The following is a 72089-nucleotide window of genomic DNA, read 5'->3' as shown; positions in this document are numbered from 1 at the left end:
CAATACAACCCAATACCTTCATACATAACATAACATAACATAACATAACATAACATAATATAGCTTGTATATATACATATACATATCAACTAGAGAATCGCAGAAACGATCACCTTTCAATATTCCCGCGTGTCTGACTCACCCACCTCGTGCCCGCGCGTGTTCTCTACCTGCACTGCCAATATTATTCTCCGTCTTACTTAAATCCTTCACAATCCTTCATCTTCCTCAGAATCTCGAGCATTATATATAATATATACATTTACTTTGTTTTACATCCCATCACGCCACTATACAGCCATCTCATTCAATCTCTAATATTTAAAACCAACTAAACTCTATATAATATACCACTGTCTCATTTACTCTTTTGACTGTTTCTGCTGTCTCACCTACTAAGCTACCTTTTTCTCTTTTCATTTGTCATCATTTTATGGTTGTGTATTATATTCCTCTATGTAATTACTATACACTACTACCACCATATCACACAACTCTATATGTATGCATGTATATATATATATATATATATATATATATATATATATATTCTTTCTTTGTTGGTTCCCGCTTGCACGTGCAGAGTAAGTACACGTCCTTGTCTATCTCATCGGTATTCGAGTGGATCGCGCGAGGCTCGTGGGAAAATGAGGCAGGTGGTAGTTAGAGATCCCGGTATACTCGGGCGAGGCATCGAGAGTAGAGGCACGAACCGGCCGTGAGCCATTCACGTGTTCGTATCAAGAAGGATATAACATTGTACACACCTTCTATACCCGTTCGTATACAGATAAATACTATCTTTGTATTTATCCACATAAATTTTAACTACACACAAGTATGTATATATATACATCACACTTGTAGTTATATATTATTATTGTTATTTTTTTCTCACCGATGTGAGTAGCTGCTGCTGCTGTTACTTCTGATGCTGATGCTGATGTATGGGATACACATCATGCATAAGTCTTGGAACGTGAAACGATCAAACCAATTAACTGATACTCTTTAACGAGAGTTTCCGGTTCGATTAAAAGAGATAATCACAAGTATGGAATAATTGTCCATGTTTTTTGCCACTTTATTACACACTACTTCTGTATATATAAATTAAAAAAGAGAATGTTTCATGAAAATTGTCGCAATATGACTGAGTCACATGGCCAATGACAGGCGCCAGTATGAAACATCCACGTGGATTTCTGATCAATATGTTATATAATCTATACATATATAATTATGATTATTTGGATTAATAATATAATTTATAACGACCCCAACCGAAGATTGAAATATGTATACACAAAAAAAAATTCTCGGCTGAAGGTAAATGTTTTTGATTCAATAAATTTTTTTGAAAACTTAAATTTTCCGGGATAACGTAAGAAATACCATCTAATGACCAAGACATATTCTCGGCTCAAGAAAATATTGACTCAGTTCCAGAAAACGTTTGTCTTCTAAAATTATTTTCTTGACTCTAGGTAACTTTTTTTTCTGTGTAATACATGAATTAAAATCCTGGCTTCGTTCTAATGCCCCCTGCAATCTATTTTTTAATTAAAGGCCCCTGGATATATATATATATATATATATATATATATATATATATATATATATATATATATATATAAATTAAATTTTTTGATTCAGGTAGTAGTTGTCGTTACTGTTTCAGTATAAGAATACAGTATAATGATGTGAGTATTAAGAAGTAGGTATAATCAACGGTTGGACGATTGCCAATCAACGCAGCACTAGCCAAAATAGCCAATCTATGTCTAACTTTAAATTGGTCTCGCGTCATCATAATTATCATCATCAACCACGAGTTCACGAGATATATATTAATGTATATGTATGACACACACGAAACATCCGGGATTAATTATTCCCGATTACGCATCTTTCGTAGAAGGCATAATTTCTTTCCCAGCATATATACACATACCTATATATTTATTATACATGTACGTTTACAGCACTTCTCGTGCGTTCATTTAAGAAAATAATAATAATAATAATAATAAAGTAGAATAGAATACAAGGAAAAAAAGTAACATTTAAAATTTAGTTGGGACTCTACAACTCCGCCTTCTCTGGTCAACTCACCATGAGTAGACCCCTATATACTGCGAATTCCTCAATTTACGATCAGACCTATACTCACTTCGTGGTAGTAATCAAGTTTTTCGTATTACATAACCCAAGACAAATTTACTAAGGAAATTATAACCGAATAACCAACTGTGAATTTTTTTTTCGGACAAAATGATATGGTATGTAGTTGAGAACAGAGGATAAAACTTGAGTTATTAATATAGATGTGAAAAATAATTTTTGAAATAAAAAAATGATGTCATCATGTTTACTTGTCATTAAATACAAAAAGAGTCAAGGTCACATTCGAAGATAATGATGACTTGAATATATTTACCCTTGTCTGGCCTACAGTACTAAAATGTTGAGGATGAAAGAATAAAGCATACCTAATATATAATACCAGTATATATATGTATGTATTCTTGAGTCAAGTCTACACTTTTTTCTTCTTTTTAATATTTTTTCGTCTTGATTTAATATATTCTGCACAATTATTTTAACGGCACTACTTTGCCGTGTACGGTTTACAAACTCGTCCAAGCGAATCGAGTTTGCAGACTTTTAAATGCATTTGGCTGTACATAACAACAGGTAAAAATAATGTCGGTAGTACGCTGCTATCTGATGTCTTCTGACTGACTTTTCTATATCTCATTATTCTTTCGTCCTTGTATTTATTTTATATTGTCTCCCTTGATATCGTTGTCATACTTTTTAGTGATTGTGGTAAAACCTTCAATACACCATTATATTAATGGCCATCGGCTTACTGAATACAGCAAATGTTAAATGAAAAAAATCCAAAGAACAACAAAAAAGTAAAGAATATAAAAAGTAAAAAAAAGAAGGAATTAAAATTTTGTAGGCAGGAACACGAGACTTGGAACGTGATAAATATTTTGAGGATAAAAGATTATGGATGCAAGGTACGTAATAAAGGAGCTTAGGAGACGATGTATGCTATACTAAGAAGAGTCACACTATGACGAGTACGCTTTTAAGAAACTCTCTCTTTCATTTATAATTTCTTATTTTTTTAGTTTGATATTATGTTGTGAGTTGAGGGTACAAGGGTCCAGACTTTCGGAGAATCCGCGTGAGTCAGTGGCTGTGGAATTTAATCGCATGTATACCTGCCTTCTTCTTATTTTTATTCTTATTCTTCTTTTTCTCATGTGATGTGTGGCATATAGGTGGTCTTTCCCCCGCGATGAATAGTGTATGACTTATACATCACAGAATTCAATATAATATTATGTCCAAGAGTGTGCGTGATGCCGACAACGACGATGACTTCACCACTCGTAAACAAAATCAATGACTCCTTTATTTCAGTTTAAATATTAAACTTTACTCTAAAATACGTCATACTATGCTAATGCTGAAGAAAATCCTGACGGATGTAATGGTTTTTCAAAGATCGTTTTAAAAATTTACAAAATCTACACTATGAAAAATTTCCAACAAATTTTACTATGGGTGCATTGTAATACCGGAATATAAGAAAGCTGGTACAAAATTTACAAGTGTCCCATAGCAAAAAGTATGCGCAAAGGTTCCAATCGTGTAGTCTGCGCATACGTTTACTATGGGACACTTGTAAATTTTGTACTAGTTTTCTTATGGTCCAGTGTTACAATGCACCCATAGTAAAATTTAATGGGAATTTTTCACAGTGTATACTGTAAAAAATTTGTGGAGTAAACGCGGATTAAATTCAAAGTGAAATTTACTACGAAGGGGAGTTCATTTTAATTTAACACTCCGAATCGGATTTAAATCAAATCTAGACCACTCCGAAATCACTCCGTTAAAAAGACAAACTCTCTATTCACTTTGGATTCGGAGTGATTTTTTTTAAAAACTCTGAAACTCCGAGTGAGAAAGTGAATTCGGATTTAAATAAAATCTGAAATTCACTTCCAATTTTTTATGGTGTATTAAAATGAAGTTAATTAAAATTTCAAGCTGGCAAGACAAATTGATGATAATACTGTAAGCTAAATAAAGCCGATTGATTGTAGAATAATTTGTATACGAATGCGAGTAAAGATGTATCGGATATATATCGAGGGGGTCCAACAGCAGAACCAGCAAAAGAAGCAGTAGCAGTAGCATTTAACTACAGTTGTGTGCATTTTCGGGCCTTGTTTTATCTTTCAATTGAGAGAGGACCTCCCTGGGCATGGGTGAGCATCAGCATTTCGGCGCTCGTGCTCGACACAATGGGGCCCGTGGCATGGGCTTATTTCTTTACTTCATCCATCTACCTCTCTTTCTCTCCCTTAATCTCTTTTACTTCTTTTAATTTTTGCTCCCCTGGCGAAGTATACAATACACGTATACACACACTCACATATGCACACATAAAAAACCAAAAAGAAGTTCCAAGAGCTTTAAGACTGCCGGCTGCGGCCAACTCGTGGGAAAATCGAGCACGTGCGAAGCCCGGACGACCAGCAGCAGCAGTAGAAGCAGGGGCAGCCTGTTGTTAGCTGTCTCACCCTAAAATCCCCCTCAAGGGTTTCGGTTTTACTCGTCCGCCCACCAGTTCTTGGTCGTCGTCCAAAAGAAAAGAAATCTAAGACGCCATCAATTTTTTTTATTTTTTTTGTCATTCTCTTCTTCTCTTACTTTTTTATTTTCCATTTAAGTTATTCTTTTTGCGTCACTAAACATGTTATCTTACTCTTTTACAACACTAGACTGCCAATTTACGAGATCCAAGTTTATATGGAACCGGTCAATAATGATGCTACGCTAGTTGTTTTCGATGTGGGTCGGCGACAACGAGAACCGCGACCAATACCAAGAGCAAGACGATGAGCAGATACGGTTGACGTGATCAGCAACAAAAATGTGGAACGAGACTTAAGCTCAACTGATATGTGTGTTGGTGTATATATATATATATATATATATATATATATATATATATATATATATATATATATATATATATATATTTATCTTTATATGTATATATATGAATGTGTGTGTAAATGGATGAGGCCCCGATTAGGCGTCGAGACAGGGAACAGGGATAAAAAATAAAATATAATAAAAGATTGACGACGATAATGAGCCAATATAATGGGTTCTCGCGTGGGCAATTGCTTCCAGAGGTTTAACGAGTAAACGATCATCGTCTTCTGGGCATACGCATAACGTCATTTGCATTCGATCCTCTTTTACCCTATAGATACATATATAAATATATATACTTTGAAAGTAAATGGAGATTATATCCTCGGTAATGCTCTCGAAAGTATAGCAAACGTCTTATTGCGATAAAGTATAAGGGAGAATTATTAAGATCAATGTTTTATCGGATGTCATAAAATTGTTATTATTATTATAATTATTACTTTTTTTACAATTTATCTTTATGGATTGGCAATTACTTTGTTGTTAAGATAAAAATATTTACCCTACGGTTAATGGATTATTTTTATATATTTATAAAATTAATAACCATGCCAAGGAAAAAAAAGTCATCGAGACTTTTATTGATGGACGAATTTAATTTAATAAAATAAAAATATATCTGTCTTAATAAAAATCTAAAAATGATCTTGACAGTACACGTGTAAAGTTGCTCAGTACTTGAGCACGTGTCGAAAGAGCAATTAATTTAAATATGAAATCGGTTGTTGTCGCTGTTATACACAACTTCTGTTATATAAATATATATATATATAAGACTTTATCGAAACAAGTGTCACCACACGTGACTTATTGTATACGATAATATTAAAATGAGTGAGTGAGTAAGGGAAAAAATAACAATATTATAAATATATATATACAGAAATATACTAGACAAGTTTTTAAACTATACATATATATTATATACTTTAGCACATACTCTTAACTCAACTCGCGTACTGCTATATTTGTTATATACTAATTCTTTAGGCTCGACCATGTGTACTGTAATATGTAATATAGTCCCGAGTACGCGCACGTGCTAATCGAAGGCCAGCTTGTCGTTGCTATTTTTCTTATCCTCATGCCAATGGATTTCAACGTATTTCCAAGAGAAAAAAAAAAAAAGTAAATAAATAAATAAAAATTGTAATCGATAAAAAAGAACAGTCAGTTGGTTTACACCGCGTTCGTAGAATATCGTCTGTTGTACTTTAATACATATTTGAACACAATGAATTATTTAAAATGCTAACACTTGCGTGTTTTGTTATACTTATGGTATATAAATTGTTGCTTATTCAAACGATTTTGATAAATGTATCAAGTTTATAAAATAAAAAACTTTTTTGTTTTCCACAAAAGATTGATTAATTTATAAATTAAATAATTTATAAGTTGATACTGGAGGAATAAATATTATGCAGCAAAGTAAAGAGGAGAGTAAAAGTTAATTCATTACTCCACTGACTTTATCCATTGATCTATTGTTGAGAATTATTTGCGAGAGTCGTATAAATAGTATACATATGTGTGTATGTATATATCAATATATATGTTGAACCATACACACATCGAGTATGCATATAGAAGAATATAAGTCGATAGGATCGGTATATAAGCGCGTGCCGAGAACGAGGCGCCGTACGATTAAAAGCCGCATTCAATCTAAACAGCACATAAGTGAGAGTTTCTCTATATAATGATAATAATATCTAGATATACAAATATATATACCTAACAGTAACAACAATATATACTTGAGGGTTAATGGTAATTTTAGTCTAAGCTTTTTTTCTCAAACAAAAACTCTAAACGCAAAATTAAGACCGAGGTTCGATATATTAGTCTGCAATCTAGCAATCTACGTTATCATTTTTCAAAAATTTTCATTTATTTAAAAGGGGTTTGCACTTTTTTCTCTATCAGACTCGAGACGATGAACGGTTCTATATTTGTTGCACTTGCGCAGTAAATAGAAACTTTGGCCGAGTTTTTCTCTTAAACAAACGGATATTATTAAAAAATTAAATTGCACTTCGCTAAATTAGAGGAAAGTGCATCTATGTGCAGTCTGTAGTTTGTATTTAAAGATTTTGTTTTCGAAAATATCTGAAAATTTCTTATTAAGAGAAAAGTTTAGATTTACTGCGTAAGTGCAACAAAAATAGTATCGTTGACTTGAGTGTGATAGAGAAAAAATTTAAGACCCTTCTTAAATTATTTTCGAAAAATAAATACCAAGACAGCGGATTGCCAATAATATAAAACGAAATAATAAAGAGAGAATATGTATTCATATGTTAACAGTTGTCTCTCGTTTCTCAGCTCATTTTGCACTTACGTCAGATGAACTCGACTCCGTGAGAAAAACTCGACTTCTCTTACATTTTGTGTATACATACATATATACATATATCTTTTATACAGATAATTCTCAACATACATCTATATGTATATATGTATGTATATATGTATAGAAACTATTAACACAGCGAGTACATTGTGCCAGGTCATTTGAATCTCTGGCGTCTGTTACATTACATTAGCAAAAGAGTGATATCTATTACCCATACTTTACTCTTTTACTCTCTAGTCTCTATTTATACTCAATTGGTTAAAGTCACACGATATACTGAAGAATCGAGTAATCAGCATTTCATTCATTCACATCACGCTGCAGAAGTTACTATAATGTTATATATTATAACACTATCGTAAATATAATTTGCATTCATTTGTAACACGTTTTAAATATTTAAGCTATTTATTATATACATATATTATTTATGATAAAAAATTATCAATAAATACATCACTGATTCAAACATCAGTTAAATGTAATAAATAAAGTTTAAATAAAAAATAAATACGTAAATCATATGACCCTTGTCCTTTAGTAAATGTCGCCAGGCAACTTGAATTGCATATTAGACACACACATATATATATACATAAATATATAAAACAACAGCTGAGAGTTCATTGTACATTGTATTGTTCAAAAGAAAACGCTTAAATTTATTTAATAGCTGTATCACCACTATTTTTATTCGTGAATTATATATATATATATATATATATATATATATATATATATATATATATATATATAAAGAAGAACCGATAATAATAATTAATAATATATAATATAAGACGATGAAGAATATAATTATATACGAGGGCGGAACAACAGTATATATAACCTGGATATCCGGTACTTTTCAATCAGTTCTCATGGGAAGTAAAACACGTGGTCCTGTTTCACTTGCAATCAACTATAATTCCATTTGTAAATGTCATTTGTCTTTTTAGGGTTTGTGGATTAAACCCACGGTGTTTTCCCCTCAACACCCGGTCTATATAGCGTGTCAACTATATAGTATTGTCTGTTATACAGCTAGTCTAGTCTACTCGAGCCCCGCATTATTATTTCAGTATAAACTCTTGTGGATAAATTGACGCGTGCGAAGTAATATTACGAGTCAGGGGAGAAATACTAGCGGTTTATATATATTATATGATGATCAAAAAATAAATAATAAAAGGGGATGATACTTGTAGCGTCGTATTATTTCTCTAGTGAGTTGGATTTTCAGAGTAGAGGTTAAATTATACAACTATGACAGCACTGTTTATGTATCTATATATAAAATATACATACATACATACGAAACAAGTAAGTATGCATATGGATTGAAGGGGTAGGGAGAACGTAAGAAGATGCAGGGGGGCTCAAAACGATTTCGTGGCTCGTGCTACGGTGTGACATATGTTCTCGGGACAGCTGATGTACTAATAAGGCCCCTCAAGCATGCGCCCGGGTGTGCAATTGAGATCGGCACATGGGAAAGTATTTAATAGACAAAAAAAAAATAAGAAAAAAAAACATATATACGCACATACACTCGCAGAGGGGAATCAAGCGGAAAAGGTATGTGAGAAAATTTGCAGGAACGTCAGCGGGTCGACAACACGCTATACGGTAATTTACCAAATATTTTAGTCATTAAAATTGTATGTTTTTTTTTTTATACATCTCTCTGTAAATTTTTAAACGAATAATCAAGTATTGAAACTTTTGTGCATAATTATTGAGTAAATATTTTTTTTTTTACTTGGATAAAAAAATTCAGGACATTTAAATAATTAATTATAATAAAAACAGGTTAATGCAAATTAAACAAAAAAAAAAAGAAAAAAAAACATGACAAAATAATAAAACGTAATCTAACACGATATTAAAATTAGTGTAGACATGAAACGTAGTTTCTATTTTTTTAATCAAACTCTATTCATGAATAAAACATAACACGCTTGGGCAGTACAATATATACTACAAACTAAACTACACACTAGGTACATATATAACATGTACATGTACATGTAATATATAGATCTTTCTCTCTCATACCGAATGAGGCCAAGTTGAGCCAAGTGTTCCTACTGATAAGCAACACACACGGCTTGAGTTATTTCCTTCCGTCTGATTGTACCTCGATGTAATTCACGCCACGTGCTAAAACCCACGGCGCGTGCTGTCGCGTTTCGTTTTTCTGTCGACCAAGGGCTATATAACGAATACGTGATTTTTTCAGCTAGATATATATAGTCCTATATCATGAGCCCCTTATAAAAACTCATTGTACACGTGTTCTAACATTAACTGGCCCCACGAGAGCTTTTCATTTCTATTCGTTTTGCAAATTCGACTTGCATTATTCACTCTCTCTCTCTTTCTCTATTTCTCTAGTTAGATTTATTTTATTTTCTTTATCTAATTCTGTATCCTCCCGAGTGATTTCGAATAAAACTTACGCACGTGCTCGTAAATTGACGCGGAAATTTTTACAACACGTGCGCACATACGTATCTACTGGCATCGACTATTATTTAGACAATCGATGTATCATTTTAATGAACTGAAATTCTTCTTCATCAATACATCATCATCATTATTATTATTATTATTATTATTAATGTGTACGAAGCTACGAAGAGATAATCACCGATTATCTATGGTATATTATAAAGATTTAAGTTTACCATATCAAGCATAATAAATGCAAATTTTTTATTACGAATTTTTTTTCATCATTTAATCATCCATAAGTATCTTAAATGATGTTGGTAAAAAAATAGTCAATAATGAATTAAAAAAAGCGAATATAAAAAAAAAAAAATAATGTATTAAAATTGCGGTTTAATATCGTAAATTAAACGCCACAGGTAAGATAGTAGTAATATGCAGTAGCAATCAAGCTACTAGACGATCCAGATAAGCGAACGCGAGAGATGCGAGTAGAGTGGAAGTACCAGTAGTGTTTCGCTATAATTATATATTTGCAAACGACTTTTAAATGCCGTGGTGTTGAGGAGAAATAAATGAGAATAGATAGACCAAGAAGTTGATGGCTAAAAAAAAACGTAAAAATAAAAAAAATCATAAAAGCGACGCGGCGAAAAGGAATAAATATTAGGGAGGAATTACAAAAAAAAAGAAAAAGGAAAGAAACATAAAAATTAAAAAGACATAAGAGGATGTGTAATTCTCCGGGAAGCTGGCAGTTTTAAAACGATTGCTGAGAGTAGTCTATAGTATGTATATATATGTGTATGTATATGTATATATAATATGCGTGTGTCTTTAAAGCTAAATACTGACAGAAAAGAAACATTTAAAAAACATCTGAAATGGTTGCCAGTCGTTTCTCAGGACATAAGATTACTTTATGCACGAAGTTGTAATTTTTTTTTTTTTTTTGTCATTTTTATACATTTTTCAAGTCTCACGATGTTTATACATCTGTGTATGTCTTTTAATTAAAATTAAATGCGAGTATGTATATTTTAAAAGCCAAAAATACTCGTAAAAAATAATTACACAAAAATCTTTGAAATTTTTTTCAGTTATTAATATTCATTTAACAAAATTATATGTAGATAAATATAAATATATATGCATATATTATTTTTACTACATTTAAATTATATAAAATCACGGTATATAATTAAGTTAAACGAGAAATAGCTACATATACATACATTATAAATTTAAAAAATTTATCGGATAAAATTAAGTTTTAAAAAAAGAATGAATTGATTTTTTTATGTTCGATGTAATCGTTGTTTTATGACCCAAATAATATCTGTTGTAGGTAAATAAAATGTATTGTTATAAAATTAATAAAATAATTGAAATAATTGGCAATAAGGTGTAATTGGATTTCCAAGGATAATCCACGCGTGACTGACTTACAATTGATATCACGCGCAAGCGGATAAAACCTACATCTATATACATGAAAAAAAAAAAAACATATATATACTTATATATATATATACCCACGAATCGTGCTTCGTGCGGTTTCTTCTTATATTACCACCACTAATATAAGAGGCCACTATAAACTACATATATGACTCTTTCACCTCTGGTGTAGTCATTAAGCGACGCTCGTCTTGAGATGATTAATCGTACAACGAGCGAATTGCATGGTCACTTATCCCTACGTAACGTACGTTCAAATGAATTTAAAAGTGCAACTGAGAGAGAGAACGAACGAAGGAACGAACAAGTGACTGAACAATCAAGAAGGGAACGCCCGTGCAATTCAACATTGCGCACTTAATATAACCAGAGTCCGAGCCAAAGGGGAACCGTAATCACGAAAGCTCAATAAGTAAAGTTAAATAACAAACTTGATATCCAACGGCTAACACAGTACTTGTACATATATCCATAGTATATATTATACCTCTAACTCATTACAGAATAAAAAATATATATAGAAATAAAAATCAATCAGATGCTTAAGAAATAGATTACCCTCACGATCAATTCAAATCACAAGTCGGCAGTAAAAAAGTTTATAGAAAAGTACTGAACGATATGCGATAAGTAGACATCACGAATCAAAAGTTATAAAATGGAGTGAAATGCTCGGGTTTACATAAAAAAAGGTAATATATGTAATAATAAAAAAGTACCAAGTGCAGAAGTACAGTGGTTTGAAAATGACTCAAAAGTGTATGAGAAAAAGTATAAAAAAAGTAAAATGATTACTAGAGAAAACCCGTTGAGAGGCCGTGCCGGTAAAGGCTTAAGTTGAATCGAGGAGAAGAGTAGCAACTTTGAGATATGGGTTTATATCACGTAGTTGTGAATAAGCGAATAGACTGGGACGGATGTATCCATGACATCACTCAAGTTGAAGAAAGACAAAAAGTTATTCCAAGTATATATATATGTATGTATATGTATAGATGAGTGTATTGTAGTTATCGTAGTGCATTGCGCGTTTAACCAACAGTTAGTATGTATAGAGAGTAAAGAACAAGGATACTTAAGTATCAGTAATGTTTAAGAAAAAGACAGTAAAACGGTGACGATGGCTTGGTGTGGGCGCGTGTCTGGCAGCTGCCGCTTACAGGTGGTGTGCTTGCTTGGGAACCAAGCTCCACGGCGCGTTCCCACGGAAGGCTCGTCCCCCATCACCAAACCCCGATATCTTTCCCCTCTATTCCATCCCTACCATCGTTCACTCATGCTCTCGTATATAAGGATGCCTGCAACATCGTCAACTCCACATTTCTACTTTGACTCTTGTACGGTGCGCTTCAAAAGCAATCTTTAAACCACCGCACGCGGTTATATATTTTTATACAAAATATATACATACATACATATTAAACTATTTGATAATATTATCAATCACACGTTATAAAAGTGTTAACGCGTAATTGCTGTTAGTTCACTTTGATACACACCAATAAGTGAATTGATTTTTTAAAAATATTGTCTGGACACTTGTGTTATTAATTGTTGTCGCGATCACCTGTGACGTGTTCAACATTAAGTGACTTATTGAAAGGATTAATTTTTTATCGATAATTATTATCAACAATAACAAGATGCAGATGCACGAGCAAATGATGATTGTCGATGGACAGGAACAGCCGATCTCCAGAACTTATCAGTACAGAAAGGTAAAGATCAATTCATTAAATTAAAAAAAAAAATTTTTTTAATTTTTTCAAAAATCAATTTGCTTTGAAAAATTAAAAATCTATAATTATTATCAATAAAATCAGTGACTAATGGTGATTATTATTTTTTTTTACGTAGGTCATGAAACCAATGCTTGAACGAAAACGACGAGCTCGTATCAATCGGTGTCTAGATGAGCTGAAGGACCTGATGGTCACTGCACTTGCTGGTGACGGAGAGAACGTTGCTAAACTCGAGAAAGCAGATATTCTTGAACTAACAGTACGTCATCTTCACAAACTACAACGTCAACAACGTCTGTCAGCAAATCCCGTACTCGACTCAGATCGTTTCCGTGCCGGTTACACTCACTGTGCCAACGAAGTCAGCCGCTGTCTTGCTGAAACACCCGGAGTAGACGTGGCACTGGGTACCAAGCTGATGACACATCTCGGTCACAAGCTTATCTCAATGGACAAAACCGGACCACTTACTATTCACGTATCAGCACCACCACCACCACAGTCATCACCGTCAGTGTGCAGCGAGTCATCAAATTCATCGGAATACTCCATGCCATTGACACCAGCCTCCAGTCAACCATCACCAGTTGGAAGATCAGCAGAAGGTGAAACAAATATTTCAACACCAACTCATCAGGGATTACTAAAAGTTGTTAAACCCAATGAAGCTGTCTGGCGACCATGGTAATGAAAATTATCAAAGTCATCAATTTAATTAAGATTAATGACCTCACACGGCATACCACTGTTGTTATATAAATAAGTAAATATACATATATATATATATTGACTGTGAAAATTGGCCGAATTACTCAGGGCAGGCAGCCAACTGTGCAGTCGAATTAAATTCTACTGTTAACAAAAAATAATTAAGAAGAAGAAGAAGAAGAAGACGACAAAGAAAATATAATAATTATTTAAAGACTTCTGCTGAGCTAAAATGTCTATACAATTGTTAATAAAATTGGTGATGATATAGACGACTAAACTGTGATTCAACGGAGGTCCTAATAATTACACGATGGTCTGGGATCAAGCAAGAAAATCAAGACTAACAAAAAAGAAATACTTGTTTATTCTTCAATCAACGATACTGAATGATTATTTAAATTTATTAAAGTATAGTAGATTTAATTAAATAAATTAAGACACCTCGAATTGCTCAAATCGATCTATTGGTATCAATATATTAGAAGAAGAAAAAAAAAGAAAGATAAATACCAAGGAAACGATTCTTAAAATAGCAAATCATTTCAATAGAATTAGTTTTAGGAGAGATTAAGACACTCTGATCTCGTTAATTGTCAAGGGCACTTTTAATGTGTGTGGTTATATTTTAAATGAATATGCCAAGTGGTTAAGCTTTAATTTACTCTTATTGGTAAAGAGTTTAAATATTTTTTTTGCTCTTACATTTTATTGTACTGTTTAATTTCATACTTTTATTAATCAAGTAATTTTTTTTTAAACTGTTTCGGCGCAAGTAGATTCTTATATTTATCATTGATTAATTATTGATTATTAGTTATGATTATTACTATTATTATTTTTTTATTATTAAATTTTAAATATGTAATTGAGCGAGTGCAATGTTGTTAATTATTAATTTAAGCGCCGAAATTTATGCGCCTCGCCTCGGTCTGTTGTAAAAAAAATATTTTTTTTCACAAAATATCGATCATTGGATCCTTGAAAATTTAAACCGTCATTTTTTGGGTAAATAAAATTAATAAAAAAAAATGACCGAGTAGAGGGTCTTGTGATAGAGAAACGAGTACCTGTGATATTTAAATGTAAAGAGAGTTCCAGTTGGTAGAAGATGATATTAGATTTTTTAAAATAATATAAATAAAGAATTTGATTAATTTCAACATAAATTACCTTGAATTTCATTTATTTTAGTAATTATACAACCCTGACCTAGCCTATCCTTACTATTCATTATAAATCTATAAATATTTTTTTTATTTTGACATCGTTTCAAGTTCGATGAATCATTTTATCATAATTGATGCTGTTTTTAAATCTTTGTAACATTGACTAAAATTTTATGAGTCACTATTAGAAAAAATTTTTTTTTTTAATTTCTTACAAATTTTTTTTTTAAATAAACAAAAAAAAAATTAATATATTTTTACTATTCAAAATGCATAAGAATTTTTAATGAGTATGAATGTAGCAAACATCGAACAAATTTGAAATTATTAATAAATAGAGTAAATAATTAATAAAATAAAATTTTTAAAAATGCGCATTTAAAAAATTTAAAAATTAATAAATGTATTTTTTTAAAATCATTTACTCTACTTATAATTTTAAATTCGTTTGATGTCTGCTACATTCACACTTGTGAATTTTCAAATGTTTTTTTTATTGTGCAATTTTTTATTAAAAATAAAAATTCGAATTTTTAATTTTACTCTTAACTGATAATGGACACTGATTTAAATTAATGATAGATTTTTATAAATATAGAATCACAAAAAAAATGTGTGATAAAAAAATTTTCATAAATAATAAGTAATAAAATTACGTCATGTCATAAAAAATTTATAAATTTAAATAATAAAAGAAAAAAAATACTCGTGTGAAGGATAATTATTATAGATAATAATAATAATGTATCGATAAAACTCACGTGATAAAATATATTCAGGTAAAACAAGTTGTTATGATCATAATAAAAAAAATGCCGGATATTATTTTCAAATGGCGCGAAAAAAAATAATAAAACTAAGTAAACAGGATAACTTATAATAATTTTAATTACGAGTAGATTAATCATCGACAAACTTAGAAAGGCCACTGAAATGAGTTACGTTAAGGTTTGATCGATTTAACGCGAACTGACATTGAACTAAAAATTGTCGAAGCAACAGTGTGTCGTGTGTCATACACGTGCAGTAACGCTAAAAAATTAGCAAATATGGTTATGACGACGTTTGTCCTCATATTTTTCACTGTACGACTCTTTTCATTATTTGTCTTATATATACCCAAAGCTCAAGTACTGGAGAATATGTGTAATAGATAATATAATAGTAAAAAATAAAAATTACTCACTTTTTTTGGCAGTTTATTAGGAGGACAGCTGTACACGTGCTGGAACTCGGGAGCACTACAACGCTATGCGGCCATTTTGTGAATTTTTAAGCACGAGAGTCTACAGTTCGCGCGCTTTTCGATCGATATTTGTCACAACTTTGTTGCCAACCTTCGGTAACTAAACTTCACTTGATATTTATCATATTTTGGTATTTTAAAACTGGACAATGGCGGGAGTTAGTGATTTTATTTTTTTAAAATTATGAGTATGAATGTAACTCACAAGTAGCAATTTTTTAAATTTTTGAATAAATAAATTAAATGTCTGTAGAGTGAAAATTAAAAAATGCGTATTTAGATTAATGAAAAATGAGTTCGTGCATTTTTTTAAATTTCGTTATTTTAATTTATTTACTTAAAATTTGTAAAATGTCTCATGTCTGGTATATTTACTCTCATAAAATTATGTTTAAAAAATTTTTAAGATTTATTTTTTTATTTAAAAATTATTTTTGAGGATTTTTTGTTTTATCACGGGTTAATTTTATGATTCAAAAAATTTTAAGAGACCAATTAATTTGAAAATTATTTTAAAATAACTGTTAAAAAAAACCAGAATTATAATTCTGAAGTCGGCCGACGTTTCATAATTTTTGAATTTTTTTTTTTTTTCAAGAAATCAATTACAAAAAAAAAAAAATTTTAAACTGCTTTTATAATTTTTTTTTTCATTTTCTGTATATGCATTTTTTTTTTTTTATAATTCATTTGTTAAAAAAATTCCAAAAACTGTTAATTGTCTACTAATTTACGAACTATCCCGAATTAATTATAAAGAAATAAATTTTTTTATGAAAAATATTATTGAAATATTAACACGACAACGACACTCAATAACGATTGCTGAACATTACACGACTGACGACACTTTTAACTAAACAAACACTCGTACTTATTAACACTCGAAACTGTAAATAACTTATTTGTAACATTATCACTTGAATTTATCACTTATAATTTTAATCACAAACGCACAACAAGTTTAAAGTTTAATTATCATTATTTATATCAAACACAAACACTTTGGACACTGTACCTAACTTTACTGTATTATAATTAAACTTTCAATTGTCACTCGTTAATTTATACAAATCATTACTTTAAAAGCTACGAAGAAATTATTTAAATACTTTTTATACTGAAACAATGAATAGTAATTAGTAAAAAAAACAAATGATTCACACCGATCATCGCGTCTTGTCTAACAAGCGTATTTCCGTTGAGAACTGAATAAAAAATGGCTGATCAGCGCAGCGTCGTGGGGATAAATGCGCAGCGTCTATTGGCTGGCATACTTGCGCGCGCATGGTTTATTCTACCGCGGAAATTTAAATTTCTGTTAAAATTTTGAGCAATAGCCATTTTATTATCATTGGTCGATAAAATAAATTCTCAACGTATAAATAAATATTATTCTTATTATTCATTTATTGATAAAAAACAATGGCAGCTTCAAAAAATTTAAAAATATAAAAATTTTATGAGTATGAATGTAGCAGATGTGAGATAAATTTTAAATTACAAATAAACGAATGAAACAATTAAAAATATAACGATAAAAAAAATGCACATTCTGATTTCAAAATTCTATAAATGCGCATTTTTTAAAAATTTTATCGAATTCAAGTTCAAATCACTTATTCAAAAAATTGACAACTGTCAGCTACGTTCAGATTCATAAAATTTTTAATTAATTTCAAATAGACAATTATTATTATTATTATTATTATTATAATAAACATGACCTAGTGCAATATAAATTCTAACGTTGTCATCCCTGATAATTTCAACAGCAGCAGTTCCTTGTACTTAAATATTTCAATAGACGGCGCTGCTAAAAGAAAGAAGACTTACTCACACATGCAGACATTGAAACTCATCTATATTCTATATTTACATGTTCATATAATAGACGAGCACACAAACACGAAAACGAGTATTTGTAGGTTGTGTATTGTATGTGTAGGAATCCATCGTGGTCGTGGGACTCCATAACGCCATATTGCCTGGTAAGCGAGTCAACGAAAAAACATTTGTGCTCACGTGAAATTTTTAAAATTAACATTATAAATAAATATAAACAATAATTAAGTGGACTGTGTCATACAGATAATTGATATTCGGATACAATCATCAACAATATTATCCTAAGTATCATAATAATTGGTAAGTCATTATATATAAAAAAATATATTATACCGGCGTCTATATATTATCGCCGCCCTCGTGTGCATATACGACTGCCGCACGGCTTTTTTTCATTTTATTTTTTTTATTTATTATACAATACGTTTACAGTTTATTTATCTCGCCAAAATAACATTTAAATACTCAGGTCATTAAACTACAGTTCTTTTATTTACAAATATATCATATTCTTACTTTCTCACAATTTATTTTTATTTGTGATAACGTTTTATAAATATCTTCCGGCATTTGAGTCGCTCATGGTGAGGACAATATGGACGCAAATGAATTCCAAAACGCAACATTTATTTAATTCAACTTCATTTTTTTACTGTCTAATAAATCTATCATTTTTATTACTTACACTTCAACTATATTATTATTTATAAATATATCAAAATGCCATTAATTATTTATTTATTTATCTACAAATTAATTGTTTTTTTTTACAATTATTTATAATTTTATTATCTTATTAAATTATCTATACATCAATTACAGATAATTTATAATAAATTAATGTATGATTTAATGATATGTGTAAGTCACGCATAACATTCTTTGTACTTTTGCTGTGTAATGCATAATTGTTTGAAATTTTTTTTTTTTTTTTTTTTTTTTTTTTTTTTTTTTTTTTTTTTTTTTTTTTTTCAAATACTAGCTATTACTACTTCTTATGCAATTGCAATTACGAATACAATAATACTGTTTATTATTTTTCAGTACGAGTTTGTTTTGTTTAATTTATTTATTTATGTTGATAAGTAGTTTGGTTCGGATCAAATTACTCTAATACTTTTTTTTTAACACATGTTAATTTATTTTTTAATCATACTTATCAATATATTTATATACATTTTTTTTGACAATTACAAAAAAAAATGGTAGTTGATAGCGGATATTTTTATTTATTTTTATTAATTTTTATCAGTAGAAAATATTTATTTTTATTTCCGTTGTATGTAATTCAGAAATGATTAAATATCTAAGAGATTTACTAAATAAAATAATATTTAGTTTTATTAGTGTGAGATAATTAACGTTATTATTTAATTGTTGATCTAACTTGTTAACTAGGTCGTGAATTAGAAGTGGTGTCTGTCCTGTAATTATTTCTTTGGTATATAACAATATCTTAATTTATTTTAAGTCTTATATTTTTATTAATTATTGTGTGTACGGAAAGGAAATAATAATTCGGGCAGTTATTGACACAGATGATATTAAACACTGATAATATATTTTTATAAAATGTGTGCTCAATAATAATTGAGTTACTTAAGTGATTTCAATCATTTGTTGAAATTTTTTTTATTAAGCTTAAATTTTATTACAATGGTTCTTATTCATGATACTGAAGTTAGCCGATGTCTAATAATTTTTGGATTTTTTTCAGTGATAAATAATAAAAACAACATTTTTAAAAAATTGCACCTGTAGTTTATTAAATTTTGTACATGTGCATATTTTTATTATTTTTTGTAATTTATTTTTGAAAATTGTTAATCGTTTGTTAACTTCTGGAACATTTTTATTCAAGACAAAAATGTTTTTTGTTAGAGGAAACGCCACCCATTTTCTTTTTCACATTTAAAGAAATTTGTCGAGGGATTTTAAGTCTTTTGATTTAAGAAAATCTCAAAATTTCATGTACCTGAAGATAGGAACGTTTTTCGCGCAACGAAAAGGAAAAAAAATTCATGCAATTTGACTGCTTAAGGAATAGTTTCGGGTTTGGGGGCTAGTCCAATATTTTCCGTTGGCTTACCAGCATTTATATGCAAAACATTTCAGATATCTAGTCTTCCAGTAGATTTTGTACTTTTCAATTTTATTTTCGTTTTGATCTTCGGGAACATGAAAAAAATTTTTTTTTAATTTATAATTTTTATCAATAAATTAAATTGAATTAATTATAAATCTTTTGCAGTCAATTTTTAAATTGTAGTTAATGATTTTTGATAAAGAAAATTAATTTACAAAATTATGAAATGAATTTATTTATGAGAATAGAGATGTTTAATACTACGGAAATGGAGGGAGTAACATAAATTTGCTTATTACAAAAATAGCCTTGACAATAACATCAAGTTTTTATAATTTATAAGAGAAAGCTAAAAAAGTCATTTGTATTTTGAGTGACGATAATTTTTTTTTACTTCTACTTTATTATTACAAACACGTGTAGACATACAGTTTGTTTTGGGAACGTTAATTTTTTTTTTCTTCATTTATTTTATTTATAATTTCTTTATCTTTATACAACAACACGTTTTTGCTTAATAATATTATTTTTCATATTAATTATTATGAATAATTAATTTTATTAATTTTGAAAAAATTGAAAATAATTTTAATTATGATGTGAAATATGAACAGTAAAGTATTTTCAAAATCAATTGGCTTATAAAAGTTTTAAACAAAATTATAATTAATAATCAAGACAATTAAATTTGTTTTTATTTTATCAAATCGTTGATGTTAAAAAAAAAATATTTTAATCAAAATCAAATAATATTTATTGATACGTAATATTTTTTTTTAAACTAATAAATTATGAAAAAATATTTTGATCATTTATAAATTTCCGATCAATAATAACCGTCATAAAAATTTATTTTTAAAATTATTGATAAAAATCGAGCGTAAAATCAAACAATAAATATTTAAAAATTTTTAATTTTAATGAACAAACAGTTAAAACTATTTCAACCTCAATGAATCATTAAATTATTAAACTCATATAAACTTTGCTTTAAAGCAAATGATATTTATTAAATAATTATATATGTTCGAACGTACAAAAAATTATTTTAACTTCATTTAATCTGACAAGTTGATAAATAATAAATTCTTTTTTTTTAATAGTAGTACACAGAAAAAAAAGAATTGTTTGACGCAAAAAATGTTTTTCACTATGAAATAAAAATTTTCTTAGGGTAAAAAGAAATTTCTCGGCGCAAATAATTTTTTCTTGTATCAAAAAATTTTTTCCTGCTCCAAAAAATTTTTTTCACTACAAGAAAATTTTTAATTTTAATTTATAATGCAAAAAGTTTCTTAGGACAAATAAAAACTTTTTGCGCCAAGAATTTTTTTTTTTTTGTATAAATTTATAAATATTAGTAGGGATAAATTTGACTTGAATTTATTTATTTAAAAAATTTAATTTACAATCGGAAACGTTTATTAGTAGTTTTTTCAAATCCAATATATAAACAATATAATGATATAGACCGTAATTTAAATTGTTAACAAGCTTCATAAAGTAGTAATGAAAAAGTAGTTTAAAAATAATTTCTTAGTGTATCGCTTAACTATCGATTATCGTAAGCTCACTGATAATTTGACTGTTTTATAATAGCGTCTCACATTAAAGCCATTGCCTCATTCAAATAGTGAAAATTTTATCAGACAACTATAAAATAATTTTTCCACTTGAAAAATACTCAAATAAATGAATAACGTGCTAGTAAATTTAAAAACTTTCTTTATGATATATATTCTTAGTCCCACAGGGATGCATCTCTGATACCTGCTCCGAAAAGCTAGACATTCATCAATTTTAACTTTTTCTTCTTCAAAGGACCGTCGATGTTTTTTTTTTAATTCTCTCTCTTCTCTAATTCTCTGTCGAATGGTCAAAAATTTTTATTTTTTTTTTTTTATCTGTGTAAATTATCTAATACCCGTGAACTTTTCGGTTACTTCACTGATTAAAACCATATATACTAAAACTACTACTATTACTACTATATCCATATATAAAAATATATAACTAGTTAAAGTTGTTAGTTAACTTGACTGACATTCCAAGCTTACATTGAATTACCAATACCTTTATATGCTTTACGTCACGTTGTTATCATGCATTGGAATCTGTTGAGACAAGTGAACTAGGATTTTCTACATTCTATTCCTATACTATTACTTGTTATTATTCTTTCACTTTGATCAAGTGGTCAAATTATAATAACAATAAATAAAAAAAAATTATTGAATATAACGTGAAAATATTTCCTATATAATTTTTCTTTTTATTTTTCTAGACTATTTATCAATTACAATAAATTAGTTTCTTACACTGCGAAAAATCAGGAGTGAATGCAGATTTTATTTAAATTCGAATTCACTCAGAGTTTCGGAGTTTTAAAAAAAAAATTACCTCGTATACAGAGCAAATAGTATATAGTTTATCTTTTCAACGGAGTGGCCTGGATTTTATTTAAATCCACATTCACTTCGATTCGGAGTTTTAATATTAAAATAAACTTCTTTCGGAGTAAATTTCGCTCCAAGGGGATTAATCAACTAAACAGTCATCTGCTTCGCATTCACTCCCAAAACTTTTTAGTGTAATGCCTGCATTATAAAAAATTTACGGAGTAAATGTGGAGCGGATGACTGTGTATTTAATCCCCTTTGAGTGAAATTAACTCCGGAGAGTTTATTTTTGACTTTAGTATTAAAACACCAAATTGGAGTGAATACGGATTTAAATAAAATCCAGATCACTTCGAAATCACTTAGCTGAGAAAACAAACTCTCTATTTACTCCGTATGCAGAGTGATTGTTTTTACCTCTGGAATTTCGAGTGATGAATTTGAATTCAAATAAAATCTGTAGTCACACCGAATTCACTCTCAGTTTTTACAGTACATATATATTACTTGTCGTTTCTCAATTTATATAGTTCATTTTTTTCCATGTATGATAAATAAAACCACGTTTTATTGTTGTTTATTTTTTTTTTCTTATCTGCAATATTGTTCACAATGTTTATGTATAAATGTTAACAAACTCATAATTTTATTAATATTGAATAATAAATAACAACAAAAAATAATAGAGGGCAATTTCAAATGGGAAAATCGACGTAATAGTCTTAGTACCTGTGGTAGCTCTTATCTGGTTATTCTCGCCTGATTTTAAGTCGAACGGCACGACGACCGCTGCCTGCTACTCGAGTTGTGGATATTATTATTATATATTACATGTAGACACGTAGTATTCGATGGCTGTTTAGCGGCGCGGCGCGTCTGCGTTCCGCTGTGGGTAGACCAGTTTTCAGTCGCCTTTCTGCTGTAAGACCACGTGCAGGAAGTTTAAGTCGTTGCTCTGTCATAGACCGCAGTATCACGATCGCTACTCGCGGACACCTTATAATAATTATCACGCTCAACATTTTATTTTCTTATTTTAATTTCAAATTTATTTATTGCTCTTATTACTCACCATCGAGTTTACCGACGATTTCTAATTCAATTTATCAAGTTATTATATTTTGTTTATTTAAATTATAATCAATATGGCTTTTACTTCGGTAAGTTCACTACAATTTTATTTTTATTTTTTTCCCACAAAAAAATTAAAAAATTTCGGAGCTAAAATTTCATTAATTCCATATTGAATATAATCCGATAGAAAATAATTTATCGGTTTAAAATAAATTATTTTTATTACAAAAAAAGTTTTATATATAAATCTTCAAAATTATAATTAATTTATAATTTAAGCTGTAATTTAATTGAATTGATTTTAATATTATGTAAACCATATGTCCCAGTTGGTGTATTAATACATTAGTACATGAGTATCGATTGATTGATTTAAAGACCAAGTTGATAAAAATTAATTTACCGTGATTTATTGTATTCGTTATATTGTTAGACAGTTGATTATTAGTTTTTTATAATTTACTGTTTTTTTACGCTGTATTATCACTATCACTATTACTATTATTATTAGGAGTAAAGTTATTCGCAAAGTTTGTTAATATAGAGAATAGTTGTTATGTATACATGTACATATGTGTATGTATTGTGAAAAAGTTTAAATGATATTTAACGACAGCTTGTGTGCATGCGAATTGGCCATAGGAATAAAACCGGTCGCCCGCACTTGAGGCAACTTCTCTGAGAAAGTTCAACGAGATTTTTGCTCTCGTATGTTACATTCTCTTCGGCCTCTTAGAGTCTGCCAATTCAAGAACACACGTGGCAAAATTTCTTCACCGCTCAATTATTATCGATTGATCGATCTATCGTTTTTTTTCTTCTTATTATTCTAATTCAAATCAATGTAAATGCACTGATTTTTAAACTTATTTATGTTAATGCCACGTAGCTTTTTTAGAAAAATTTTATGATAAAAAATATATATCAGCGTAACTTCAATACAGGTTTAATGTGTATTGTCTTTATCGGCAGTTATCGATAAATTAGTCAGTAATTTTAATAGCCCCGGGTTATTACGTTTTTTTTTTATTGTTCAAGGTAACAAAGTATTTTTTTTTTCCTTATTATTCTCTTTGTTAGAATTTTAAAAAATAATTACAACTTTTAAAAGTTTGAACCATTAAAAAAATATCTAATTACAAATAATTAAACGGAAATTTTGATTTGCTTTAATTATAAGTTTATTTTTTATTATTTCGTTTATCAAAAATAAAAAGATTTTTACTTGTCATTAATTTTTTTGCAAACATTAATTTCATTAAATAACTTGGGTATCATTAGATTATTTTTTTTTTAGCTTTTAATATTTTTCCACAAAAACGGCTACCGTGGACACCAATCATGTCTGTCAAAAATTTACAATTAATGAAGTGGAGTTTTCCGGCACTTGCTTTTATTATTGGGTTTTTTTGGTACAAACGTCGAGGAGTAGATCGAGTTGACCCCGGTGGGATATCCAAGTCGGATAAAAAATCATCAACAGTAACAACAACAACATCAACAGCTAATGAGTCAAACGGTGAAATAAATATACCGAAAAATAATAATTTGAGTCTATACGACTCGGGAATTCACGTTGAAGATTCATTTGGCTCAATAAACACATTAAATCGAGTATCATTAAAAGAATCAGTTGTTACTTGTAGTCCGCGCAAAGTAAGTGAAAGCTTAGATATACCAATGAAGAAATCAGATTCAATGACAATGTCAATGTCAATGAGATCAAGAAAATCATCGGGTAATAGTTTACCTTGGTATGAAGACGTCGAGGATTTGCCTGAAATGAAGGAAATAGTATTGGGCAGTAATCCAAAATCATCAAATTTTGACTTGATGATTCGTAAAAAACCTCCAGTTATTCTTGAAAATATCGAGGACAATAATAATACAAGTTCTGACCCTGTCTCAGAGCAAGTTATTGTCAATAATGTTGAATCAGTTGATAAGCAGGAACAAGTTGAGAACAAAACCCAAGAGAAAGAGGATAAAATTGAAGTAGAAGGAGAAGATCAAGAAGAATTAGAACAAACAGTTGTTGCAACTCCTCAAATAAGATCACGTTCAATTAGCATTGAAACTTGTGATAAAACAAATGACACTGTTTCCACAACTGATGAGAGTAAAACAGGACAAGCTTTATCTGAAAGAGATTCTGCAAATCATAGTCCTGTTTCTGGTGTATTGGACGGCAGTGTAAATGATGATATCAGAAGTGAAGGCAGTACAGACAGTGGAAAAGGTAATTTCATTTATTTTAATATATTTTTATTTTTATTTGCAAAAATTATTACTAACTTATATTTATTTATGAATAAACAGGTGGAAGTATTAATGGAAAAGTATCAAAAACTAATGACAAAATATTTTATGAATTTATAATTCCTGAAAAATACGTTGGAAAACTTATCGGAAGACAGGGATATTCAATAAAAAGTCTCAATGACCAAGCAAATGTTAACATCACCATTGATTTTCATCCAACAGAAGAAAACTTAAGATTATGTATAATTGAAGGACTATCAGAAAATATTACGAGAGCATTAGACTTAATTAGACAAAAGTTTTCGAAAAGAAACTACTCAGACTTATCATTTGAACAAGTTAATATAACGACAACACCCAAAGAAATAATATGGGTGCCAGAATTAATGCAACTCCAATTAATTGACGGTCTCAATAATGATGTATTGGTGTGTCATATTTTACAACCAAATCGTTTATTCATACAATTACCCACACATCCTACGTATCCCACATTGAAGCTATTAGATTATAACATGACACAATTCTATAGCACTGTCGAATCACCTCATGTGCCAGACCAACTTAACCGTAAGTGTCGTCATTCATTTATTCATTCAACAATCTACCCCTTCAATATCTGTCTTGTATCTATACTATCTCTCTATACTATTATTTCTCTTCTCACTTTCACTCGCAAAATTATTCATTATTTAATTAACCATCATAATAATTATTATGTATTTTTTAATTATCTTTATTAATTTACAGGCGGTATGATTGTCGTTGCACCCTGGTACGATAAATGGGTTAGAGCTTTTGTTGAAGAACCAGATGCTGAAGGTTTACAACATTTAGTGCGTTTAGTTGATCATGGTGGTTTCTGGACATTTGGCAGTTCTGAAATGCGTCAAATAAGATCTGAATTTCTTACATTGCCTTTCCAAACTTTAGAAGTTAATTTAGCTAATGTAAAACCTATTGCCGGTAAGTCTTATTCATTTTTTTATCTGACAACTTTTGTAGAATAAATTTGAAAATTATCTATTGCAATATTTCTTTGTTTTATCACAACTTTGTTAGACTTTGGTATGCATAAACAATATTATTTTAATTATGATTATAAGTAGACAAAAACACTATCCAATATCATGTGACATTACTTGATATCGCATTTGTGTACAGCCTTCTTATCAATTTTATTTCATATGCATGATTAATGTTAATTAATTTTCGCAAATCAACATAAAGTAAAAACATCGAGCATTTAAATGTTGACAGTTATTATATTCTTCTATTGTCGGTAATTATAAATAATATTAGTCAAGGCTAACCGATATTTATAGGCTGTTTTTTTATTTTATTTCAATAAGTCATGATACGGCGTTTCGAATATAGTAAGCATGTGGCATCTTCTGGTATCTAATGAAAAGTCATATAATACATGAAAAATTTTTCTTTAACTACAACTATTGTTTTATAGAAATATATATAAATAGAACATTGTTTTACTTTTCATATGTAATTCAGAACCGTCGTATTAGTCAACTTAACAATAATTAATAGGCTAAAATATTTTATCAATTCAAATTTTATCTGATTTTACCAAATGCTTACTTTTGCAAAACTTGATAATGAAATTAATTTTTATTAGTCAGTATTAGATTAGAATGACTTGTAAATAAAATATAGGAGTGTGCGAATAGTATGAACTTACAAATTATTCGTATCGAGTCGAATAATTCGTATATTTTTAAATATTACGAAACTTTCCGAACTCATAAATTCTTGAATAATTCGAAAATTTACGAATAATTCAAAAATTTTCTTTTCAACGACTTAAAGTTGTAATATTTTTTTCAATAGTTTAAATTATCGTTAAAGGTAAATAGAGCTAAGGCACGAATCTACGAAAAAATCATTTTTGATTACTTTAAAAACTGAGCTTACCATAAAATAAAAAATTGAATATTTGAAAGTTGACCAGAATTTCTCGATTTTAATCGAGTAATTTGAAAAGCTACAAATAATTCAAAAACTTTCGGATAATTTTAAGATTGACGAATAATTTGAAGTTTCGAATTTCAAAACGATTCGATTTGAATCCGATTCGCACACCTTTAATAAAATAACTGTACAAAAATAAATTATACCGATAATTGAAGACTGTATTTATGTTAATTGATAATATTTACAATTTTTTTTTTTTTTTTTTATAGGCGAATGGTCGCAAGAAGCGTACGATGTAGTAGCTCAACTTTGTAGTAATTGTATTAGTCAAGCACAGATCGAAGGATATATTGATACAGAAGTTTTCATCAGTTTATATATCACATTACCTAAATATGGGGTAAGTTAATAAATTATTTACTATTATTATTATTATTGTTGTTTTTAATTAAAATAAAATTTATATAATAATAAAATTATTATTTTGTTTATTTTTCAGGTGATATCCCTTGCTGATGAATTAATAGCACGTGGTTACGCGGAGTCTGTAAGTTTTGAAGAATTATTAACAGAGCAATGTACGCCGTTGGTAGCATAATCTGTGTGATTTTTAAAATAGACTCCGTACCTGCGTAAGTCAGATAGATTTATTATTATTGATAATGATAAATAATTATAAATGTGTGATTAAAAGCGTAAATGTATGAATGATTTATATATTTAAATGGCAATAAGTTTATCGTTTCGTTTTAAAAACTTTTCATATTCATACTATTCACTATATTCAAATCAGTAACATTAAAATATTAAATACAAAGTTAAAACTTTGAAAATATCTCATTCAATTTACTACAATCATTCGTTTAAAATTGATATTTATTTTTTTCATGACATTTATAATTAATAATGCATGTTTATTTTTTTTCCACTATATTTTATCGGCGTACTTTGAAAGTCGATTATATATCAGATTTGAAATTAATGTTTCGACTTTATTAAGACAATGTTTTATTAAACTTCATCACTTGAAGTATTTAATTGCAGCGCGTCTTATAAATTAAAAATAATAATTAGTTTGAGTGTTTAGAAACAGTAATTGATAATCGATAATGATAAATGATAAATATAAAAAAAAACAACAATAATTTTTTCCGAATAGATTGAGTTGATTGTGGATGTTTTTTATGAGCCATAATTATTTCTTCTTGCATAATGACGATAGTTTTCTGCATTTATTATTCTTACTAAAGAATAAGAAAAAAAAATAATTAAACAGTGACATTTTTTTTGGATTGAATTCCCTTGAAAATATTAATTTAATTACAAGATAGAGTTGTGCTTTTTACGAGACTTTCAGGCTTAGTTTTGGTCGTCATACATCTTCCTGTAAATATTGTATCATTATATATCCGCTTATTAAATATTTATACTTTATTATATATACTGATTAAGCGTATTAATAAATGGAATAAAAAATATGAAAACAAAAAAAAAGTTGAGTATGATGGTAATAATGATGGTGAGGATAGTAATGAGTTTAGTCGTAGAAGTTGAGACTTGAGGGTATTCTCAGCCAGTGTCCCCCACTTTTTAAAAATATGAAATTTCTTTCAACTATCACCCTGAAGTTAGACGACATTTAATAATTCTTGAATGTTTTTTTTTTTACCAAATTAATTGCAGAAAAAAAAACTATAAATAATGCTCATGTAGAAAATTTTAAAAACTACAGGCGTAATTTTTGAAAATATTTGTTTTTTTTTAATTTATCATTTTTAAAGGAATTCAAAAATTATTAGACGTCGGCTAACTTCAGTGTCATTTTCAATAACCATAAGCGTATTAAAATTTTGTTAATTAATTAAAAAAAAGACAATTTCCCCGAGATATAGACTTTAAAAAAAATTATCGCTGATATCAATTAGTGAAATAAAATTTGTTGAATAAATTTCAGCTTAAGAAATTTGAAAATTCTAATTATGAAATTGACATGAAAACTTTACTGAAATTTATTTTCCAAATTTCGTTTAACTCCTAATTGATATCAATTGTAATTTTTTTTTAAATCTACATCTCAGCGAAATTGTAAGTTGTCCGTTTTTCAATTAAGGTTTTAATTATTTTTTAATTAATCGATAAAATTTTGATATGCTCACAATAATTGGAAGTCATTGAAAATTTTTAAAAAGTGAGAGGCACTGTAAGAATGCCCTTAAGTATTACGCGTTTTGTTTCTTATTATATTTGAATATCGCAAGTCATAGAAAAAAAATGATTTTTTTCTTTCTATATTTTTGTTGAAAGGAATAGAATCTGCGGCGATAAAATATAAAATATTTGTAATAACAATAATAATATTACATACTGAGCGTCAAAGACCCTCTACATATAATTAAAATATAACAATAATAAATCACGATAGCTGGGAGATGAAGTTTTCATGACGATAAATATAAAGATAATTAATAATAATAATAATAATAATAATAACAATAATATTTACAATTATAATGATAACAAAAGAAATGAGTATCATAGAATAGTAAAATTAATATTACAAAAAAAAAAAAAAAACATAAAAAATGAAAGAAAAATATTTTACAATGCCTCAAGTTATTAAAAAATGTTTATATAATTGTTATTCGATATTTTTTCATATAATTTTCATACGTAATTTTTGATATGTATGTATCTAATAATTATAATAGTAATAATTATTATTATCTCGTTAATATTCGAGATATAATTAAAATTTTTGATATAAAAAAATATAAATAGTGATAGAGGAGAGAAAAAAAAAAGAAAATTCATTGATTGAAACAACTTAAATACTTCTATAAATTTTCATACTAAATTTAATTGTATAAATATTAAAAGAAAAAATTAATAGTAGAATTTTTTTTTATTTTTATCTGCCAAGTTATTATGATATAAGTTTAGTTGTTTTACTTATTCGTTTATTAACTATAATTTATATTTTTATATTAATAATAATAATAATTACAGTCGTTAAGTCTCGTTGACGGTGCATTTTTAATTTTAAATTAAGAATTGTACATTATAAGAGACTGAATAAAATATGCATTAAATTTATTAAAAAAAAAAAAAAAAGTAAATAAATAAAAAATGAAAAAAAAAAAAAAAATAAAAATATTTGCGCAATTAATAATATTTGTGCTCAGCTTAACTTCCAATACTGTTTTTTATAACAAATGTTAAATGAGATACACAGAAACTGTTGATTTCAGAACTGAAAATTAAAAAAAATAAATATTTTTCTAGTTATATTATTATTATAATTAAGAAATGGCTCATGAGTGATTACGACATATTATATAACCAACACGTCATTATCAACGAGATAGTAATTTTTTTCTTTTATTATTTTATTTTATTGCTTTTTTTTTTTAATATTTAATCATACGAGCAAAAGATTTTTTTCTTTTAATCACATTGCATAAGATTAAGAAATACTTAAAGGTCTAAATTGATATTCGTTTGCTAACATCAGGAAAAAAGTTATAAAAATTTTTAGAAACTGTCTGTACATAAATATCAATTTTATGACCCAGCTATCAGTTAACTTATCATCACTATTTTACTTATTATCATTATTATTATTGTCGAGAAGTAAAGTGATTTGTACATATACTTCAGTGTAGTAATCTTTGGCGTTTTCATAAAAAAAAATTTTTTTTTTTCATTATTATTTTTATTTCATTATTGGTTTTATAATTTTAAATATTTTGTCATAATTAATAGCATTTGATTATTAAAATAAATAAATATAAAATAATATTTATTATTATTATTTTTATTGATAGCCGTAGAGAGTTTGTTCTGAAGGGTAGAATGATCTCATTGCTCGGCATCGTTCACCATCGATCCATAAACTTTTTCGTTTTACCATTATTTCGTGTTGAATTTTTTTATATGAGTTATTTAGTTCTTCGCTTTTATCTTTAGTTAGATTTATTTTACTTGATAGTGCACTTACACCATCGGAAACATCTTTAACTTGATCAATTAAACTATTCATTGAATAAAAATTGATTTTTTATTTATTATTATTTTCTTTTTTATTTAAAAATCTATTAAGGCCATTCTTAGACAGTCTCCCCACTTTTTAAAAATTTTTAATGACAACTGTCATAAGCGTATCAAAATTTTGTCAATTAATTCAAAAAAAATTAGAGCAACAATTGAAAAAAGGACAATTTTGCTGAGACAAATTTGAATAGTATCTTATGTGTCAAGGGATAAAACAAAAAGATTTCAGACCAGGGTGAAATTGGCTGAGTCATAGATGAGGGCTGATATTACCCGCAGTCTAAAATCGTGTTTCCTCCTGATTTACTCACTATTTTTCATGATTACCTGAATTTAAAATTGAAGTTTTAGGGTCAGCAGCCAGTCAGAAACAAGTTAATTTAATACCAATGGTGTAATCAACTATTAGCATAAGCGTAAATTATCATTTGTAATTTACAATTAAGCAGAAACAATAACTACTATTTATTAATGACACTAATTCTTATTAAATTTAATTACAGTCGGAACTGTTATTTACGTAAATGAAATTAATGGTCTGAAATTACTATTAAATAAATGACAAGTATCAGAGTTTGAATTGTAGAAGCCTTCAGTCAGCGGGCAGAAAAATTATTTTTTTTTTCCCAAGGGACGAAACACAAATTTTTCTGTCCGCTGATTGAACGCATCCACAATTTACGCGTTTTCTAATATTAATTCGTGGCATTAAACTGAAATTAACGTCTTTCAACTGGCTGTTGATACTGAAAATTCAAATTTCGATACTGGTATCATGAAAAAAAATTACGGTTGAGATCAATTGGGAGTTTACTCCTAATTAATAACAACTGAAAGTATTTTTTTTTAAATCTATCTTGGCGAATTTATCACTAGTTGTCTTTTTTTCAATTAATGCTTCAACTATTTTTTACTTAATTAATAAAATTTTAATACTAAGGTCATTGAATAATTTCAAAAAGTGGGGACACTGTCTGATAATTTCTTTACAATTAACAAAACAATAGATACCTAAATTGTGTAAAATCTCGACACTGCTCAATATCTTGACGTCTCAAACGCATATTCAAACGAGTCTGAGCGCATTTAATTGGCGCGTCTAATTTTCTTATTGCCTTAGACGTATCTACAATAACTTTTTCAGAATCAGCTAAGGATTTTAGACACTAAAAAAATAAAAAAATAATAAATGTTTTATATGAAATAAAATAACACATTTTAAATAATAATAAAAAGCAATCTAAAGTACTGTCATTACATATTATTAAATATATAAAAAAACAACTTTCATAATAACTATATTAAACAGTGAAAGGAAGAAATTAATATTCATTTTAGGAAAGCCAATTTTTTATTTTTTAAACACTCAATTTTATAATGATGATGATGATACATAATAATTAGTGTATTGAGAGAAAATAAAAATGATGAATAATCAATAAATTACCTCAAGTAAAGCACGTTCAAGTCTTCTGCAAGCTTGATCAGTTTCGTTGAATTTATTAGCTAAAGCAACGTCTACTTGACAAGCTTGGAGTAGTAAACATTTAACAAATCTATCAATATGATCTTTAATATTTAATTTAAGTACTCTAGATCTATTGATTGATATTTGAGTGTACGCTATTGATTCTTTGGTTAATTGTTCATGTCCTACTGGTGTACATTGTCTATTGATAATTTTAATAATTAATGGATTAAATAAAATAAAATAAATTTAAAGCTGAAAAGAATTATTAGTTTTTATTTATCCAAAAATACCCAGCTGGCAATTGAGCACATCCTGGTTTCCATTGGATTGTTTTAGAGTTATTGTTTAAACCGATGCAAACTGTATCAATATCATAAGCGTCTTTTTTATTTGACCAATCATATTCCAGTCGTTGTTTTGCATCCTTCAGTTCATTTATTTTATTCCTTACATCCTCGATAAAGTTTTTTATTAATTTTATTATTTCTGTACAAAGTGCTTCTTCCTAAATTTTATTTTATTTTTAAAATCATCCATTGTTTTTTTATCAATAATAAACTCAAAAAAATATACATATTTTCATTTAATTATCATCAGTGTATAATTAAATAAAAAATTGCGTTTGTAAAATATAGATTTGACTTTTTTATAAAAATGAAAATAAAAAAATACTTTAAGTATTTCTTCAGTAACTGAATCATGAACAAGATCTTCTTCTGATCTCGTATTTCTCACACGCTTTAAATCCTGGTCGATATTTATGATTGATTGTACTGCACGATTGCTCTTCATCAATTGTTGTATTAAATTTTTTGTACTCTCTAATTCATCCGTTACGTCTTTGTTAATGCGCTCCAATTCGCGCTTCGAATTAAATAAATTCCGCGCGTTAACTGTTAAGTAATATTTATTATCCAAATCATTTTCATCAACGCGATTGTAAATTTCGTTTTCTGTTTGTTGTGATGTAAAAGCTATATTTCTATACAAATATTTACAATAATTCATTAGTTTTTTAATTTTTGAATAATTACCCTGATAGCCAAATGGCGCGAAACTGGCGTCAAACTAACAGCCTTACTAGACACTAAGTTGGCCGCAAAAGTTGGTATTTCCAAAGTTAATAGACACTTTTTGAGATAGTTGGTGGCCAAAAGTGGTTGACAACTTGTTGTCAAGTTGGTCGTAAACTAATGAATACCAACTTTATGACGAGCAACTCGTGTTATCAGGGTAATGAATAAATTTTTTAATACTTGATATCATTAATCGATCCATCAGCGTCTCGCGATACAGCCTCATTGTGTAAATACCATTCGGCGGGACTAAATCGTGAAACGGTAAATTTATCTACTGATGGTCTAGTTCTCGTTTGCTGAGCAAGATTTGTCCATTTATCGAGTGGCAAACTTGATAAACAACCAACTGATGTTAAAATTGAATCTCTACACAATTCTTCTTCTTCATTTTCTTCTAATTCTTGCGGTTCTGGTAATCCCTTAGAAAATTTAACAGGCCTTTAAATTTCAATTAATTATTTATAAGCAGAACTTCACCTCTTTCGATCAATAAAACTTTTTTTTTTATACCCAGGAAACCAGAGTTTCAGCTCGGAAATTGTAATGAAACTTTTAATATCTCGATGATGTACAGTAGATATAAAATATTTCAGTTAAACTTTTTAGCTCTCTTACACGTAAAATAACATAAATTTGACGTAATATTAAAGCCGATATTTTTCATCAAGTTTGTATGTAATTTTACGTGTGAGAGAGACCAAAATTGAAATGAAATTTTTTGTACTTAGACGTCATCGAGATGTCAAATGTTTCATATTAATTTTTGAGTTAAAATGTTGATCATCTAGAGAAATCTTATGGAAGTTAATTTTTGATCTCACGTATACGTCAAATATCTGCTTCAATTTGACTATTGGTTGAGCTCAACTAGCTATTTGATATAATTAGTAATTAGAATAGTAATCAAGTACTTTGGAATTCATTTTTGTATTCCAAGGATAATATTACATCCTTTTTTAATTTTTTAATTAATTCTATCAACTAACATAAATTACTAAAAGCCAATCAAACTTCTAAATTCATTAGGAAAATTTTCAATAAAAAATAAACGCATCCGCACTTTCACAAATTTTCCAACAAACGATTATTTTGTACATAGAAAAATTACCTCTTCAGGATTTTTTGGAGGATAATACAAATTTTGTTCTCTTGTGCTTAATTTTATTTCATTATTCTCTGAAGATTCTTTGTCATCAAAATAAACTGAATTTCTATCAAGACAATCCTGTGCATAAAATTTTTTCGATGTTTCACATCTTGTTTTGCTACTAGACATTTTAAAAATAATTATTTATTTCTTGATAAAAAATATTCTCATAAATATTTAAATGTTAGCCTAACAATTTATTTGAACGTGACCGATAAAAATAAATGAATGTTTATACTATACAATGACTTTCAATTGTTATCAGTTTAAAATTTAATTAAATAATTTAAAAAAAATTATCTGAATACTGTCTGAGAATGACCCTAATTTAAAAAATTTGAATACGGTTGCGACAGCTAAAAGTCATTGAATATTTTTAAAAAGTAGAGAATATTATCTAAGCCAAGTAGCACAGTGACAACTTTAAGATGTCATAAAGATGTCTTTTAAAAGGACAAGACAATTTTATTTTTTTCTCAAAGCCAAGTTTTTTTAAATAAATAAGAGATACAGATGTCAGTTCTAAAGTCATAGAAAATTTGTGTTATTTTTCCCGCCTTAAAAAAGTAATTTCATTTAAAAAATCGTTAAGATGATAACTTATTTGACAATCATTTGTAAAATACTTTTTGTCATCACTTGTGTCAAATTTTTCAAGCAGGAATTTTTTCAATGACATAAATTTCTGATCGTTTCATCAAAATTTTGGTGCACTCAATAGGTCGAAAAGCAACCTCAAAACTGCTATCTTATAGATGTCAGAAAGTCAAGTCTACTACTTGGAAGAATACCCTTAATAATAAAAAAAAACTTAATTATAAAATAATTAAAATTTATAAAATTAATTGAAAAAAAAAGAAAAAAATTTATTATAAGATAATTGTAGGATGATAAAAAATGAAATAAGACAGATATAAAGTACAAGATAAAATGAACAATGTAAAAATGTAATTCTAAAAGGATTAAAAATTCATTGATATCAGTCGAGCCGTGATATGTAGCTTGGAAATGGGGACGGAGTAGGATTTTATACGTGGCCAGACAATGCTTCTGCTGAGGGGTAGAATGAACGTAACAATTGTCCACGATCTCTATCTATGTAAAGAGTTTTTCTCTTTACCATTATTTCACGTTCCAAGTCACCGCGGGATTTTACTAGACCCGCCTGTGTTTCCTCCGCTTGTCGCAATTGATCAGCCATTGACGTTAAATTTTCTCCGATAGTTTTCACTTCTTCAATCAATCTTTACAACAACCAAATAAATTAATTGATTAATTAATTAAATGACATAAATAATAAAATCAAAATTACCCATATTGTGGAATGTCACGACAATTTTCAACATTTCTACGCTCGAGCCGAATACTCAAACGTGTTTGTGCCACTTTCATAGCATCTTTCAAACCTCTATTTGCTCCTCGCAATTCTTCAATTAATTTTTCGGTATCTGATAATTGATTCAGACACTAAAAAAAAACATTAAAAAATCAATTAATTTTTCCTTCGTCGGGTAGAGTTTCTAGTTCTGGGCACTTCAAATTTGGATAAGCTGATTTATCTACGCGATTCTATCATATCCCAAAATATTCTCTACTTCTTGTAGTAACAATTTTTATTATATTCTTCATAGAAGAGAGCAACATGGGCCCTTTAAAATTTTTTTACAATTTTAAAAATTTGAATCAGTCCTACGCTGAGAAAAATAGAGACAAAAATGTATAAATATTTACCGTCCTGTCGGCCAAACTTGAAATAGGAAGTTGAGTCATTAAAAAATTATTATACTTCACTATAATTATTATCAGAGCCTCTAAAATTTTTTATTCTCCGCTATCAATAAGTTTTAAGTCCATAATATTTTTTGTAGTGTAACATAATAATTTTTTGGTGACTCAATTTAAGCCAGCATAATAAAAATTTGTACATTTTTTGAGTCCATTCGAATTTTTATTCCAATAGTTTAATTAAAATTTTTGCATTTCATAATTAAAAATAAAATATACACTATAAAAAATTGGGAGTGATTACGGATTTTAATTCAATCAAAATTCACTCCATGACTCGGAGTTTCGGAGTTTTAAAAAAAATCACTTCGCATACGGAGTAAATATGGAGTTTGTTTTCTCAGCTAAGTGATTTCGGAGTGATTTGAATTTCATTTAAATCCGCATTCACTCTGCGTTTATTTCGCTAATTTTTTACAGTGTAAACTTTGCGTGAATGTCTTAGTGTCAAAAACTAGCACTTTTACGTTATTTAATTACAATCATAGTAACAATAATGATTATTACATTAACTAATTCTTTTTCCAATGCCTGGCAAACTTGTTCAGTGACATTGACATTTTCCGTCAATGCCAAGTCAACTTGAGTCGCTTGTTGTCGCAAATCTCTGACAACTCGCAAATAAGTATCATTTAAAGTTGCTCTTAGAGATGTCGATTTTTGTCGAATATTTTCGCAAGTTATCAAATTTTCTTTTGTAAAATTATCATATCCTTCTGGCGATGATTGCCTTTAATGTAAATTCATAACAATATTCATAATAATAATAATTATTATTATACATAATTAAATACATCAGCAGAAAAACAAATAGATTGCGAATGAAAGCAAAGTTATTAAATAGTTAAACACATTTTTAACTGTTAAAGTTAATTATAATTTTAACTTACTCAGGTGGAACTCTCGTAGCTCCAGGCTTCATCATAATTAACGGAGAATCATTAGTAAATCCAACACACGTTGAATCATTAGCATAAGCATCAACTTTATCGGTTAAATCAAATTCAAGGCGTGTTTTAACAGCTTTTAATTCCGATAATTCATCTTCTATTGATTCACGGGTTTTATTAAGTACATCTCTTACAACAGCGCACAATGCTACCTCCTAAATAATTTTAATATTTGTTCTCTTCATCAATTATTCTCTTTATTTTTATTTTTTTAATGAGTACCTTTACAAGTTCATCTTCAACTTTATCACGTACAAGATCAGGTTCCATTCTTGTTGACCGTATTTGCAAAAATTCACCAGCAATTGACTCAGGAATAGTCAACACCGAGAGTGATTGCTTAACACGTCGATGCTCAGTTTCAAGTAATTCAATCTCGTCAGTGAGTTCAATAAGTGCACGCTCGAGCTCCGTTTTCCAGTGATGAATTTCTCCAGCTCGTCCACTCAATCTGTCTCTATTCTCCAGTTGATTTTTGTCTGTTTCTCTATAAATTATTTTGTTATGCTCTCGTACATTCTTCGCCAATGTCCTAGTAAATTTAAAAAAATTACTTATTGATTTATTTGTTAACATAAATTTTAAGTTAATACCTGGCGTTATTAATCATTCGACTTGATTGATCAAAAAAAGTTTGATTATGACTCCGCCACTGAGCGGGAGTGTACCGAGTCATAGAGTAACGATCAACAACCGGCCTCAAGCCAGTCATTCCAGACCTAGGAGAAAAAACAGGCCGACCAGTTGCCCAAGGACCCACTGGACCCATCGGTCCTTCATCGATTGCTGGAATATTGTCGTCGGGTTGAGGAAAATACGCTGGAGGTTTTCCATCGTCTGCTGTACGTTCTCTTAATGCATCAACCGTTGGACAATCTCCTGCTTCCTTTTCTTTTTATTAGACAAATTTCAAATAAATAAATAAATTTTATATAAATAAACAGCTTACCGGCTTGTAATTAAAGTTTTCAATGCCACAAGGTTCTATTTTCGGACTAGGGGTTAAATTTTCAGCCGTCGGACGTTCGTCAATACGAGATCGTTCATCACGGACCCTCCCTGGGTCATTTGAGCTGCATCTCAAGTCCAGATACTGACGGTTCAGCATCCTGACTGACAATATTTATAGGCTTAGTTTTCAAAAGATACAAAAGAAAAAAGTAATTAAAGGTGCGTGGCAGCTACAGATGATGATTTATCGTTAATAATCACGAGCTTACTTGATCGTCGGGATGCTGGTAGATTCTGTTAGTTGTTCCGGCGACTCAACCTGGATTTTTAGTGTACACGCAACACGAGCTCTGGGTTTATTACGGTCACGGTGTTGTGAGGGACGAAGGGCGAAGGGACACAGGGTTACCAAGGTGGCATTGCAACTGGGGAAGTTAAACAACTAAACGCTTCCTATTGATCGGACAATATAACTCCGAAGGCAGAAAGGTGAAAATAAAATTTATTTTTTTTTTTCATCCTGTATTTATTTTTTTATTGACAATTTATTACAGAGCATTCATTCTATTGTTTTTTTGTTGATTGCTTCATAAATTTATTTATCGACGGATTGTAACCAAACAAATTTTATTTACGACGTATTTATTGATTTATATATTTTTTGTTTTTTGCTGAAGGGCATTCTCAGTCCCCCCCCCCCACTTTTTCAAAATATTCAATGACTGAACTGTCTGTATTAAAATTTTGTTAATTAATTGTAGTAGTCCCGGCGAAAAATTCGTCCTTCCACTAGCATTAGTTAGCACGTATTTCCTAAACCCCCACTACCCATTTTAGGACGACTTTTTCGCCGAGACTACTATAAACAGGACAACGCAGTTACAATTTCACTGAGATATAGATTTAAAAAAAAAATATAGTTGTCATCAATTAGGAGTTGAACGAAATTTGGTAAATAACTCAAGTAGCACACTTGCCTTTGTGACATCTATATCAGTTTTTAAGCTACTTTTTGACATATCGATAAGGCATCAATATGTTGATAAAACGATCAGAAATTGTCACCGAAAAAACATCTACTTAAAAGACTTAACACAAGTGACGACAAAAAGCAAATTGCAAATAGTGGTAAAATAAGTCATCTAAATGACTTTTTAATTAATATAAGGCAGGAAAAACAAGACAAATATTCTCTGTCTCTGGAACCAACATTTGCATGCTGTATTTATACCAAAAAAGGTGACTTTGAGTAAAAAAAAAAATTTATCATCTTTTTAAAAGACATCTTGAAGTAGCCTCTGTGCACTTTGGAAAATTTCAGCCTAAAAATTTGACATTCCAAATTAAAATATTGACAAGAAAATTTTACTAAAATTAATTTTCCAAATTTCGTTCAACTCCTAATTGACATCAATTGCAAATAATTTTTTTTTTAAATCTGCCTCGGCAGAATCGTAACTGCTTCAACTTTTTTTTATTTAATTATTAAAATTTTAATGCGGTTATTACAATTGAAAGTCATTGAACATTTTAAAAAAGTGTGGGCACTGTCTGAGAATACCTTTAACAGTAAATAATATCTGATTTAAACAATTATCTATAAGAATAGATTTTTATATAAAAGATATATGTGATTTGAATTAATTGAATTGAATTAATGACTTTTTATAATAGAAAACTACAATATTTAAATAAGATAAAGATATATAAATTTGCAAGACATGTAAATAGCGAATAAATCAGACTGATGTAAAAGCACACAGACAAGACGATTGAAGTTGAAAATCTGTTTAACCGAGCGGTTGTCGGGCGTAAAACCCTCTGGAATCTAAATCCTCGAACGTTGGCCGCGGCGGTTGGCGCGAACCCGAGGCGTGCCTGACAGGGTGGTCAGAAGGCCTCGTACAGTTTATTCAAGCGAACGACGAGGCTCAACAGAGCACACATTGCTGTCCTACACGAGTTTGCGACACGACGAACAAGAGAATATGTATCTATATATCTACACAGATATTCTTCTCACACCCTCAATCCTTCACCCAAACTCTAATCCAAGTGGCCCGTTGTTCATCTCTGGTGCTTGAACGACACTTCCAATTCATCCGGCAGCTTATCTTGTTATTGTTCGTCACTATATAAATACTCGAAACTAATACATGTTAATAAACAATTAAAGTAGCTGCAGAAAGACAAAAAAAAATAAAATAAATTTGTCGAGTGGTGAAAAAAAGAAAAGACCAAATTTCGTTCGTGCCATTTTAAGGCTTTTCAACCCTTGATACTTTAAACTGCGAGCTTTTCTTCTCCCTTACCCAGCCAGCGATCCAGCCATCGAGCCATTCAGCCAGCCGGTCGGCATATATATAAGCTCCAAGGGTAGAGATACTCTCGGCAGTATTATTATCGCGTAGCAGTAGTGCGAATGAAAAGAGGATTCGTTGTTGGGACATTTCGCGGTATACCGAGCCATTAGATCGTGTAAACGCTATTTTATGATCCGTACAAAGCTTATAACCGTGTATATACATCCAACTTTAAGTAATATTTAAATAAGAACAATAAAAATAAAAATCAACGATCCATTTTATATTTTTACCAAAGTAAAAACTCTGCTGTAAATTCTTATTTAAATAAGACCACGTAATTTTTACATAAAACATAAAATTTATTCCACGGTTTACTCTTAATTGAATTTCAATAATAAAAAATAAAAAAATAGAGGACCGAACATCTTTTACTGCAATTCTTTTATTTACTTTTACAAAAAATAAACAGGAAACTTAAAAGTAAAAAAAGTATACATTTTTCAACCCGAATGACATTCATCAAGTTGGCATCTGACAAGCGCTATCAGTAGTGTCAGCCAGTAACAGCAATAGCAGCATCAGCATTAGCATCAGCATCAACATCAGCGTAAGCAAAAGCAGTAGCAGCTTTGTTGTGGTTTAAAAAGCCCGTCGATTACGGGAAATGAAAAGGCGATCTGGGCGTGTCCTTATCATCCCCTAAAAGGATTCCTGTGTGGTACGCCTACCACCCCCGCGTCAACGTACCGCGATCGTTATTATTGTGTTGGAGGGTGGAGCCAGCCAATGACATAGTGGTGGCACAGTCGAGTCAGCTGACAACGTGGCCTTGGAGCCGCCCCCGTGGCTAACTAGCATCAGCAACAGCAACCATTCCCCCGAGTCTGCTGGATACCTCGTGACGTGCGGACGAGCCACTCAGCCAGCAAGTCCCAAACCATCTCCAAGTCTTTCCAAAACATCTCTCTCACTCTCTGGTTCTCTTGTCCCCGCGGTAACTAAACTCCACATGGTTATATACCATCACCATCATCATCCTCACCTATACAACTTGCAGCAACACCACTATATACTACGTTTTTTTACTAACTTGTATACATACATATATATACCAGATATATATTGCAGTACAGTTGCGAAGGTGTTGAAGTAGTTTTGTGCAACTGCAATTCCATTGCCGGTGTGTTACTCCTGTATATTTATTTGTATATTTGTCTATGTGTGGAGTATACTTTGAAGCCCCGACCTGGTCTAATCGACAGTATACGTCATACTCAACGGGATTTATACTTTGTTGCGACTGACGAGACGCAGAAGAGGAAGAAGAGAAGCGGAGAGAAAACGAAAAAGACGAGCAGTCATTGCAGAGAAAACCTGACACGACGAACCATCAAAGTATTGCACTCACACCCTCACTAAAGTTTATCTGACGTTAGTTGACGAGCTCATTTGTGGACGAGCGACTCTCGACTCTTGTGAAGCATATCCCGAGTGAGGCCGCCGTTAACTTGAACTACCCTATGAGTACCCACACGCGTGCACACGGAGACTTTGGTGGACGGGTAGCCACGTCAAGTCTCGTAGCCACGGAGCCAGGGACAACTAACCGGGATTTTCAGACACTCTGCAACCCGGTATCAGTTATTCGTCTTGGCTAGATGGTTGGAGGATGCCCACAGGTTAGTTTTTTTTTTTACATTTTATTTAATTGTAAAATGAATTATTTTTCATTTATTAATTTTTGTGATTTTAGCCAGTGAAATTAAGTGATTTATTTATTTTTATAAAGTGAATTTATTTTTAATTGAATTTTTTTTTTTTTTTTTTTTTTTTTTTTTTAACAATAGTGAAAAAAAATAAAATATTTAAGTTTAAGTGGAGATAATGCATTAGTTTAAAAATATCTAAAACTGCTCTAATACTTGAGAGTATTTTAATTTATCGGTAGCTCATAAATAAAAAAGTATCACTTAAAAAGATCCGGAAGGAGATAATCCGCTGAGAGAAGTACGGTTGATCGGGTTAGGCTGGTTTTGCTGCTAAACCAAGGGTGTCCCGGGTGTCTTTTGTGAAAGGGGATGATATGCCCTGAGTAGTTGGCTTAGACGCGGCTCTGTTTTTCTTGCCGCGGATCATTAGGACGATTAAGGATCCCGTGAAAGGGAGTGAACAGATTAGTCTTCTTTTCACCGTCACTACTTTTTTTTCTTCGGATTTCTTACTCCATTCATTTACCGGAATTTTTTTTTTAATTCTCTCATAATTAAATTAAATTTTATTTAGCATTATCCTAACAAAATGAATTAAGACTGTCTGGCCAATCTTGGGCTCTTCTACTTGCCGCGCTTAATAATTTAATTCTTGTACTACTTACAGGTGAAAGACTTTTAGATATTGCATGCAACGTTTGTGGAGATCGAAGTTCCGGAAAGCATTATGGCATTTATAGTTGCGACGGTAATATTTTTAGTTTTTAATTTATTAACTAATTAATTATTTAACGTAAACATAAAATGTTATTACTTTTTTTTTGTTTTATTTATTTTGAAAATAGGCTGCTCGGGATTTTTTAAAAGAAGTATACACAGTAATCGCGATTATTCATGCAAAGCTCATGGTTCTAAACAAGGCTGCTGTCCAATTGATAAAACTCATCGGAATCAGTGTCGAGCTTGTCGTCTTAAGAAGTGTTTTGAAGCTGGAATGAATAAAGACGGTAAGTAATTAGTTTTTAAAAAATTTATTTAGTTTATAATGCGCCCGTATCAATTATTAAATTATTTTCAACTATTTCTAGAATCAATTTCGTTATTTAAATTAATCAAAGTAAAACTACCGGTTCTGGATACTAAAAATTTTGTCATCAATATTCATCATATAGATCGTTAAATTTTTTATCATAATTTTGTCTATTCAACTTCATTTTTTTTTTCGATAGTTAAATTCTTTAGTTTACCGGCTCATGATTTTTTAAATTAAAATAGAAACCCCCGGGCATTAAAAATTGTGACATTAAAAGCTGAAAAAAATCGACAATATATTTATTTTTTAATATAAAAATTGAATATCAGTGGAAAAATATATTTGAAAATTTATATGAAAGACTTTTTGAAATCTTTATATACAGTTTTTTAAATATTTATTTCTGATAACTTGTAAATGGTCTATAAAAACAATAAAATCATCGACCACCTTTCTTATCATTTATAATTTTTATCAAAAATATAGACATGAAATATAGAACATCTTTTCTAAAAGTCGGTCAGGGAGACTTAATTTTAAAAATGCATTGTAAAAAATCGGAAGAGATTACGGATTTGATTTATATCCGAATTCATTCCGTCACTCAGAATTTTAGAGTTAAAAAAAATACGGTGCGGATACGGAGTAAATAGAAGTTTGTATCTCAAGCGGAGTCTGGATTTTATTTAAATTCACACGGAAAGAAAATTCCACTAAAATTTACGATGTTAACATCGTAATCGTGAACTAGACTTTCATTGGCGTCAATTTTTAAATGTCTTATTTCAAAAGTTACTGCAGTCTTTGTTAAAATTACGATTTAGGTTATATTCTTTACTATTTAAATAAATGAACGGTCATCCGCTCTGCATTTACTCCGGAATAAATCCGCGTTCACTCCGCAAATTTTTTATAGGATACATTATAAAAATCGATCGATTATAAGCTTCTATTTGATACCCAAAGTGTAATTTTACTTAAAAAAAAAAAATTTAATTTAAAACAGATTCCAATATAAAGTAGAAAAAAATTTCTTCCCATGACGAATTTGATCGAAATCAGATAAATATTTCAACAGATATTTAAATTTTATTGAAAATGACAAATGGACATTCCGAACGATCTTACAAGTGTTCCATTTCGGACACTAAGAAAATAATTTACGATGACATATATCTATACATTAAATCGTATCGCATCTGAATTGGCTCCAAGTTGTTTAAAATCTCACAAGGCGATTGGTTATATAATATATAACTATATAATATATAAGTCTATATAGTGGGTGAGAGTCACTTGAAAATCCTATTAATTTAACTGTCTTTCACGCTTGGCTCGTCATTTTCGAGCGGATTATACTTCAACCCTTTGAACAGCAAGGCCACCCAATAGCATTCGATACATAAAGCTCTTAAATTATTTTCCATTTATAAAAATAAATAAAGAACTAAATTAATAACACTCAAAAAAACCATTAATAAAATTTCAATATAGTACAAAATAAAACACATTTTTTTTTCTCAAACAAAATATCTCAATTCTAAATATATATACATTTGATTATAATAATAAAAATAATCGATATCAAGTGTAAAAAGTCGCAGTAGGGAAGCTCAAGAGTCTTTTAATAATTGATCAGAAAATAGAGTTCTCAGGATGATTTATTGATAGTCATGCAAGCTTGCTATTTTTCCGGGTCCTGTCATCTGAATTGTCCATTTCATGCTTTATCACAGGTGTCTTTTCTCCCTATTAAGTTTTCCTCTCTTTAGATTTTTATTTATTCCACAACATGAGTAATAAAAGTATAAAATTACGATTCGGTTATTATACACCGAGAGAAAATAAATCTTTTCGAATCATTGTATATTCTTACCACAAGAAATTATCTTATTAAAAATTTTTAATCCAATATATTTTTGGTGAAAAAATTTGATGATTTCTTTCAAAATAATTTTCTTAAGAGGGACCGCTAATGTGAAATTTAAAAAAAAAAAATTTTTTTCTGCATATTTCGATAGTCTATAGTTTCAAAAATAACATACTAAAATTTGAAGTGCACATCTCGGAGAGTTTTCTTGAGTTACAGCCATCATAAGAGCGGCCGCTTATCGGCTCTCGAAAATACATTTTTCAAAATTAATGCAGTTATAATTCGAAGACAAATTTTTCGATCGATTTGATTCGAATTGCAGCTTCTTTTATATATAGTTTTACGTACCATGAACCTCCAGTTTTCCGATCGAATCAAAAATGTAATTTTGCCAGGCTAAAAATCATCAAATTTTCGCGCGAAATTTGAAATTTTTTTTATAAACTCCACCATGTCGTTAAATTTAAATTTCTTTCTTAGCCCGAGGGTCATAGTACGAAAAATACCTTCTAGTTTAATAAACTTTTCGGTTTTTTCAATTTCCTGCACTGTGCAGGTCGCTATCACTGCAGCTGTGGAGGACTTTTTTTTGGAGCTTTGAGAAATTGTGAATAACTCGCTGAATTTTGAATTTTTTGATCCAAAAATTTTATCTTGTATTCATTATATATCCACAAATATATCCTTAAAACATTAAAATATTCTATGCAGTAGTTTTCTTTAAAAAAATTGCCAAAAATTATCTTTTTCAAGCGATCACACTAGTGGTCCCCTTAATCGATGAAAATAAAGTTTGTTTCAAGATATCTTGATCTTTTTTTTTGCAGCAGTATAAATAAATTTTGATTTGTTTCTTTCTTGATATGAAATTAATAATGCAATAATTTATATCGATTTACTATTCAAAAAAATATTGTTTTCACAAAAGTTATTTTTTTTCTCAGTGTATCTGACTAGTATAGAAGTAAAATCATCAGCATCAGGAGGAGTAACATTATATGAAATGTATTTGGTAGCATGTATCAACCACTCAAGGTAGATAGTGAAGATGCGGTGGTATAAATAAAATATATAAGAACGTGTGGGTTAGGTTGATGTAGGTAGAGTGTAAAGGAGGATTGAGGGTTGAGAGAAATGAGAATAAGGAGGATGAGGAGCGAAAGGAGAAGGAGAAGTAAAAGGAGAATGGGAATGTACTAGGAGCCAAGAGGTTGGAGTGGGGTGCGACCGCTTGTCGTGAATGAGGGTGCTAGGGTGTTTGGGGGTATCGGGGGTGTTTAATGCAGGACGGGTGCTCTGGTTCCCAGCAGCGGCCGCGGGGGCTCTAGACGCGAGTAACAGAGGAGATTCAATTAGTGGCAGAGCTTCCTAACGTTAGGGAGTTTACACACGAACCTAAATTTATTCTGATCTCTCTCACCTTAAGGCAATCGTCAGCTTTATATATGACAAAATATACGTATATATCTTTACCATGATACACATTAACAGATTTATCAGTCATCATTGTCATTATTAATTTTATTTTTCATTACGAATCCAATTATTTGTTAATGAATGCTGTTAATATTTTAATTAGTTTATTAATTAATATAATAATTAAATTTGTTAATTAATATTTTTCATTTTCATAAAATACTTTTTCGGAAGTTTAAAAAAAAATTGATAATTAATATAAAGTATAAAAATTGACAAAATGACGGGGATTATAAAAAGTTTTAAATAACAAATCAGAGTGGTATCATTGTGTAAGCCGCATAAATGTATAGATGTCCAGCTGGATAACGGAAAAGAGAGAGAGAGATTAAATGCAAGAGATATCCTGCTCTGTACAGAGCATAGTAGTAGTAAGAGTAGTAGTATAGCTCTGTACCCATTATTCAGTTAACGTTGGTTTGGCAAGCGCCTGCGGCATGCAATCGTCCTACGTCGACAAGCCCCCAGAATTCTACCCTGACGTGGTTCATTCCACGAATCCTGAGTTGCTTTAACCAATCCAACTCACCCCGTACCACATTTCATTTCTTTCTTTTTTAACTCTATTTTTTATTTTTATTTTGTCTGTCTCTTCGTTCTCTACTTCCGTCATATCCGCACCCTCTGCTCCACCTCCCTGCTAGAGAGATTCATACTTGATGCTGTCATTGTACTTTGTACTTTTAGTTTCATACAATACAACACAACTGTAAACTACAACCACTTATTCTGCTTTATACTCTGTAACATCACCACTATTTAATGAAATATGCTTTTAAATGAGAGTTTAAGATTATCACTCAGATTTATATCATGTTCTCTTTAATAATCTGTTTCGTTCTTCTTAACTCTAACCTTTATCTCATTTCAATTTGTGTTAATACTTCAAGTAAATTATAAATTAAATTTAAACTTATATTGTATACACGGAAAAAAATATTAGTAAATATTACTGAGATTCTTGTCAACAGCGTGCCTAGACCGAATCTCAGTAAATATTATTGAGTAAAACGTAAGAAATTAATAACAGATGCATTTTTTTGACAAGTGTCTTGTAGTTTTTTAAGGTTTAAATGGTAATTTTAAATAGTCAAGCAGTATATTTCAACGATTAACTGTTAATTATAGCAGTTTAAACATTAAAATCATAATTTTACTCATTAAAACGACATTAGTTATTGAACATAATAACATAAATAATTAGAAGTTGAACTACAATTATTGTCAATCATTTTTTTCCGTGTAGAAAAACCATACATGACAAGCTACCAAATGAAAAAAAAATCGAGCCATGACAGAGTAAAAAAATTTTATTTAAATTTTTTGTGTCCATACTGTAAAAAATCGGGCGTGAATTTGGAATTATTATGGATTTTATTTAAATCTGAATTCACTCGGAGTTCCGGAGTTTTAGAAAAAATCACTCGGCATATGGAGTAAAAGAGGAGTTTGTTTTTTCCGCGGAGTGATCTGAATTTAATTTAAGCCCTCATTTACTCCGATTCGTAGTTTTAATATAACAATAAAATCTTCTTTAGCAGTTCCACTTTGAAGCGGAGTAAAAATTATAATAAATTCTCCTTCGGAGTAAATTTTGCTCCAAAAGCATTAAATAAATACAGTGATCCGCTCTGCAATGTTACGTTTTATCTAAAATTAATAATTATTCTAAAAAAACTTTTTCAGCTGCCTCATTTTATTTTAAATATTTCTATGTCGTTAAAATAAAATTTAACAAAGAAATTTTTTTTATCAAATTTTTAAAGTACGTCGTACTCGAGTCTCCCCTATATAGTAAATAAATCGATTGTAAAAAAAAGTATTTATATTAATAATGATAATAATAATCCATGTCTTTTGATTCTTTATAAATAATAGTGAGTGTGCGGGTTGTTGACATAATAGTATATGAACATCAGAACAGAATATAAATTAAACAAATTACAAAAGGGAGATGAACCCATGGTACTCGACCCGTATCTGTCACACTAATGTATCCAAACTAAAGTATAATGGCACACGTTTTTCGCGGGATTGTAAATGCCCACGATTCTACTATTTTACATGACATCACATTTATACTGAACCTTTTGCTTTTAATTCTCAACTCATTCGTTTTAGTTTGCGGGATCCTTACATTCCGCATAACTGTCCTGCACTTTATTTATAAAACTCCCTCATTTTAATTCTCATTCTCTTTCTCTCTTTCTCGCCTATAACTTATTCCATCCCATTATGCTACCGTCGACCTCGCTTACACCGAACCTTAGGTATTATCGGCATTAGTGGCACCCGCGAGGGATTTCTCAAGAGGTGTATTTTCGCACGTATTGCCGGAGCTTACACTTGAGTACCATTACCACAGTCATTTTGCTGTCTTATGTATTTTAAATACTTGTATTATATCCCCAACAAAAATATATATACAATATACATATATTTTTTAAATACTCTATACAAATAGTATTAATTCATTTAAAATCATGAGCAAGCATTTAAAAATTTAAATTAAAGCTCGAATTTCCCGCAATTATTATTTCAAATTAAATCCATCGAATTATTGATACTTTTTTAAATTTTTTAAATAAATTCATAAATTTTTTTTTATTAATCTAGTTTAACAGAATTGTTGAATCAGTAAACTTTTAAACCAATAACAGCTTACACATTTTATATTTTATTTTTTATTGAAATTTTTTTGTTGTTGTTTATTTTACAGTTGACGATCTACGATAAACATCATTTCTATTGTGTAAACAGTTTCGGATGTATATTCTAGCTGATCTCCCTTTATACATTTGCAAACTCTAAGTCACGTTTCACACTCAATTGCTTTTATAACTTTTTAAAATAAAACGTAATTTTTTTTAAACAATATTCTTGTTCTACTTTTTTTATAAATTTTTTTTCATACACTGTAAAAAATTTGCGGAGTATATGCGGGCTAAATCCAGAGTGAACACGGAGCGGATGACTATTTTTTTATTTAATCCCCTCAGAGTGAAATTTACTCCAAAGGTGAGTTTGAATCAAAGTGAATGCGGATTTAAATAAAATCTAGATCACTCCGAAATCACTTCTTTGAACCAACAAACTACTTATTTATATCGTGAGCAAAGTGATTTTTTTAACTTCGAGTGACGGAGTGAATTCGGATTTAAATTACACCCAGAATACTCCGAAATCACTTTGCTAAAAAACCAAACTCCTTATTTACTCCTTATGCGGAATTATTTGTTGTAAAAACTCTGAAACTCCGAGTGACAGAGTGAATTGGGATTTAAATAAAATCCATAATCACTCCAAGTTCACTACAAATTTTTTACAGTGTACTGTAATTTTTTATATTTATTATTAAATATATAAATAACGCTTTAGCTTTTTTTTTTTCTAAAAGTATATTTAAATTTAAAGTAACTTACGCTCCAATAAAATTATATTGATAAAAATCTTATAATAAATTTATGAAAGTAAAAGGTAAAGCGATTACACTATAAGACTCTTGACATTAAATATAATATGATATGATTTCTTTGCATACTTATAATGCGATAGTAAAAGGTGTAGGATACTTTGGAGCTTTGATCTAGTGTAGCGAAAAAGTTGTTTTGAATAAGGCACAGGATGATTATAGTGAAAAGCATTTAGACTGCAGTTCAAGGGGACCAATGGTATAAACGTATAATATCATCGCGTGGGAGTACACGAGTGGTAACGCAGTGAACCGTACAACTGTACGGCTGTACCTTTAACACAGGGTGTAGACATATACGGTACAGAGCTTGGCGGCGGGCAGCATCAATTCATCCATATAAACGATCAACACGAGTTTTGAATTGAGTAGGGTCGTAGGGTGCAAGCTGGCTTGTGTGATACATGATGCGTTAGATGTTGTATATATATATTTTATGAGGTCTCATAATTTACGGATCATGATGCATTCATTTTTCTTTGTCCTCTACGCCCACATGATATTTTTTACATTCTATATTTAATAGATAATAATAATAATAATATAAATTTATAGATTGGTGATGTGAAATTACCGTAATTTTTATGTTTAGTCAGATCACGAGAAATTAGCTGGCAATTTTTTGTCAATTGACGTCAAAAATTTTTCGATCAATTTTTATACGAAAAAAAAAAATAGTAGGTGCTACAACAGCAGCTATAGTTGGAGTTACTACAAATTGGAGTAAAGAAATGCCAACTCCAACTTGGAATAACGTCAACCACGTGTAGTAACGTCAGTACTATTTACACTGATAGAAGGATTTCTTAGTATTAAAAAAGATTTGTTAATATTTAACAAATTATTTCTTAACGGAGCTTTATTTAAGAAATATTTATTAATATTTAACAAATCATTTCTTAAACATCATTTTTTTGTATTTAATAAATATTTCTTAGCATCTAATAAACGATTTGTTAATATTTAATAAACGATTTCTTTCCATTTAAAAAATGATTTATTAGTATTTAATAAATCACTTTTTAACATTTAATGAATCACTGTTTAATGATTAATAAATGAATATTTTATATTTAATATATTTTTTATTATTTGAACAAATTTTTTTTTTATATTTAAGAAATTATCTATTAACTTATTTATTAAAATTTAATTCATAAAATCACACAGTTCAAGAATATATATCTATATATGTTTTTGCATGCAGCTACACACATTCATTAATATTTGTATTTATAAACAAAAATAACTAAAACAACCATCGTATAAAATTTTCTGTTCTTTTAATTTCAAAATACAATTTCATAGTAATTAACACTATAACTAGAATAAACAAATTAAAATTTCTTATGTTAAACTACGCTGAGAAATAACATAAAATCCGTTTGATAGTACATGTGTTTTTAATGGTTTTATATTTGATTAAAATTGAACTGAATAAAATTAACAAGGCTTCCATATTTTCATAGTTATAATATGGATGACAATTTACAAAATACTTCTGATATAAATATTATTTAAGTATATGAGAGCTTCAGTTGTAGGTTACGTTTAACCAACAATGCAAGCTAGAACGGAGTAAACAATATGACGTCGCAACGACACACACATATAGCTTTTTTAATACTTGTACACCACTACAGGCTCGTGTGTAGCCCTCTACCGACAAATTCGTCTAAGAAATATTTATTAAATATTAACAAGCCTTGTTTGGTGCTAACAAATATTTCTTTTATGTTAATAAGGCTTTGTTAGCATTAAAAATATTTCTTAATAATAAAGAAGTTACTTATTTCATTATAATAAATATTGTTAATAATTACTAAATATTTGTTAAATCCAAAAAAGTCAGTTGAGAAAAATTTAATAAATCAATTTATTACTCCTAAACAAATCCTTCTATCAGTGTATGTAGTATTTTTTACTACATATTGGAGTACTCGTTTTTACCATGTTTTACTACAATATTGTGTTTAGAAGAACCACTATTTTTTTTCCCTGTATAAAACAATTTCTTGGACAATATTAAATGTACGGGCATTTGTAATTGTCAGTAAACTGCAAATCGTATACCTCAACATAAAGACCGATTTGTTTATTCAAAAAAATTATCTTCATTTCCATTTACATGCGAAATGAAGGTAAAAAAATTTTCGCTCAACTTTTTACAAAATAATTATCTGGACAAAAGTTGACGCGAAAACTGTCATTATATTCAGAAAATGACCGTTGGTCAATTGACGTCAATTGTCAGACAATTCCACTGCCTTACATCGCTAATAATAGAGAGACATCATATCTTATGAGTATGAAAATGATGTATTATCAATTCACTTTTTCATTAGTTTAAAAAATTTTAAAAGAAGGATCAATTTTACGAAAAAAATTAACTCCGAATTCAAAAGTAATTTGTTTTTTTTTCTAATTATTGTAAAATCGAAAATAATAATTTTCAATATATGTTTAAATACCAAAAATAAAAATAAAATTAAAGAAGGAAAAAATAAAAAACACAACTTTTCATTTAAAATTGTAGAGCAGCAAAAAAATCCAAGTAGATGAGAAAAAAACTTGTAATACTATTTTCCTTTTATACAACTTAATATCCATAAACCCCATGGTGAAATACTCGACTCAATTAGTAACGCTAAGCACTTAAACCATCTTATTACAATAACATTCTGGACATGCGCATAAATTACATTCTCAATTGAATATACAGTGTCCTCTAGAATTAATTACCCACCTCAAACAGTTTTATATTATCCGGCACTTGTCGCGATTAGCCACCGGATAAATCGTACCCTCACACTTACGGCACGTGTCACTCTGCAATACAATACACACTTTATCCCGTGTACAAGTGCTATTATAAACATATATATATGTATTTATATCTATCAATAATATGTAGAGGAATGCATATAACAATTGTATTATTTCCATAAATTCATCGTGTGTACGGGTCGTAGGTGTTAAAGCACAAGCGTAAACATTAAATCCCCATTCCATTCACACCACATCGCGTGACAATGACAGGGGATTGTTGAGAGCGAATCAAGGGATGATGTTGGATTCTCTTCTTCTCTTTCTACTCTACTCTGTTATGCTCCAGTAGATGATGTATCAAACCCCACTCACCCGGGGATTAGCCTTAGAGATCGCTGACTGCTGAAATGTTCACAGATCGGTTTACCGTTTAGCTGTATGGATACTACAGTAGTCGTGAATTCTGACTATACATATATAGGACATACATAGATATATGTATGTGAGTTTGTCATGATCTATGAGTAAATATCTTGCTCTGGCTCACACTATCTGTCTCACTTTGTGTTTTGTGCCTATCGGCGTAAGCCTCCGAGGGGTGGAAACGCATGTGGGAACGGGCATTGTGGCTCACACGTGCCGCGTTCAACGTTTGGTTCATGTGTACTTATTCGCTCTGTATGGGCTCAACATCCAACATCTACATCTACATCTACAATTACATCTATGGTATATCAGAGCACAGAGCATACAGCTGATAAAAAGTAAAAATAAAATCTAGAGGAAGAGAGTGGAGCCAAAGGTGAAATGGAAAGGGCACACAGGGCGCGGTCCATTCCAGCGCATGCGAACGTAATCCGCAGTATTCACTCTAGTCTCTGGCTCTTTCATTCCCTCACCCTCACATACACACCTATACCACCCACTCTCATCCTCTAGTCCATTAACCCGTACATGGACTATGTGGAAGCTTGCAACCAACATTTTAACATCATTGGAAAATGGCTTCGTACCTATTCGACGCATTTCAAGCTATCCCGTTTTATTTTTCTTATTCCATTTTTTATCCTCATTTTTTATTACGGACAGAAATTTTGTATCATTTGATTTATCAAGGGCATTCTTAGACAGTTTCCCCAGTTTTTAAAAATATTCAATGACTTTGAACTGATAAGAGTATTAAAATTTTGTTAATTAATTTCAAAAAAATTAAAGCGTTAATTGAAAAAACGACAATGTAGTTACAATTTCGCTGAGATGTATATTTAAAAAAAAATACCTACAGTTGTCATCAATTAGGAGTCGAACAAAATTTCGTAAATATACTTTGGCCTAAAAAATTTGATATTAAAAATTATAATTTTAACATGAAGATTTTACTGAGATTAATTATCAAACTTTTAATACGGTCATTACAATGTAGTCATTGAATATTTTAAAAAAGTGAGAGAATCTGTCTGAGAATGGCCTTTAGATTAAATTGTTAAATATTTAATATTTAATTTATTTGTGCAATAATATAGGATGGTTAATATATATATATATATAGATATATATGTTAGCTGACACTTTGAAGTTGTTGTTACTTGAAAGTTGGTTTGCGACCCTCGGTAACTTAACATCAGCAAGCGTGAACTTTGTAACAAGTTAGAGACAAGTCTTTGACCGTTCGTCCGACATCTCATAGTTTGAGGCGTTTACAGTTGGACGCCTGTAATTCAACGAAAGCTATTACACACATTGTCTGTATATGTATTTAGACTGTGGATACAATAAAAATTTTGTGTTTAGTTGAGTAAAAAAAAAGGATGATCCACGTTATGTTTATACTAATCACGGGGGACCAAGGGTAGTCGATTAAAGAAAATACCCAGAGGCTTTTACATCTGAGCAATCGCTATATATATATATATATATATATATATATATATATATATATAATAGTTATTTTTATTTATTATGGTAACTACAGTCTATTGTGTATAAAATAATTGCTTTTTACTACTTCTACTTGGCGAATATTTTTTTAAGGCATTTGTTTGTTTTAGCTAGCATATAAAATATCTTTCTTTTTAATAGTGTACAATTTGTTGACAATTAATTGATCAATTATCGAGTCTATTCCAATCCCAAGGTAGATCAGGATACTAAACTTTATCAAGAATTTAATTTAATATTTAAAGACAATATTTTTTTAATTTTAAAATTCAAAATAAATCGTAGCAATTAAGTCCAAGTTTTTTCAAAATTAAAATGAGGAATTTAAAATTTCGTATCGATTCAATATCTGATTATGTTTCAAAAATATAAATTTAAAATAATAGATTTAAAATAAATTTTTTAGAATCCCGAGAAATTTTTTCTTTAAATTCAATTCTTTGAATTAAAAATACACTAGCGCAAATAATTAAAGGAACAGAAAAATTTTATAAATTTTTTAGTAATTTTTTAAAGGCTGTAACTTTGTAAAAAATAATCGTATCGAGATTAAAAAAAAGTATTTTATAGCTTGAAATCTCTAGTTTCGGTGCATTTTCATTAAAATTTTTTAAAAGCTCCGGTTATTGCGCAGACATGAGAAATACCGCGAGACAGAAAATTTCTAAATTTTTTTTTTTCCGAAGAGCCCACGGGCCGTGAAAAATTTTTTTCAACTAAACCAATGCATAAATCATTTAGCAAATTTTATGAATTTTAATAAAATATGTTTATTTCATCATCATTGTAAGAATTCAGGTCCATGATTATAATCAGTAAATAAATAAACTATCAGGTGATTTATACAAATTTTATAAATTATTTAATTAATTAATTAATTTTAATTGTATTAAAAATTGTATCTTATGAATGTAAATGAATAAATAATCAACCTTTATTTTTATTTAAATTATCTGAGTTTATTTATTTACTGGTTATTTCATCATTATGTAAAATTAATAATAAAATTTATATACTGATTATCAGACAAAAGTTATTAGATTGGTTTTAAAATAAAATATTTAACGCGTCAATGTGGTCAAGCGTCAGAGGATTTGTAGATTTTCAGTATAGAACGAATATAACAAATATATATATATATATATTTGGACGGGAGTGTGAACGTGAGAACAACCAGGTGTTCACCGCTCAGGCTCATTAATGATGATGTGCCAGCCACCCAGTGGTGTTCAGTGGTAGAGTATCAAGAGCACTTGATAAAGCGAGTGAGCGAGCGAATAGAACTAGAGAGTGAGAACCGGCAATTCCCCCTTTAATAGAATACAAGTTTGGCCAACACACATCTGACATACCCTCTTGCCTTGCTCAAAGATCTCGTGATGGTCCGCACTACTATATAACACTTATTCCATCCATTATATATATACCATCTACCTAAACTTTATTCTCTATCCCCGTAAATTTCTCACCCACCTACGTCACCCCTCATTCATCTCTACACCCCTCCATCCATCCATCTATCCACCCACTTATACACACATTTGTCCCTCATGATGTTTTCCACCTCAGTCAGCCCGTCATTTCTACATGAGTTGATTTCTCTTCTGATCCTAATCCACCTGATGTGACTGATCACGCACACAACACACATTATGTGTACACACAATCTATCTTACATATATATTTATATATTTTACCCCAATAAATAAAACCATTACATTTAATTTTCGTCAATTGTATACCGTCATACTTAATTTATATTTTATATACAAACCGTAATAAATTTAGGTGATAATCTATTGAAAATTTACTTGTCTACAAAGATGTATTGATAAATAAATAAATAAATGTTTAGCAGTACAACACGAGCGAGGACCCAGAAAGCCAAAGCCTCATCCCTCAATAATGTCAGACAAGCATCATCAGCAATCAGCGATGGTATCTCCATTGTCATCACATTCCGGAACTCCAGTCCATCATGACGCAAGAGTTGATTTAAATACAGCGCACTTGCTGTCGCATCATAGCTCAGTAGTTAATCCACTGCAGTCAATCGGTACTACTGGACATCATGATCGTACTCGACGTGATCGTACTTCTCATCTATTTCCTATCCATAGGTAACTTTCTATGATACCGAAGTCAGCCGACGTTTAATAATTTTTGAATTTTTTTTCTAAATGATAAAGTATCAAAAAAAATATTTTATAAAAATGCACATGTAGTTTTTTCTATTTTCTACATGTGCATATTTTTTTTTAATTGATTTAATAAAAAAAAAAAAAACCTGAAAATTTATAATTGTCATCTACCTTGAGGATCATTCTCTATGATACTGACGTTAGCCGACGTTTAATAATTTTTGAATTTTTTTTTCAAAACGACAAACTATAAAAAAAATATTTTATAAAAATGCACATGTAGTTTTTTTTCTACATGTGCATATTTTTTTTTGTAATTGATTTATTTAAAAAATCCGAAAATTTGTAACTATCTTCTATCTTCAGAATCATAATTTTTTTTATTTTTTATTACTTAAATTGATACTCAAATAGATGGTAAATTTTGTAGTGAAAATCCTCTTAGGAGATTAAGGTACGTACCGTATCCACAAGTGGCATCACTGATGCAAAAACCACCACCAAATGATGCCACATCTCCGGTATCATTTCCTCTACAATTACCGCCACCTAATCCGAGTCTTTACCATTCGGCGACGGTGGCATTGGGACAGCAGCCTCCGCTATTTCAAATACTGATGTCCGCTGAAAAATGCCAGGTAATTTATTTTTAAATAATAATAATTACTGTTACTATTGATGTGACACAAGATTGGACTCTTGATTATCAAATGTCACGTACATGTCTCGGTATTTGTTTAACTGTTTGTTGATGAAAGGAGTTTGTATGGGGGACTCGATTGCAGCCGGACGAGTCACTTGATCGATTGGAGACCGAGGCGAGCCACAGTCCCACCAGACCGTTGTCTAATTTTAGTCCAACATGGGAAATTCTTCAGGTAATTTATTAATTTATTTAAAAATTAAATATAAACTTATACTAAAATATATTTATGATTAATTGTAGGAAACAACAGCAAGACTTTTATTCATGGCAGTAAAATGGGTACGATGTCTTGTACCCTTTCAGACGTTATTTAAAGAAGACCAACTGGTTTTGCTGCAGCAAACGTGGACACAATTGTTCCTTTTACATCTGGCTCAATGGTCAGTATCCTGGGATATTACGGCATTACTTGATGATGAACAAGTTCGCAGAAGATTACCTGATGAATCTTCTCGACAAGAACTCATTACTATACAAGTAATTATTTATACTTTATACTAATTTGTTAAATTAATAATCATGCTTTACTTTATTTTAATTTAATTTAATTTTTTTAGGACATTTTGTCGCGTTTTCGTCAATTATCGCCAGACGGAGCTGAATGTGGTTGTATGAAAGCCATAGTTTTATTTAGGCCAGGTACTATTTTATGATTAGAAAATATAAGATAGTGATTATATAATTTCTTCATTTATTTATTTGTGTAATGATTGATAGAAACTAAAGGACTTACGGATCCGAAACCAGTCGAAATGCTTCAAGATCAAGCCCAGTGTATCTTGAATGACTACATACGATCACGTTATCCCCGACAACCAGAACGGTTTGGTAGATTTTTATTATCTCTACCCATGTTACATGTTGTTAAACCAACGACTGTTGAGTTATTGTTTTTCCGTGAGACTATTGGTGAAATACCAATCGCACGTCTACTTGGTGATATGTATCAGATGGAACATCATTCAGAAGGTAATTACTTACAATTCATTATCAAGGGACCGATACCTTTTATAATAAATACAATCTAAAAAACGGTTGACTCTGTAAGCTTGGAGAACTCAAAAACGTTATTATTGATAGACTTTTGAGCTCTTCGAGTTCAAATAACGGCTGGACCAAAAATATGTGCATTTCGCTGAAAAAAAGCAATATTTATCCGACGATATCTTCAGAGGAAATTGACATATTTAAACTTTAAATTAAAAATTTTAACGCTGAAAATTTTAAATTTTTATCGCGGGCAGTTAAAAAGCATCTTAAAAATTTTTTTAAATTGACGGAAATTTTATCATGACGACGACCGATTTCGTTGTCCGCTAAAGCGATTAAAAAAAATAACAAAAATTTTTTTTTTTTAATCAAAGACAAAAATATAAAAAACAAAATTAATAATCCGACTTATTCCGACAACTCAAAAGGTATCAGTCTTTTTAATTATTATTTAATATTGATTAAAAATAATAATATATATATTTATTTTTATAGATTATAAACAGGAACCAGACTTCAATATGATAAATCTACAAAAAACTGCAGATTTAAAGAAGTAAAAAAATATATATTAATAATTGAGCTTCATAAATTTAATTGTCTAGTGAAAATAAAAAATTTTAATTAAATTTATGAGGCGACTTTTTTAAATAAAATTTATATGCAATAATTTTCTTTATGTATAAAATTGAAAAGAAAAAAAAACCTCTTTAAATTAATTGATAATTATAAAAAAAAACTAAATCTAGTCAGTGGATCTTTGTGACTACCATGTAAGTAACATAATTTTGTAAGTAGCGCTATTGTAAATTATAAAGTTAAGTGTAAAATTTAATATGTATGTATTTGTCAAGATACGTTACTTAAAATATATATGTAATTATAATTAAAATCACTTATTATTGTAATATTACACATTACTTAGGTATATTATTACTTGAAGCATCTGTGATATATCATATCATTTTATTATTAACGTAATTTTGTTTTTCATTTCCACACAACTACAAATTATAAATTATAAATTAAAATTTATATTTTAAAACAGTAAGTTATTGGCAAATTAATATCATTAGTTAATATTTATATAGGCGGTATCAAATATAGATTAGATTGATCATTAAAATTATAATAATAATTATTATTATTATTACAGAGAAATAAAAGTAGATTGCCTCGTTTGGTCTCATACAAAATACGTATCGATGTAAATGTTAATTACAATAAAGATTAATCTATTATAATATTATGTAAAGTACATCATGTTTCAAGTTATTCAATTAAATATATCATCTATTTGTGTATTATTATACAAACTAGAATCACAATTAATTTACTGTTGAACTTTAAATCTATTTAAATAATTAAATGCGTAGGATTATTGTTAACAAACAATATCATTCACTGGGTTATTTTTAACTTCCTGATATGAAAATTTTTTATTTTGTTTATAATTAAAAGTGTAAACATTTTTTATTTACTAGCCATTTTTTGATTGTTTACTTATTTATAAGCCGTTTCGAAGTAATTGCGGCTCAAACGTTTTTTAAATTTATCATTACATTAGTGAACATTTTTTTTCAACAAAAAAAATTAATTTGAAAAAAAATTTTTTAGCCTCAGTTATGTTAATAAAATAATAAAAAAAAAATTTCTTTAAATTGTAGTAATAAAATATTTGTCAGAAAAGGAAATTTAAAAATTTTGACCTTGTTTTTGTTGATTGAAAATAAATATTTTCACTGGTAAATGGAAATAAATATTTTTCTTGGTCTATATTATTATGTAACTGATATGGAATGATAATTATGTTTAAAATATTGTACTGCTCGTTAAGTAATTAAGTCTATCGATTGTTTCGGAAGCACAATTTATAATCATAATTATTTTACATCGATAATATTTGCTGGTGGAAAATTTTTTTTGTTCAATACGAAACTAAGTTTTAAAAAAATTCCATATACTGATACGTACATGATAATAGAATTAATACGTAACTAAAAACTCACACACATACACACACACACATCTGTCTAAGTTTGTATTACTGAGGAAGTTATTTGATGTCAACTTGTAATAAAAATCACAATAAATTTAAAAAAAAAAAATAAATAAAATTACAGCTCATCGTGGGACTGTAAGTGTTTGACAACAAACTCATGGAGATCATCAAGTGTACGAGATCCATTGTACTCATCAACTTTTTTTCCATTTTTGTACAAAACAAGTGTAGGAAAACCATCAACTTCTTGATCATCACATAACTGCTTATTGGTTGACAAAGTGCAGTCAACTTTAACAACATGAACATCCGGATTATCAATAAATTTCTTACCCAAGTCTTCCCATGTCGGCGCCAGGCGCTTGCAGTGTCCACACCAGGGTGCAAAGAATTTGATAAACGTGACTCCTTTTTCAATACCGTGTTCAAATGTTTCCCCGGTCAAGTTCAATACCGACTGGATGTTATCATTGACAGCATCGTCGCTCTCGTCGACTTTGTCGGTACTCTTTTGCAACATTTTAGCGACGTACTCTTTCAGTTCCTCGTGAGTACGCGCGCCTGTGTACTTGTCTACTTTCTTTCCGTTCTCAATCCACAGCAATGTCGGGTATCCTTTGATGTCAAATTGCTCGCAAATAGAACGATACTGCGTGCAATCAACCTTTCCAATACTTACTAATGTATCATGACTATTACTGTTGGCAAGTTCGTCCCACGTTGGAGCTAATTTTTGGCAGTGTCCACACCAAGGCGCATAGAATTTTATAAAGTGATAACCTTTCGCTACATGATCACTAAATGTTGCATCTGTTAATTCTATTAAACCATTCACTGGGTCTGGTATTGCTGTGTTCAACTCAGCGTCCTATTTTAACAAAAAATAGTCATCAAGGTCTTAATTATTTGAAGAAAAAAAATTATTTTTTAGGAAAATTTACCAGTAGTAATTATAAATATGACACTAAAATTAGTCGATGGCTAATAATTTTTGGATTTTTTTTTAAACAATATATTAAAAAAAAAAATATTTTAAAAAATTGCACCTGTAGTTTTTTTAATTTTCTATATGTACATATTTTTAGTTTTTTTTTTTTATTAAACTGTTGAAAAAAAAAATTTGAAAATTGTTAATTGTCTTTTAACTTCAGGATCATATAAATAATTACTAAAAGAAATACTAGTTATATTTAAGAGCTTGATATTTAAAAGTAAACGACTATATTTATTAATTATACAAATAAATAAAATTACCGCAGGTATGCTTCCTAGTTGTTCATTAATAAATGCAGTCAATGATGGTAAATCCCTTGTACCGCGGAATTTGATACCATTAGTTTCACCGACTTTGAAAAATTTCAAACTAAAAAATTGAATAATTAATAAAAAAAACCTACAGTTGATTTTGAATAAATATAACTTACGTGGGATAACCAGTGACGTCATGTTCAGAGCAAATAGAGCTATCAGTCGTACAATCAACTTTAGCAATTTTAACTCGGCTATCCTCTTCTTCATTTAACATTTCTGCGAGTGTTTCCCATGTTGGACTTAATCTTTGGCAGTGTCCGCACCTAAAATATTTATCGTCAATCGTTTTAATTAATAAATCTTCGTTATAAATATACTGCAAATAAACGAGCGTGAATCTAGTAGACATCAGACAAATTTAAATTTATAAATAAGTAGAGTAAATAATTTAAAAAATAATATTTGTACAAAATACACTTATGAATTTTTTAACTTTTTAAATGTGCATTTTTTAAAAATTTTATTTTATTAATTATTTACTCTATTAATTAATTTTAAGTTTGTCTGATGTCTGCTACATTTACTTATTGTAACGAAAATGAAACTGTTTTGAAATCTTTGATATATAATCTTAATATATGTAAATTTAAACCACACGCATGTAAGTTTACAATATTTATATGTTTATAAATTGTTATATTTAATGATAACTACCATGGAGCGTAGAACATGATGAAATGATTTTTTTTCTGTATTTCAGTGGGAAATGTTTCCTCGTTGTACTGAACTGTATGGACATCTTCATCATGACTTGACGCTAATTGTATAAGCAACGAAGTGCAGATAAATAATATTGCACGCATCATTATTTAATTTATTGATATCCTTGTTGATTAACAGGAAATGATATTCTGGAAGAATATAAATTTAGGGTATTAAGTATAAATTAGGTAAATGTAAGGTAATTCTTTACTAGCAATAAAGTATTCAAAATAACGACGTGTCATTGTCGCTGGTGATAGAAATAACATTTAGTGGAAATAAAATGTATGAAATTTAAATTACATACCTTCAAAGGAACTCTTGGTTTATAAAATTAAATTATAGTTGATGCAGGATATCAATGTGACAAATGCTAGCGTTGATTAGCATAAAATTGAGCGATTTCAAGCGGCTTTATCAGTTTTTTATGGCTATGCTCAGACAATGAATCCGCCCCCTCTTATTTTTGGTGCGTCATCTAGCGAACAGATATTTGAACTACATGATAAACTAGCGTCCTATTTTTGTTTATGTCTTCTAAATATTTTTTCAAAAAGTTTACAATTATTAATTACCTAGTAATTAATAAATTGATTAAGTGGAAGAAATTTAATTTTTTATTTTAAATTATCAGTAAAATTTAATTAGTACTCATAATTATTTAATATTTATTTTTTATTTGATATTTTTGCAATTAAATATTAATTATATTTACTGCGCAATTATTGTTGCGCATAATTTTATGATTGGTTCTGCCTCCCCTCTTGCCCCTTAAATTTAAATTTTGAAATGAAAAATTCTGATTGGTCGATACGGTGTTGCGATTTTCAATAGCCAATAGGATTCGTCTTAGAGCTCTAGTGTCCCCAGATCGCCATTAACGGTCCGAAAGTTGTCGCGTTAGCATCGTCCGTACGTACTAGTCTCTTTTTTGCTCATACTCGCGATAATTTGATTAAAAATAATATAACAATTAATTCATCGTCTTATTTTAATTACACTGAACAATTTGATATATATAAATTTATAATAAATCGCGGAATTATTTAATTATGAGCTAAATAAAAAATCGTTGGTTGTCGCGGGCGAGATTTCGTGAAGCCAACGTTTGCTTTGAATATTAATTATTATTTTTGTTTTTTATTTAAAAATCAACTCGAAAAAAATAATTAAAATAATTAATTAAGTTACGGGACATGAGTAATTAAATTTAATTATTAATTTATTAAAAATTTTTTGGGACAAAAGAATAACGAACGCTAAATACCGCAATGGCGCCATCTTGTAGTAGAAAGTGAAAAGTGTGGGACGCGGGAATTTGAATCGGTGTTAGTTTTTGTAAATTTATTTTGTTGGTAGTATGTGATTTCGTTTGTGAAGTGATCGCGATCGGGAGTGAGTGAAAAGTGATTAGTTTTTTTTTAAATTAGTGATAGTAATAGTAATAATTTAAATGTAGAGTACTAATAATGGTGAGAGTAAAAGTTATAGTGATAATAAAAAATGATACTGAAAGTAACAGACAGACAATTTTTTTATTTTTATAAACAGGATACTTGTGAGTAAAATAAAATTTTTTTTAATATTCACAAAAAGATTTTCGATATCTATTGATTAGTTTTTCAAATTTTTGAATAAGTAAATAAACTGTAAGTAGAATAAAAATTTTAAAATGCATATTTGAATATTTAAAATATCAGTACGCGAATTTTTTTTAAATTTAATTATTTAAAATTTATAAATTGTCTCATGTCTGTTAAATTCAGTCTGATTACTTTCAGTATCATTAATAAAAGTGATAGTGAAATAGTAGTGATAGTGAAAGTGATCGTGTCAGTGAAAGTGAGTGATAGTGAAAAAAAGAATAAAACATTTGATGAACTTTCAATTTTCGGCTGCTGCCAGTACTCTCAGCTCCCAGTTCCTTTGTCTTCAGCTTAGCCGCTCATCTAGTTCAACGGGTTTCCCGCTAAGATTTAAATCCAGCAGTTGGTAAGTCAAATATCTTTTATTTTACTTTTATCATATATTTTTCACAATTTATCAACATATTATTTTCATTTATTTTTATTTAATCGATTATAATCATAATTATAAAATTATAGAAATTACATTTTTCATGATTATTCAAAATTTTTATTCAATTACTTTCGCACTTGCGTGTGCTTGAAAGCCTTGTTTATCATAACAAAGTTATATATTTTGCGATTATATTTAAAAATATTTAATTTACGCGGTAAATACTCATGATACCGTGAATCGATATATTTTATAAATATATCGATGTGTAAACGTGTACACCCCCACTCTTTGTGTTGACATTCGATATGTAAATGTATACATACACCTTGTATTACTAACCAACTTCACTTGCGTTGACGCATCTTCGGGTTGCTTCGGATGCCTGCTGTCGATGTTGGCATTTTTATAAAATATATAAACGTAATTAATTAATGATTACAAAATGCCGAATTCCTGTTGTTTCTTCCAATTTAAATATCTTATTGTTACTATTTTATCGGTAAGTACATTTATATTAAATCATTATATATATTTTTATTTTAAATAAATAAAAACTATTTGCTTAACTTGTCACTTGTTCTAGTGACACGTTTTACGAAGCCGACGTTGCACCTGATGTTCAATAATTTTACTATTTTTCTAACATATTTCAAATATTTTTTCAAAATTTTTAACTCTCATTTACTTTCATTTTCTCTTAAAATTTTAATGTTAATCATGTAAATATAACCCTGCGACTTGATATAACCTAAAGGTTTTATTTATATATATTTTTTTTATCAACTTTATTGTTGTATTTATTTATCATATTTATTTGTTCCTCAACTTAATCAATTAAATGATAATCATTGAACAAATTGTCCTCGTTGGTTTCATTTCATACTTTTTTTGTTTTTTTTTTTTATCAAATAAATTATTTTTTTAAGGTATTCTTGACACATCGTGCTAATGGAGAGGCAATTAAACTTACCAGTAACAATTTCGATGAGTTAATGAGTAATTATTTATTCAATATTATTATCATTATCATTATTATTATTATATAATCAATGTCATATTCATGCATTATTTTATTATATTAATTATAGCTAATAATAACTATGATAAACATTATCGCGATAACGTTGAAAAATCGTTTAAATAGAATAAACAAGTTTGGAATGAAAATATTTTATTCAAACTCAAGGCTTTATGATAATTTTTATATTTTTAATAACTAGTGTGAATGTAGCAGACATTAGACAAATTTAAAATAATAAATAAGTAGGATAAATAATTTAAAAAATAATATTTATAAAAAATGCACTCATTGATTTCAAAGTTCTTCAAATGCCCATTTTTTAAAAATTTTATTTTATTCATTATTTGATCGATTTATTTATAATTTTAAATTTGTCTGATGTCTAGTGCATTCACACTCATTCTTAAAAATAATTTATATATTTATATTTTTTTTTCCAAAGTATAAGAATTTTTTTTTTGTTAATATCGTTATCACTTAATTAGCTAACACTAGTTATAGTTGGTTTATGTTAAATCGTTATCGATTTGTATTTCATTTGTTATCAACAGGTGCATTAATCTATCAATACTTGGTTTTTTCAGTATAAATTTAAGCTCTAATTAACTGAACCATAAATAATTTCGTATGAAAAAATAATTTTAGTTTTTTGGAAATTTTTGAGTAATTGATTATTTTTTTTTTAAATCAAGTCATTAATATTTTTAGATTATTTTTTTTTTGTTAAAAATTTTCTCATAAAATGACAATTATGACGACTAATAAAGTTATTATAAGTGATAAGAAAAAGTCGAGTAAATGCAGAAATTGTCATTAAAAATGAATTATATTTTACGAAGTTTAAAATTCCAATTATGTTATTTTATTTTTTTTTTCAACAAAATTACGATAATTTTTTTCACATTTGTTAGCAATTAGATTATTATTATTATTATCAGTACTTGTATCTTAATTCTACTACTGCGTCATTCACTTCTAGAAAATTTGAATTTATCTAAATAATTTTGAATTTTAAATTCGAATCTTAATTATAAATATTGAGATCCTGAATTTAACTGACGATAAAAAATTTTCGAATTTTCTTTCAATACATCAATGAAAAAAAAAAAAAAAATAATAATAATAATGCACATGTAGAAAATTAAAAAACTACAAGTGCAATTTTTCTTAATAATTTATTGTTTATAAAAAAATCAAAAAAATTATTAGACGTTGGCTAACTTCAGTATTATTCAAAATTTTCCAATTCTATTTTTCTAAGAATTTGTGAATTGCAGTTTTATAATTAAGATAAAATACAATAGCGCTTTATATTTATATTATTGTTTTCTTACAGAGAATGAATTAGTATTTATAAATTTTTATGCTGAGTGGTGTCGATTTAGTAATATATTAGCTCCAATATTTGATGAAGCAGCTGATAAATTAAAGGATCACATACCAAAAGATGCGAGTGTGGTGATGGGAAAAGTAGACTGTGATAAAGAGTGTAAGTTTTATTACATTCAAGCATTTTATATGTTTTTAAATTCCAAAATAAAATTATATTCCTGTTTTATTTTTTCTATTACAGCTTCCATAGCGTCGAAGTTTCAAATAACCAAGTACCCAACGTTGAAAATAATCAAAAATGGTCAGCCGGCCAAGCGCGAATATCGCGGTCAGCGATCAGTCGAAGCATTTATCGAATTTATAAAAAAACAGTTGGAAGATCCTATTAAAGAATTTAAAGATCTCAAAGAATTAACAGAATTAGATGATAAGAAACGTATGATTATCGGTTATTTTGATAGAAAAGATGTTGCTGAGTACGATATTTTCCGTAGAGTTGCTACTAATTTGAAAGACGATTGTCAATTTCATGTCGGCTTTGGGTAAGTTACTCAAATTTTTATTATTATTTGATGATTAATTTATATTAATATAGATTTGCTTAATTAATATTAATAATATAATTTAACAAGCCTTTGCTCCAACGAAGCCTGTGAAATAGGACAATATATTGAAATATTGTGAGTAAAATGTAACTAACCCATAGCTTTTTATTTTATTGTTCATTTAAATTTCAAGGTTTACTTTAGTCGCAATGACTCACCTTTTTCGTTAGATAACGTACAATAATTTATTATTAACAAGATAATTGTTTTTGAAATTTTTTTAAATAATGTATCTATATATATTTTAATTTATTTAAACAGCGATTCGAGTCGTGCTATGCACCCGCCAAACCAACCAATTATTGTATTTAGGCCCGATAAGGCATTATCTAATGACGAGGACGAAACTTACAAAGGAAGTTTGTTAGTTTTTGATGAATTAAACATTTGGGCACAAGAAAAATGTATACCACTTGTACGTGAGATAACATTTGAAAATGCCGAAGAATTAACGGAAGAAGGATTACCATTCCTTATATTATTCCACGCACCTGATGATGTGGATAGTGTTAAAAAATTCAAAGCTATTGTTGCATCGACGTTGACTGATGAAAAACGTAAATATCTAAAATTTAATTTCAGTACAACTTGGTAATAAGTTAATTAGTGACCATAAGAGAAGAATTTTTTGGAAATAGCTTTTCTCTATTACATTTTTTACTCGGCGATCTCTCAGTTTTCTGCATATGTGTGCGTCGTTTTTGTGTTTGTGCCCGCAGTCATTTTGTAAGTTAGTTGACGTTTGTCATTTAGTTAGGTATATATTTGATTAACTTATAAAAAGACTGCAGAAATAATTTTCTTCATGTCAACCGAAAAATTTTGTTAGTGGAAATTTATCTGAAGATTGGAACTTTTTTCGCGCAATGAAAATGAAAAAAATTAATGAGTGTGAATGTTACAGACATCAGACAAATTTAAAATTTTTCATAAATAGAGTCAATAATAAAAAAAAAATATTTATAATAAATGCTCTTATTAATTTCAAAATTTTTTAAATGCGCATTTTTTTAAATTTTATTTTATTAATTATTTACTATAATTATTAGTAATTTTAAATTTGTCTGATGTCTGATACATTTACACTCATAAAAATTTATTTAATTTGGCTGCTTAAGGGGTAGATAGATCTAGATCCAATAGAATTTTTACTTTTCATTTTGTTTTTTTATTTTCGTTCTGCGAAAAACGTTCCGATCTTCAGGTACATTAGAGGAACTAGAGTGGGAGAATTATTTTGGGACGAGCGAAAAAAATAGAGGGGAAGTAATTTGTTACTGAGTAACTTATAACTCGGTTGTACTGTACAATTTATAATGTTGTCATTTCTTACAAAGTCGGAAAACGGTAGGGGATTTTTTTTTTTATTAAGGAAAAAATCGGAGAAATTGGAAAATTCTTTTGACAATTCAACTAATATATTATTTTAAAATATAAAATATATTATTGATAGTAATTGATTAATTTATTTTTTTTTTTAACAGAAAATGTAAACTTTTTAACGGCCGATGGCTTCAAATTTGCACACCCACTCCATCATTTAGGAAAAAGTCCATCAGATTTACCATTGATAGCAATCGATAGTTTCCGGCATATGTATTTGTTTTCACATTTCAATGACATTGACAAGCCAGGAAAATTGAAACAATTTTTACGTGATCTGTATTCGGGTAAATTACATCGTGAATATCATTATGGTCCCGATCCAAGTAATGAACTCTCTGATGACCCAAAGGCACCTACAGTACCACCAGAGTCTACATTTAAGAAGCTTGCACCCAGCAAAAACAGATATACATTACTTAGAGATGAACTATAAAAACAGTCATGTGAATTAATACTACAAAAATTAAAAAAAAAAAAAAAAAAAAAAACAGCTCAAAGTGGTGAGTTTATAATTCCCTGACTTTTTATTATTTTATTTATTACATTATGATAAAATCGGCATGACTTATAATTTTATCTATTGTAAAATATTAAACAATAATTTTTCGTAATTACTTTACGTATTAAATTTATATAAAATAAAACTTAACAATCACTAAATAATTGAATAGCAAATAAGTTTAATCTTATCGAGGTGCAATTGATAAGATTTAATAATAATGAATTAATTAATTAACTGAATATTTAAGTAATAAATATGTTAATGATACTTATTATTTACTTATGGTTTATAGATAATTGAAAATATATTTCTTTTTTTTTTCATTATTGGGACAGAATTTAATATTATTGAGTAATTTGTTGCTTAATCAAATGAATCAGGGATATTTAAACGGAGTACAATTTAAAAAAGTACAGAAATAAGTTAAATATTGATTATTTCTGAATGTAATTAGAAATAAAAATATTAAATATAATTGTTTAGGTTGCTCCGTAAATTTATTACTATATTAATTATTTCTTATTGAATTTCATTTAGAGAACCTCTGACTTATCAATTCAAAAAACTACAATCAATTTAGAGGCAATAATAATAATAATAATCTCGAAATTTATTTTTATTATTTATCTTTTCCGAGGGATTAGACCTACAACAAATAGTTTTGTACAATCATAAAAACAGAAGTTGATGTTATAAATGTAAATATGCACACATGTTTCATATTTGATTAAAATTAATTTGACGATTTTTTTAATGATACAAGTGTATAGTGAATACGTGCGTAATTTTATATATGATGGATGAAATTAAACACTGCGAGAAAAACGATTTATTGTCGTGATGAATTTTCTTTTTTTATATCATATAAATTGATAAATATTATTATTTTACTTGCTAGTACATTAAATAAATTATATGCAAGCTATTAAAAAAATTATTATGATAATGTTCTGCTATTTGTATAGACGATGGTATTAATTTTATTGTTAATAAAAACCTGTCTAAGTCATTGCTTATCTATTATTATTTTTCTCATTACATGTTTATTATAAACATGACTCATTTTTGAAAAAATTTATTTATGAATTTTTTTATGAAATTACAGTCGAGTCGCGTTATAAATCCGCTTAATGTCTCTCTCATATTAACGCGAGTCTGATTAAAAGAAAAAGATACAAACCGGACTTATAACGTGATTCAACTGTAATTATTTGAAATTAGTCAGATAATTTTTTTTAGTCAATCGAAAAATGTCTCGAAAAGAATTTTTCGTCTGATTATTAGTAAAAAAATCTGGGCAACGGTTGGCCCTGTGGCTAGCGCCAAAATTTCCCTCTCTTTTTGAACTTCTTGAGTTCGAAAATACTCTTGAATGTAATTGTTTTTTTTTATGAGCTTTCCCAACTCAAACAATTTACGTTGTATGTTCAAAATTGAAAATGTAAAAGCTGAAAATAATTAGTGAACAAGCGTTTTCGAAATTTTCATTTCGCGCTTTTGAATGACTGTCAACAATATGAACATTTATTGCTTGTTATGACTCATTCTTGTTGAAGAAACTCAAAAAACGTAGAAAAAATTTTTTTTTTTTT

The 72089-nt window shown here is 29.0% G+C and overlaps 8 protein-coding genes across 13 annotated transcripts in view; 4 read left to right on the top strand and 4 right to left on the bottom strand.

Annotated features, from left to right (window-relative positions):
* Positions 1-16177, bottom strand: part of LOC103572983 (tubulin monoglutamylase TTLL4) — a 127259-nt gene extending 111082 nt beyond the window's left edge. For 3 of the 4 annotated variants that reach the window (XM_053737819.1, XM_053737817.1, XM_053737818.1), the window contains exon 1: positions 16111-16177. The gene's annotated coding sequence lies outside the window, so the exon portion shown is untranslated. Of the gene's footprint in view, positions 1-15685; positions 15993-16110 lie in introns of those variants that run through there. The other variant, XM_053737820.1, reaches the window with a different exon arrangement.
* LOC103572967 (enhancer of split m7 protein) lies at positions 12521-14918 on the top strand. The gene is made up of 2 exons (XM_008551803.3): positions 12521-13023; positions 13163-14918. Exons 1-2 carry the CDS (start codon positions 12949-12951, stop codon positions 13733-13735), a joined length of 648 nt encoding a protein of 215 aa, XP_008550025.1. The 5' UTR covers positions 12521-12948; the 3' UTR covers positions 13736-14918.
* A 1942-nt stretch (positions 16178-18119) lies between the features above and the next one.
* Positions 18120-31570, top strand: LOC103572972 (KH domain-containing protein akap-1). Of its 2 annotated transcripts, none has more exons than XM_008551807.3 (6): positions 18120-18318; positions 24875-25816; positions 25897-26409; positions 26590-26805; positions 28038-28168; positions 28268-31570. In XM_008551807.3, the coding sequence occupies exons 2-6, from the start codon at positions 24919-24921 to the stop codon at positions 28364-28366; spliced, it is 1857 nt and encodes a 618-aa protein (XP_008550029.1). In that variant the 5' UTR covers positions 18120-18318; positions 24875-24918; the 3' UTR covers positions 28367-31570. The 2 variants fall into 2 exon arrangements, with proteins under 2 accessions (XP_008550029.1, XP_008550030.1); XM_008551808.3 differs by lacking the exon at positions 18120-18318 and adding an exon at positions 23400-23663.
* Positions 31571-31582: 12 nt separating this feature from the next.
* On the bottom strand, positions 31583-35644 carry LOC103572985 (tektin-4-like). The gene is made up of 7 exons (XM_053737418.1): positions 35477-35644; positions 34546-34787; positions 33962-34271; positions 33580-33713; positions 33266-33488; positions 32830-32984; positions 31583-31799 (listed from the first exon to the last, which is right to left on the bottom strand). The coding sequence occupies exons 1-7, from the start codon at positions 35642-35644 to the stop codon at positions 31583-31585; spliced, it is 1449 nt and encodes a 482-aa protein (XP_053593393.1).
* Positions 35645-36542: 898 nt separating this feature from the next.
* Positions 36543-39358, bottom strand: LOC103572986 (tektin-4-like). Its single transcript, XM_014442698.1, has 7 exons — positions 39200-39358; positions 38844-39136; positions 38473-38782; positions 38191-38405; positions 37808-38030; positions 36828-36982; positions 36543-36759 (listed from the first exon to the last, which is right to left on the bottom strand). Exons 1-7 carry the CDS (start codon positions 39356-39358, stop codon positions 36543-36545), a joined length of 1572 nt encoding a protein of 523 aa, XP_014298184.1.
* A 3732-nt stretch (positions 39359-43090) lies between these two features.
* Positions 43091-60484, top strand: LOC103572973 (protein dissatisfaction). Of its 2 annotated transcripts, none has more exons than XM_008551810.2 (10): positions 43091-43186; positions 43884-43964; positions 44062-44223; positions 57636-57897; positions 58349-58556; positions 58677-58796; positions 58865-59101; positions 59182-59263; positions 59342-59593; positions 60110-60484. In XM_008551810.2, exons 1-10 carry the CDS (start codon positions 43177-43179, stop codon positions 60172-60174), a joined length of 1479 nt encoding a protein of 492 aa, XP_008550032.1. In that variant the 5' UTR covers positions 43091-43176; the 3' UTR covers positions 60175-60484. The 2 variants fall into 2 exon arrangements, with proteins under 2 accessions (XP_008550032.1, XP_008550031.1); XM_008551809.2 differs by having other exon boundaries at positions 57633-57897.
* A 983-nt stretch (positions 60485-61467) lies between these two features.
* On the bottom strand, positions 61468-64093 carry LOC103572974 (thioredoxin domain-containing protein 5 homolog). Its single transcript, XM_014442745.2, has 5 exons — positions 63937-64093; positions 63582-63778; positions 63041-63190; positions 62871-62979; positions 61468-62484 (listed from the first exon to the last, which is right to left on the bottom strand). The coding sequence occupies exons 2-5, from the start codon at positions 63731-63733 to the stop codon at positions 61732-61734; spliced, it is 1164 nt and encodes a 387-aa protein (XP_014298231.1). The 5' UTR covers positions 63734-63778; positions 63937-64093; the 3' UTR covers positions 61468-61731.
* Positions 64094-65981: 1888 nt separating this feature from the next.
* On the top strand, positions 65982-71506 carry LOC103572975 (endoplasmic reticulum resident protein 44). Its single transcript, XM_008551812.2, has 6 exons — positions 65982-66150; positions 66578-66647; positions 68009-68161; positions 68246-68546; positions 68871-69166; positions 70094-71506. Exons 1-6 carry the CDS (start codon positions 66094-66096, stop codon positions 70426-70428), a joined length of 1212 nt encoding a protein of 403 aa, XP_008550034.1. The 5' UTR covers positions 65982-66093; the 3' UTR covers positions 70429-71506.
* The last annotated feature ends 583 nt before the right edge of the window (positions 71507-72089 follow it).

Source organism: Microplitis demolitor, chromosome 3, assembly GCF_026212275.2.
Source record: "Microplitis demolitor isolate Queensland-Clemson2020A chromosome 3, iyMicDemo2.1a, whole genome shotgun sequence".
NCBI lineage: Eukaryota > Metazoa > Arthropoda > Insecta > Hymenoptera > Braconidae > Microplitis > Microplitis demolitor.
This window is presented reverse-complemented; position numbering and strand designations above follow the sequence as displayed.

Coding starts and splice junctions, on each gene's coding strand:
- LOC103572967 (XM_008551803.3), top strand. CDS start 12,949: ATGCAGATGCACGAGCAAATGATGATTGTCGATGGACAGGAACAGCCG. Junction 13,024..13,162: donor GAACTTATCAGTACAGAAAG/GTAAAGATCAAT, acceptor TTTTTTACGTAG/GTCATGAAACCAATGCTTGA.
- LOC103572972 (XM_008551807.3), top strand. CDS start 24,919: ATGTCTGTCAAAAATTTACAATTAATGAAGTGGAGTTTTCCGGCACTT. Junction 25,817..25,896: donor CAGTACAGACAGTGGAAAAG/GTAATTTCATTT, acceptor ATGAATAAACAG/GTGGAAGTATTAATGGAAAA. Junction 26,410..26,589: donor TGTGCCAGACCAACTTAACC/GTAAGTGTCGTC, acceptor ATTAATTTACAG/GCGGTATGATTGTCGTTGCA.
- LOC103572985 (XM_053737418.1), bottom strand. CDS start 35,644: ATGTCTAGTAGCAAAACAAGATGTGAAACATCGAAAAAATTTTATGCA. Junction 34,788..35,476: donor CTCCAAAAAATCCTGAAGAG/GTAATTTTTCTA, acceptor AAATTTTCTAAG/GGATTACCAGAACCGCAAGA. Junction 33,489..33,579: donor TGTGCTCAATTGCCAGCTGG/GTATTTTTGGAT, acceptor AATTATCAATAG/ACAATGTACACCAGTAGGAC.
- LOC103572986 (XM_014442698.1), bottom strand. CDS start 39,358: ATGCTGAACCGTCAGTATCTGGACTTGAGATGCAGCTCAAATGACCCA. Junction 38,406..38,472: donor TTGAAGATGAACTTGTAAAG/GTACTCATTAAA, acceptor AAAATTATTTAG/GAGGTAGCATTGTGCGCTGT. Junction 38,031..38,190: donor GCTACGAGAGTTCCACCTGA/GTAAGTTAAAAT, acceptor TTTACATTAAAG/GCAATCATCGCCAGAAGGAT.
- LOC103572973 (XM_008551809.2), top strand. Junction 58,797..58,864: donor CAACATGGGAAATTCTTCAG/GTAATTTATTAA, acceptor GATTAATTGTAG/GAAACAACAGCAAGACTTTT. Junction 59,102..59,181: donor AAGAACTCATTACTATACAA/GTAATTATTTAT, acceptor TAATTTTTTTAG/GACATTTTGTCGCGTTTTCG.
- LOC103572974 (XM_014442745.2), bottom strand. CDS start 63,733: ATGATGCGTGCAATATTATTTATCTGCACTTCGTTGCTTATACAATTA. Junction 63,191..63,581: donor ATCATGTTCTACGCTCCATG/GTAGTTATCATT, acceptor TAAATATTTTAG/GTGCGGACACTGCCAAAGAT. Junction 62,980..63,040: donor GACGTCACTGGTTATCCCAC/GTAAGTTATATT, acceptor TCAATTTTTTAG/TTTGAAATTTTTCAAAGTCG.
- LOC103572975 (XM_008551812.2), top strand. CDS start 66,094: ATGCCGAATTCCTGTTGTTTCTTCCAATTTAAATATCTTATTGTTACT. Junction 66,151..66,577: donor TTATTGTTACTATTTTATCG/GTAAGTACATTT, acceptor TATTTTTTTAAG/GTATTCTTGACACATCGTGC. Junction 66,648..68,008: donor CAATTTCGATGAGTTAATGA/GTAATTATTTAT, acceptor GTTTTCTTACAG/AGAATGAATTAGTATTTATA.